Below are 55,906 nucleotides of genomic sequence, written 5' to 3'. Positions count from 1 at the left end.
TTGATGTTGTTAATGATGATATACTTATATATTGATGAACTATTATTATGACAGGATGTTAGATTTAATTGATGAATTAGATATCTATTATGGATGATATTGCTGATTATGAAATATGTAGATATATTGGATAATTGTAGTTGTCGTTGTTCTTGAGAGATTTGTTGTTGTTGTTGTTGATTAAGTTGTTGTCGTTGTTGTTGAATCTTGTGTTGTCGTCGTTGTTGGTTGAATTAGCAAGTGTTACTAAAGTTAAAGAAGTAAGAACATTATTGTTGAATATATGTTGTTGTTTATATTATTATGATATTGATTATAATGTTATGATGACTGTTTATGGTGTTGAATATGAGGTTGTTAGGATGTTACATGATGATGATTATGAATGTTGTGATGACGATTATGTGATGTTATCTATGAGTTGTTAAATGTACTTGATGATGGTTATGTTAAGTTGATAAGTTGTCTTTTATTCATGAATTGCTAATGGAATGTTTGATGAATAATTATTATTATGAAATGATGATGTTACGTATAGTTGCTAAATTGTCCTCTATTCATGAGTTGTTAATAAGGTGCTTGGTGGAGAATGTTAATACGAATTAATGATGTTGTTATGTTGTATATGAACTATGAATATGATGTTGGCACGTTGTTTATGTCATTGATTATGAAGCTGTCATGTTGTATACGAATTATGTGTATGATGTTATATGATTATGATTAAGATGTTGATTATGATGCTAAATGATGCCGTTATGATGTTGTTTATGATATCGAGTTATGACTGTTGATATGATGAGTACATGATATGGTTTAGGAGTCGTTAAATGAATTATTATTACTAACCGATGGAGTTTAAGTTGTTAGATGCATTTGATGAATTATATATTATTATTATTGATTGTGAATCTCACCCCTTCTGCTTGAAAATGTTGCCCTTCGTATGGGTAACTTGCAGGTATTAAAGATTAGTAGGAGTGGTGGCTCAAGTGTCTTAGGGCTCTGATACGTAACGGGATGGGAAATTGTTGCTATGTTTATCATTCCTTTATGTGTCAATTTTGGAACATGTTGTTGAAGCTCTTATTGTCGTTGAATTAATTCCGCTGCAAAGTTTTAATTATTACATTGTTGAAATTTGAAGGATAATTATCTAATTATTCCATTTGTGATTTTTAAGAAAAGAAGTGTAACATTCCGTCTAAGGTGTTTTACTCGGATTAATTTATGAAATTTTTATGTTGGGATAACGGGGTGTTACAATTGGTATCAGAGCAGGTCGGTCCGTCCGGCCAAGTAGTAGAGTCGTGTCGAGCCGCGTAGTGTCGTGTGACAGTTAATACTGTCTTGTTGTTGTCCTGATTATTGTTTGTTGTGTAGAGGAGTCTTATCCAGAGTTGTTCTCATGAGGTAATATTTTTGAGGACGAAAATTCTTTAAGTTCGGGAGAGTTGTAACGCCCCAAATTTTATTTAATTATTATTGGTTGATTTAAAGTCTTTTTATATATGATTTTATATTATTATGTGGTGTGTTATATTTTATTAAATGAGTTATTTTACTATTTAATAGAATAAGTGGGAATTTAGAATATTTGGAGTTCAAGGGGCTGATTTAGAAATAAAGAGAGTTGTGTGGGATTAAGTGGAAGTAGAAGAAGTGGAATTAGGTTTAGAAAAGAAAAGTGGAAAATTAGAATTGGTCAGAAGCAGTTTCACGTACAAATAGTTTTTGGGAGAAAAACCAAGAGAAAGCTAGGAGAAGAGCCAAGTGAAGAGAATCAGATTTTTGGTAGAGTTTGATTCATCAATTCAAGGTAAGGGTGAGGCTAACTTTCAATAATTATAGTGTATGTAAATTCTGGAATTGAGTTTGACATGTTGTGGTTTGAGAATTATAATTAGTTGGGAATTAGGGTTTGAGATTTATAATTAGTTGTTAATTAACTAGAAAATTCATAGAATTTGTGTACAGATGGTGTTCTAATTATAGGTTATTCATAGTCTAATGTTCCAATCAGTTTTGGGGTTGGGTTAATGAAAATTGGGATTTTCCCTTGAAAAGTCGGTGTCTAAACGTTTTTCAAATAAGCGATTATGTGAGGTTTTGGAAATCGATTTTTGGGTGGTTGAAACTTGAATTTTTCTGTAGATTATGATAGAGCTAAGTGTCAAGAGCGTTTAGGCAAAAACGGCATCGAAAACGGGTTAACGGTTTGATTTTTATGTGCGAAAACGTGAAGGTTGAAAATCTGAAGTCGTCTGTCGAATCTGGAAAAATCGTGCCACGATGGGAGACCAACGTGCCACGATTCTGTCACCCAAGAAACGTTAAAAATGCAATTTTCTTCACTCCAAATGCTTCCAAACTTCTTCCTAAGTGTAGGGACTTTATCCTAACCATCTAGAGATGTTTTTAGGAAAGAAATAACGTTGTATAAAGCGTCCGATGAGTTGGTCCTTCGGGTAGGAATGGAAGTTGTTTATAAAGGTATAGCCTTTCAGTGAGTCAGATATAATATGATTTGATGTTGTTAGTAATGAGATATATTTGTATATGCATTATGTGGATTATATAAGATGTTTTAAGTTGATGTTGATTATCATTTGGTAATGTTATATCTTGAGATGTTTATGTGCTGCCTATGTTGCTGTTGTAAATTGATTAAGCTGCATGTGTCGGTTTAAGATGTAAGATGTCGTTCCAAAGTATTGGAGTCTTAAGTTGTTGATGTTGACCAAGTTGTGCAGTAAGTCATAATTATTTATACACAGTTGTCGTTGTCTACGTTGTCGTTTATGTTGCCCTTGTTGAGTTTAGTGAATTTGGAGATGATTGAGTATGAAACCAAGCGTACATATACTATGTTGAATGAACTTGATGCATTAGTTGATTATGATAAATTGTGTATTTTCTGGAATCGTTGGATCAATTATGATGGATTATTGTTGACTGTGATGTATATTTATATTTAAATAAATTATACATGTTGCTGAATTCTTTTCAAAGGTTGAAGTATTATTAATTGGATTGTCGAGGTGAAGTCATATTTACATATATGCATTGATGAGTAGTAGTTGTCGTTGATGTTGTTGAGTTGTATGTAGATATACACAAGTGGAGTCAGTTGCATAAGCATAAAAGTGGGAGAGCTTCGGCTCTGGAACGCCTTGTCGTTCAAAGCGGTGGAACACTAGTTGTTCAAAGCGGTGTTGAGCGGTGAGGACTTATGTCCTGATGAGAATGCTTTAACCATTCGACAGCGGTGTGGGTCACGGCCCTGATTATGGTACCACATGCATAGTTGCATTTGTTGAGGAGTCTTAGTGGAGTTGTCATGTCTTGCATGAGTCTTAGCGGTGGTGTCGAGTTGTTGCATGAGTCGTTGTTGTTGGTTTTAATTACCATTTGTTGTTGAGGTTGTTAATGATGATATACTTATATATTGATGAACTATTATTATGACAGGGTGTTAGATTTAATTGATGAATTAGATATCTATTATGGATGATATTGCTGATTATGAAATATGTAGATATATTGGTTAATTGTAGTTGTCGTTGTTCTTGAAAGATTTGTTGTTGTTGTTGTTGATTAAGTTGTTGTCGTTGTTGTTGAATCTTGTGTTGTCGTCGTTGTTGGTTGAATTAGCAAGTGTTACTAAAGTTAAAGAAGTAAGAACATTATTGTTGAATATATGTTGTTGTTTATATTATTATGATATTGATTATAATGTTATGATGACTGTTTATGGTGTTGAATATGAGGTTGTTAGGATGTTACATGATGATGATTATGAATGTTGTGATGACGATTATGTGATGTTATCTATAAGTTGTTAAATGTACTTGATGATGGTTATGTTAAGTTGATAAGTTGTCTTTTATTCATGAATTGTTAATGGAATGTTTGATGAATAATTATTATTATGAAATGATGATGTTACGTATAGTTGCTAAGTTGTCCTCTATTCATGAGTTGTTAATGAGGTGCTAGGTGGAGAATATTAATACGAATTAATGATGTTGTTATGTTGTATATGAACTATGAATATGATGTTGGTACGTTGTTTATGTCATTGATTATGAAGTTGTCATGTTGTATACGAATTATGAGTATGATGTTATATGATTATGATTAAGATGTTGATTATGATGCTAAATGATGCCGTTATGATGTTGTTTATGATATCGAGTTATGACTGTTGATATGATGAGTACATGATATGGTTTAGGAGTCGTTAAAGGAATTATTATTACTAACCGATGGAGTTTAAGTTGTTAGATGCATTCGATGAATTATATATTATTATTATTGATTGTGAATCTCACCCCTTCTGCTTGAAAATGTTGCCCTTCGTATGGGTAACTTGCAGGTATTAAAGATTAGTAGGAGTGGTGGCTCAAGTGTCTTAGGGCTCTGATACGTAACGGGATGGGAAATTGTTGCTATGTTTATCATTCCTTTATATGTCAATTTTGGAACATGTTGTTGAAGCTCTTATTGTCGTTGAATTAATTCCGCTGCAAAGTTTTAATTATTACGTTGTTGAAATTTGAAGGATAATTATCTAATTATTCCATTTGTGATTTTTAAGAAAAGAAGTGTAACATTCCGTCTAAGGTGTTTTACTCCGATTAATTTATGAAATTTTTATGTTGGGATAACGGGGTGTTACAATTGGTATCAGAGCAGGTCGGTCCGTCCGGCCAAGTAGTAGATTCGTGTCGAGCCGCGTAATGTCGTGTGACAGTTAATACTGTCTTGTTGTTGTCCTGATTATTGTTTGTTGTGTAGAGGAGTCTTATCCAGAGTTGTTCTCATGAGGTAATATTTTTGAGGACGAAAATTCTTTAAGTTGGGGAGAGTTGTAACGCCCCAAATTTTATTTAATTATTATTGGTTGATTTAAAGTCTTTTTATATATGATTTTATATTATTATGTGGATTATGTTGTGTGTTATATTTTATTAAATGAGTTATTTTACTATTTAATAAAATAAGTGGGAATTTAGAATATTTGGAGTTCAAGGGGCTGATTTAGAAATAAAGAGAGTTGTGTGGGATTAAGTGGAAGTAGAAGAAGTGGAATTAGGTTTAGAAAAGAAAAGTGGAAAATTAAAATTGGTCAGAAGCAGTTTCACGTACAAACGGTTTTTGGGAGAAAAACCAAGAGAAAGCTAGGAGAAGAGCCAAGTGAAGAGAATCAGATTTTTGGTAGAGTTTGATTCATCAATTCAAGGTAAGGGTGAGGCTAACTTTTAATAATTATAGTGTATGTAAATTCTGGAATTGAGTTTGACATGTTGTGGTTTGAGAATTATAATTAGTTGGGAATTAGGGTTTGAGATTTATAATTAGTTGTTAATTCACTAGAAAATTCATAGAATTTGTGTACAGATGGTGTTCTGATTATAGGTTATTCATAGTCTAATGTTCCAATCAGTTTTGGGGTTGGGTTAATGAAAATTGGGATTTTCCCTTGAAAAGTCGGTGTCTAAACGTTTTGCAAATAAGCGATTATGTGAGGTTTTGGAAATCGATTTTTGGGTGGTTGAAACTTGAATTTTTCTGTAGATTATGATAGAGCTAAGTGTCAGGAGCGTTTAGGCAAAAACGGCATCGAAAACGGGTTAACGGTTTGATTTTTATGTGCGAAAACGTGAAGGTTGAAAATCTGAAGTCGTCTGTCGAATCTGGAAAAATCGTGCCACGATGGGAGACCAACTTGCCACGATTCTGTCACCCAAGAAACGTTAAAAATGCAATTTTCTTCACTCCAAATGCTTCCAAACATCTTCCTAAGTGTAGGGACTTTATCCTAACCATCTAGAGATGTTTTTAGGAAAGAAATAACGTTGTATAAAGCGTCCGATGAGTTGGTCCTTGGGGTAGGAATGGAAGTTGTTTATAGAGGTATAGCCTTTCAGTGAGTCAGATATAATATGATTTGATGTTGTTAGTAATGAGATATATTTGTATATGCATTATGTGGATTATATAAGATGTTTTAAGTTGATGTTGATTATCATTTGGTAATGTTATAGCTTGAGATGTTTATGTGCTGCCTATGTTGCTGTTGTAAATTGATTAAGCTGCATGTGTCGGTTTAAGATGTAAGATGTCGTTCCAAAGTATTGGAGTCTTAATTTGTTGATGTTGACCAAGTTGTGGAGTAAGTCATAATTATTTATACACAGTTGTCGTTGTCTACGTTGTCGTTGATGTTGCCCTTATTGAGTTTAGTGAATTTGGAGATGATTGAGTATGAAACCAAGCGTACATATACTATGTTGAATGAACTTGATGCATTAGTTGATTATGATAAATTGTGTATTTTCTGGAATCGTTAGATCAATTATGATGGATTATTGTTGACTGTGATGTATATTTATATTTAAATAAATTATACATGTTGCTAAATTCTTTTCAAAGGTTGAAGTATTATTAATTGGATTGTCGAGGTGAAGTCATATTTACATATATGCATTGATGAGCAGTAGTTGTCGTTGATGTTGTTGAGTTGTATGTAGATATACACAAGTGGAGTCAGTTGGATAAGCATAAAAGTGGGAGAGGTTCGGCTCTGGAACGCCTTGTCGTTCAAAGCGGTGGAACACTAGTTGTTCAAAGCGGTGTTGAGCGGTGAGGACTTATGTCCTGATGAGAATGCTTTAACCATTCGACAGCGGTGTGAGTCACGGCCCTGATTATGGTACCACATGCATAGTTGCATTTGTTGAGGAGTCTTAGTGGAGTTGTCATGTCTTGCATGAGTCTTAGCGGTGGTGTCGAGTTGTTGCATGAGTCGTTGTTGTTGGTTTTAATTACCATTTGTTGTTGATGTTGTTAATGATGATATACTTATATATTGATGAACTATTATTATGACAGGGTGTTAGATTTAATTGATGAATTAGATATCTATTATGGATGATATTGCTGATTATGAAATATGTAGATATATTGGATAATTGTAGTTGTCGTTGTTCTTGAGAGATTTGTTGTTGTTGTTGTTGATTAAGTTGTTGTCGTTGTTGTTGAATCTTGTGTTGTCGTCGTTGTTGGTTGAATTAGCAAGTGTTACTAAAGTTAAAGAAGTAAGAACATTATTGTTGAATATATGTTGTTGTTTATATTATTATGATATTGATTATAATGTTATGATGACTGTTTATGGTGTTGAATATGAGGTTGTTAGGATGTTACATGATGATGATTATGAATGTTGTGATGACGATTATGTGATATTATCTATGAGTTGTTAAATGTACTTGATGATGGTTATGTTAAGTTGATAAGTTGTCTTTTATTCATGAATTGCTAATGGAATGTTTGATGAATAATTATTATTATGAAATGAAGATGTTACGTATAGTTGCTAAGTTGTCCTCTATTCATGAGTTGTTAATGAGGTGCTTGGTGGAGAATGTTAATACGAATTAATGATGTTGTTATGTTGTATATGAACTATGAATATGATGTTGGTACGTTGTTTATGTCATTGATTATGAAGCTGTCATGTTGTATATGAATTATGAGTATGATGTTATATGATTATGATTAAGATGTTGATTATGATGCTAAATGATGGCGTTATGATGTTGTTTATGATATCGAGTTATGACTGTTGATATGATGAGTACATGATATGGTTTAGGAGTCGTTAAAGGAATTATTATTACTAACCGATGGAGTTTAAGTTGTTAGATGCATTTGATGAATTATATATTATTATTATTGATTGTGAATCTCACCCCTTCTGCTTGAAAATGTTGCCCTTCGTATGGGTAACTTGCAGGTATTAAAGATTAGTAGGAGTGGTGGCTCAAGTGTCTTAGGGCTCTGATACGTAACGGGATGGGAAATTGTTGCTATGTTTATCATTCCTTTATGTGTCAATTTTGGAACATGTTGTTGAAGCTCTTATTGTCGTTGAATTAATTCCGCTGCAAAGTTTTAATTATTACGTTGTTGAAATTTGAAGGATAATTACCTAATTATTCCATTTGTGATTTTTAAGAAAAGAAGTGTAGCATTCCGTCTAAGGTGTTTTACTCTGATTAATTTATGAAATTTTTATGTTGGGATAACGGGGTGTTACAATTGGTATCAGAGCAGATCGGTCCGTCCGACCAAGTAGTAGAGTCGTGTCGAGCCGCGTAGTGTCGTGTGACAGTTAATACTGTCTTGTTGTTGTCCTGATTATTGTTTGTTGTGTAGAGGAGTCTTATCCAGAGTTGTTCTCATGAGGTAATATTTTTGAGGACGAAAATTCTTTAAGTTGGGGAGAGTTGTAACGCCCCAAATTTTATTTAATTATTATTGGTTGATTTAAAGTCTTTTTATATATGATTTTATATTATTATGTGGATTATGTGGTGTGTTATATTTTATTAAATGAGTTATTTTACTATTTAATAGAATAAGTGGGAATTTAGAATATTTGGAGTTCAAGGGGCTGATTTAGAAATAAAGAGAGTTGTGTGGGATTAAGTGGAAGTAGAAGAAGTGGAATTAGGTTTAGAAAAGAAAAGTGGAAAATTAGAATTGGTCAGAAGCAGTTTCACGTACAAACAGTTTTTGGGAGAAAAACCAAGAGAAAGCTAGGAGAAGAGCCAAGTGAAGAGAATCAGATTTTTGGTAGAGTTTGATTCATCAATTCAAGGTAAGGGTGAGACTAACTTTCAATAATTATAGTTATGTAAATTCTGGAATTGAGTTTGACATGTTGTGGTTTGAGAATTATAATTAGTTGGGAATTAGGGTTTGAGATTTATAATTAGTTGTTAATTCACTAGAAAATTCATAGAATTTGTGTACAGATGGTGTTCTGATTATAGGTTATTCATAGTCTAATGTTCCAATCAGTTTTGGGGTTGGGTTAATGAAAATTGGGATTTTCCCTTGAAAAGTCGGTGTCTAAACGTTTTACAAATAAGCGATTATGTGAGGTTTTGGAAATCGATTTTAGTGTGGTTGAAACTTGAATTTTTCTGTAGATTATGATAGAGCTAAGTGTCAGGAGCGTTTAGGCAAAAACGGCATCGAAAACGGGTTAACGGTTTGATTTTTATGTGCGAAAACGTGAAGGTTGAAAATCTGAAGTCGTCTGTCGAATCTGGAAAACTCGTGCCACGATGGGAGACCAACGTGCCACGATTCTGTCACCCAAGAAACGTTAAAAATGCAATTTTCTTCACTCCAAATGCTTCCAAACTTCTTCCTAAGTGTAGGGACTTTATCCTAACCATCTAGAGATGTTTTTAGGAAAGAAATAACGTTGTATAAAGCGTCCGATGAGTTGGTCCTTGGGGTAGGAATGGAAGTTGTTTATAAAGGTATAGCCTTTCAGTGAGTCAGATATAATATGATTTGATGTTGTTAGTAATGAGATATATTTGTATATGCATTATGTGGATTATATAAGATGTTTTAAGTTGATGTTGATTATCATTTGGTAATGTTATATCTTGAGATGTTTATGTGCTGCCTATGTTGCTGTTGTAAATTGATTAAGCTGCATGTGTCGGTTTAAGATATAAGATGTCGTTCCAAAGTATTGGAGTCTTAAGTTGTTGATGTTGACCAAGTTGTGGAGTAAGTCATAATTATTTATACACAGTTGTCGTTGTCTACGTTGTCGTTGATGTTGCCGTTGTTGAGTTTAGTGAATTTGGAGATGATTGAGTATGAAACCAAGCGTACATATACTATGTTGAATGAACTTGATGCATTAGTTGATTATGATAAATTGTGTATTTTCTGGAATCGTTGGATCAATTATGATGGATTATTGTTGACTGTGATGTATATTTATATTTAAATAAATTATACATGTTGCTGAATTCTTTTCAAAGGTTGAAGTATTATTAATTGGATTGTCGAGGTGAAGTCATATTTACATATATGCATTGATGAGTAGTAGTTGTCGTTGATGTTGTTGAGTTGTATGTAGATATACACAAGTGGAGTCAGTTGCATAAGCATAAAAGTGGGAGAGCTTCGGCTCTGGAACGCCTTGTCGTTCAAAGCGGTGGAACACTAGTTGTTCAAAGCGGTGTTGAGCGGTGAGGACTTATGTCCTGATGAGAATGCTTTAACCATTCGACAGCGGTGTGGGTCACGGCCCTAATTATGGTACCACATGCATAGTTGCATTTGTTGAGGAGTCTTAGTGGAGTTGTCATGTCTTGCATGAGTCTTAGCGGTGGTGTCGAGTTGTTGCATGAGTCGTTGTTGTTGGTTTTAATTACTATTTGTTGTTGATGTTGTTAATGATGATATTCTTATATATTGATGAACTATTATTATGACAGGGTGTTAGATATCTATTATGGATGATATTGCTGATTATGAAATATGTAGATATATTGGATAATTGTAGTTGTCGTTGTTCTTGAGAGATTTGTTGTTGTTGTTGTTGATTAAGTTGTTGTCGTTGTTGTTGAATCTTGTGTTGTCGTCGTTGTTGGTTGAATTAGCAAGTGTTACTAAAGTTAAAGAAGTAAGAACATTATTGTTGAATATATGTTGTTGTTTATATTATTATGATATTGATTATAATGTTATGATGACTGTTTATGGTGTTGAATATGAGGTTGTTAGGATGTTACATGATGATGATTATGAATGTTGTGATGACGATTATGTGATGTTATCTATGAGTTGCTAAATGTACTTGATGATGGTTATGTTAAGTTGATAAGTTGTCTTTTATTCATGAATTGCTAATGGAATGTTTGATGAATAATTATTATTATGAAATGATGATGTTACGTATAGTTGCTAAGTTGTCCTCTATTCATGAGTTGTTAATGAGGTGCTAGGTGGAGAATATTAATACGAATTAATGATGTTGTTATGTTGTATATGAACTATGAATATGATGTTGGTACGTTGTTTATGTCATTGATTATGAAGTTGTCATGTTGTATACGAATTATGAGTATGATGTTATATGATTATGATTAAGATGTTGATTATGATGCTAAATGATGCCGTTATGATGTTGTTTATGATATCGAGTTATGACTGTTGATATGATGAGTACATGATATGGTTTAGGAGTCGTTAAAGGAATTATTATTACTAACCGATGGAGTTTAAGTTGTTAGATGCATTTGATGAATTATATATTATTATTATTGATTGTGAATCTCACCCCTTCTGCTTGAAAATGTTGCCCTTCGTATGGGTAACTTGCAGGTATTAAAGATTAGTAGGAGTTGTAACGCCCTCCTTGAATTATTTGATTATTTAATTATTTTTATTGAGTTAGGATATATTTATATAATTTATGTGATTTTAAATAATATTGGTTGATTATGTGGTGTGTATTATTTCATTATATAGTTTATTTTAATATAAATTAGAATAATGTGAGAATTAATATTATTTTGGAGGTGGGGGAGTTAATTAGGAATTAATAGAATTAAGGGGAGTTTAATGAAATAAAGGAGGAGTTATATTTTGGGAGTTAGGAAAAGAAAAGGTTAGAAGCAGTTTTACGTGAAACAAGTTTTGGGAGAGAAAAACCAAGGACAAGGGAGAGAAGAGCAAGTAGAGCCAAGGGAATCAGATTGTTGTGCTTTTGTTCATCTAAATTAAGGTAAGGGTGAGACTATCTCTCAATAATCATAATCTATAATTTCTGAAAATTGACCTAATTGCATAGTGTTTGGAAGATAAATTGAGGGTTAGGGTTTGATGATGATTCTGAGGGGAATGGGTATTGATCATGTTAATTCTGTTGTAATGTAATGTTCAGAATGAAAACTTAATCTATACTGTTGTTGTGATCATAAATTGATTGAAATTATGATTGATTGGATGAATTGATGAAAATTTGTATGATGGTGGAATGATCTGTATTTGTTGTCGTTGATGCATGTTTTATGTTCCTTTAGATACCTAATTGTATAATGAACCTATAAACAATCTTTGGAAACATGTTTGGGCATTGGGAGATCAAAATTGGGGGTTTTGGGGTGAAAAATGGTTTAAACCCGTGAAAAATTATGCAGGAACGATGACTGTTCGCTTAAGCGAGCCGGAAGCGAGCTGTAAGCGAACAGCTACTGTAAGTAGTTCGCTTAAGCGAAGAACCGTTCGCTTAAGCGAAATGCCTTTTTACAGCATTTCTTATTTTGCGTTCTTGTGTCTTTTTCACACGTTTCTGTTTTGAATTGGCCTTTGGTGTAAACATGAAAGTTGTAGATAATTTTGTTAGCTTTCCAATGGCTTTGGTTTGACTTTAAAATGATTTTTGGTTTAGAAGTTATGATGGAAATACTCCAAGTAGGTCTTAGTGAAATCTTATGAAAATTCAGCATAACCGTTTCTAAGTTAATCCAAAACTTAGGGAATAATTTCAAACCTCGAAAACTAGAAGCATTATGAATTCAATTAAGGTGTTTAAGAGTATTTAACCTAATGTTGGGTAATGTTGGTTAATGTGAAATATGTTCGTTATGTGGATTATATAAGATGTTAAGTTGATGTTGATTACCATTTGATATCGTTATATCTTAAGAATGTTTGAGTGCTGCGATGTTTCCGTTTATTATTGATTATATGTGACTGCATTGTTTACCAAGAACATGATTGCTTATTGAATTGATGTATTATGATATGGTGGGTGAATATATATGTTGTTGTGAATGTGTTGATGGATCTTGCTATTAAGATTCGTTGGAGCAATTATGATGGATTATTGTTGACTATGATGTATATTTATATTTAAATAAATTATACATGTTGCTGAATTCTTTTCAAAGGTTGAAGTATTATTAATTGGATTGTCGTGGTGAGTCATATAAGTACATATGCATTTGTTGTGGAGTTGTATGTAGAGATACACAGGTTGGGTAGTTGCATAAACATCAAAGTGGGAGAGCTTCGGCTCTGGAACGCCTTGTCGTTCAAAGCGGTGGAACACTAGTTGTTCAAAGCGGTGTGGAGCGGTGAGGACTTAGGTCCTGTTGAGAATGCTTTAACCATTCGACAGCGGTGTGGGTCACGGCCCTGAATTATGGTACCACATGCATAGTTGCATTTATTGAGGAGTATTAGGGGGAAGGTCATGTCTTGCATGAGTCGTTGTTGTTGGTTTTAATTACCGTTTGTTGTTGATGTTGTTAATGATAATATACTTATATATTGATGAATTATTAATATGACAGGATGTTAGATTTAATTGATGAATTGGATATCTATTATTGATGATATTGTTGATCATGAAATATATACATATATTGGATAATTGTAGTTGCCGTTGTTCTTGAGAGGTTTGTTGTCGTTGTCGTTGAATCTTGTTGTTGTCGTCGTTGTTGGTTGAATTAGCAAGTGTTACTAAAGTTAAAGAAGTAAGAACATTATTGTTGAATATATGTTGTTGTTTATATTATTATGATATTGATTATGATGTTATGATGACTGTTTATGGTGTTGAATATGAGGTTGTTATGATGTTACATATAGTTGCTAAGTTGTCCTCTATTCATGAGTTGTTAATAAGGTGCTAGGTGGAGAATGTTAACATGAATTAATGATGTTGTTATGTTGTATATGAACTATGAATATGATGTTGTTACGTTGTTTAGGTCATTCATTATGAAGTTGTCATGTTGTATACGAATTATGAGTATGATGTTATATGATTATGATTAAGATGTTAATTATGAAGTTAAATGATGTTGTTTATGATATCGAGTTATGATTGTTGATATGATGAGTATATGATATGGTTTAGGAGCCGTTAAAAGAATTACTATTACTAATTAATGGAGTTTAAGTTGTTAGTTGCATTTGATGAATTATACATTATTATTATTGATTGTGAATCTCACCCCTTCTGCTTGAAAATGTTGCCCTTCGTATGGGTAACTTGCAGGTATTAAAGTGTAGTAGGAGTGGTGGCTCAAGTGTCTTAGGGCTCTGATACGTAACGGGAGGGGTCTTTAGTGGTTATTTCTCTTTCCTTTACGTACATGCTATGTTTTGATGTTGATTTACTGAACTTATAATGCGTTTGATGAGGCCTGCGTGCCAAAACTTATTTATGATGATGAACTTAATCCGCTGCGAAGTATTTGAATTAATTATGTTGAAAGATAATTTGTTAATTATCTGTTTTATGATTTTTAGAAGTGTAGCATTCCGTTATTTGATGATTACTCTGATTAATTAAATGAAATTTCTAAGTCGGGAAAACGGGGTGTTACAATTGGTATCAGAGCAGGTTGGTCCGTCCGGCCAAGTAGTAGAGTCGTGTTGAGCCACATAGGTTAGAGTGTCAACTTAATGTTGTCTAAGTTGTTGAAGTCGGAGTTGAAGCTGTTGTTGGTGACTATTTATGTTCAGGTGTTTTGTGAGAGGTGGTATACTCTTATGTTGTTGTTTATAAGGGGTTGTGTACTCATATGGGTAGTTAATGGTTGTTGATTTTCGTTGTTTTTCTAAATTCTTTTGATGACTTTTTCGCTGATTTCGTGTCCTTTTATGTTACTATAGTTATATGTTTGATTTTCGTTAATGGAACTGTGATGTTTATATGTGAATTTTTATACATCATGCTCGTACGTTAATATAGTTGTTTTGATAGGATTATATACGATCGGTAAAAGCTTTAAATGTTATCGTTTCATGTTTCTGATCTTGATATATGAGATGCATGATATTTGTGAAAGCATGTTTCTGTTTTCTATTTTTTTTCTTTTATATGTCAATCTGCCAAAATCGGTTTACACATTTAATATTGATTTATGAAATATGTTATGAGAGAGTTTTAAAGATCCTTAAAACATGTTAATTATTCTCGCTTTCGGTGACATTACTTTGTGCATTATGGTTTCATATGATTTTATTATATTTAGAATAGTGATAAAGACCTTTAAAACATATAACTGGTTTTACTTTGAAAATGTTTCTAACGGTGATATCATAACTTGGATTTAGAAAATGGATGCTCTTAATCATATGTTAGTTGACAAGCTTTTAGAATTCAATGAATAACAAATGAGATTTTCTCCATTTTAAACTTTGATTTCAAAGTTCTTCCGTTTACTTTAGATGATGACTTATTTGATGATGTGTATAGATGTGTTATATAAATATGTGTTATTTGAAGATGTGTGATTTAAAGACGTGTTATTTAAAGATGTGTGATTCATAGATATGTTATTTTGTGTATTTGTGACTAGTCCTAAAAGTAAAGTCTTGTTTATTTTGAAGTATAATTGATTTAGAATGGAATAGAATTGATGAAGTGTAATTAATGAATTATGATATTATGATGCAAAGTCGTTGTTGTTGTCGTTGCCGCTGTTGTCGTCAATGTCATTAAAGTTGTAAGTTGTCTTTTCAAAGAATTGGAGTCTTAAGTTGTTAATGTTTATTAAGTGATTATGTTTGAATGATTAACTTAATGTGGTTTGTATGTTTTGATTGAAGGTTATATCTGGCTATATATAGTTTAAGGGTATTTATGCACTAACTGAATTCATTTTCTTTTGCTTTGAATTTCGAGGACGAAATTCTTTTAAGAGGGGTAGAGTTGTAACGCCCTCCTTGAATTATTTGATTATTTAATTATTTTTATTGAGTTAGGATATATTTATATAATTTATGTGATTTTAAATAATATTGGTTGATTATGTGGTGTGTATTATTTCATTATATAGTTTATTTTAATATAAATTAGAATAATGTGAGAATTAATATTATTTTGGAGGTGGGGGAGTTAATTAGGAATTAATAGAATTAAGGGGAGTTTAATGAAATAAAGGAGGAGTTATATTTTGGGAGTTAGGAAAAGAAAAGGTTAGAAGCAGTTTTACGTGAAACAAGTTTTGGGAGAGAAAAACCAAGGACAAGGGAGAGAAGAGCAAGTAGAGCCAAGGGAATCAGATTGTTGTGCTTTTGTTCATCTAAATTAAGGTAAGGGTGAGACTATCTCTCAATAATCATAATCTATAATTTCTGAAAATTGACCTAATTGCATAGTGTTTGGAAGATAAATTGAGGGTTAGGGTTTGATGATGATTCTGAGGGGAATGGGTATTGATCATGTTAATTCTGTTGTAATGTAATGTTCATAATGAAAACTTAATCTATACTGTTGTTGTGATCATAAATTGATTGAAATTATGATTGATTGGATGAATTGATGAAAATTTGTATGATGGTGGAATGATCTGTATTTGTTGTCGTTGATGCATGTTTTATGTTCCTTTAGATACCTAATTGTATAATGAACCTATAAACAATCTTTGGAAACATGTTTGGGCATTGGGAGATCAAAATTGGGGGTTTTGGGGTGAAAAATGGTTTAAACCCGTGAAAAATTATGCAGGAACGATGACTGTTCGCTTAAGCGAGCCGGAAGCGAGCTGTAAGCGAACAGCTACTGTAAGTAGTTCGCTTAAGCGAAGAACCGTTCGCTTAAGCGAAATGCCTTTTTACAGCATTTATTATTTTGCGTTCTTGTGTCTTTTTCACACGTTTCTGTTTTGAATTGGCCTTTGGTGTAAACATGAAAGTTGTAGATAATTTTGTTAGCTTTCCAATGGCTTTGGTTTGACTTTAAAATGATTTTTGGTTTAGAAGTTATGATGGAAATACTCCAAGTAGGTCTTAGTGAAATCTTATGAAAATTCAGCATAACCGTTTCTAAGTTAATCCAAAACTTAGGGAATAATTTCAAACCTCGAAAACTAGAAGCATTATGAATTCAATTAAGGTGTTTAAGAGTATTTAACCTAATGTTGGGTAATGTTGGTTAATGTGAAATATGTTCGTTATGTGGATTATATAAGATGTTAAGTTGATGTTGATTACCATTTGATATCGTTATATCTTAAGAATGTTTGAGTGCTGCGATGTTTCCGTTTATTATTGATTATATGTGACTGCATTGTTTACCAAGAACATGATTGCTTATTGAATTGATGTATTATGATATGGTGGGTGAATATATATGTTGTTGTGAATGTGTTGATGGATCTTGCTATTAAGATTCGTTGGATCAATTATGATGGATTATTGTTGACTATGATGTATATTTATATTTAAATAAATTATACATGTTGCTGAATTCTTTTCAAAGGTTGAAGTATTATTAATTGGATTGTCGTGGTGAGTCATATAAGTACATATGCATTTGTTGTGGAGTTGTATGTAGAGATACACAGGTTGGGTAGTTGCATAAACATCAAAGTGGGAGAGCTTCGGCTCTGGAACGCCTTGTCGTTCAAAGCGGTGGAACACTAGTTGTTCAAAGCGGTGTGGAGCGGTGAGGACTTAGGTCCTGTTGAGAATGCTTTAACCATTCGACAGCGGTGTGGGTCACGGCCCTGAATTATGGTACCACATGCATAGTTGCATTTATTGAGGAGTATTAGGGGGAAGGTCATGTCTTGCATGAGTCGTTGTTGTTGGTTTTAATTACCGTTTGTTGTTGATGTTGTTAATGATAATATACTTATATATTGATGAATTATTAATATGACAGGATGTTAGATTTAATTGATGAATTGGATATCTATTATTGATGATATTGTTGATCATGAAATATATACATATATTGGATAATTGTAGTTGCCGTTGTTCTTGAGAGGTTTGTTGTCGTTGTCGTTGAATCTTGTTGTTGTCGTCGTTGTTGGTTGAATTAGCAAGTGTTACTAAAGTTAAAGAAGTAAGAACATTATTGTTGAATATATGTTGTTGTTTATATTATTATGATATTGATTATGATGTTATGATGACTGTTTATGGTGTTGAATATGAGGTTGTTATGATGTTACATATAGTTGCTAAGTTGTCCTCTATTCATGAGTTGTTAATAAGGTGCTAGGTGGAGAATGTTAACATGAATTAATGATGTTGTTATGTTGTATATGAACTATGAATATGATGTTGTTACGTTGTTTAGGTCATTCATTATGAAGTTGTCATGTTGTATACGAATTATGAGTATGATGTTATATGATTATGATTAAGATGTTAATTATGAAGTTAAATGATGTTGTTTATGATATCGAGTTATGATTGTTGATATGATGAGTATATGATATGGTTTAGGAGCCGTTAAAAGAATTACTATTACTAATTAATGGAGTTTAAGTTGTTAGTTGCATTTGATGAATTATACATTATTATTATTGATTGTGAATCTCACCCCTTCTGCTTGAAAATGTTGCCCTTCGTATGGGTAACTTGCAGGTATTAAAGTGTAGTAGGAGTGGTGGCTCAAGTGTCTTAGGGCTCTGATACGTAACGGGAGGGGTCTTTAGTGGTTATTTCTCTTTCCTTTACGTACATGCTATGTTTTGATGTTGATTTACTGAACTTATAATGCGTTTGATGAGGCCTGCGTGCCAAAACTTATTTATGATGATGAACTTAATCCGCTGCGAAGTATTTGAATTAATTATGTTGAAAGATAATTTGTTAATTATCTGTTTTATGATTTTTAGAAGTGTAGCATTCCGTTATTTGATGATTACTCTGATTAATTAAATGAAATTTCTAAGTCGGGAAAACGGGGTGTTACAGGAGTGGTGGCTCAAGTGTCTTAGGGCTCTGATACGTAACGGGATGGGAAATTGTTGCAATGTTTATCATTCCTTTATGTGTCAATTTTGGAACATGTTGTTGAAGCTCTTATTGTCGTCGAATTAATTCCGCTGCAAAGTTTTAATTATTACGTTGTTGAAATTTGAAGGATAATTATCTAATTATTCCATTTGTGATTTTTAAGAAAAGAAGTGTAACATTCCGTCTAAGGTGTTTTACTCTGATTAATTTATGAAATTTTTATGTTGGGATAACGGGGTGTTACAAATTCCGTGTTGAGCGTTCTCAGAGGATAGTCTCTCGCGACGAGTTTAGGGGAGTGTGATCCGTGAAATGTGCACGCTGATATTTTGTCTTGTCGTTGTCGCAATGCAGTTTATCATCGCCACTATTTCCTGATTGTCTGCTATTGAGTGACTCTTTTGTCAACCTCTTCTCCTCAAAGTAATGTATGGCTGGATGCGGGTCAGCATGTCACTCATGTCTCTTGCCGCCCGAAGCTGCAGCTCTTCTTTGAATTTGCAGTTGTCACGAAGATTGTTCTCGAAGGTGAAACACTTCAGGCCATCTTGGGCACCATTGATTTCTACGCCCGCTCGACATACTCCCTTGGGGTTTCTTTCTTGTCTTGAACAATGGAATTTAGTGCGGCCATGTTTTTTGGTTGCTTCCGTCTCGCAGTAAAGTGGGAAATGAACTCGTCGCACAGTTCTTTCCAGGTGTTGATAGAGTAATCATCCAACCCCTTGAACCAGGTCATGGCGACACCTTTCAGTGTCAAAACGAACAATTTTCATTTCACTGCACCTTGTCCCTAGTGGTAATTGTAACACCACATTTTCCCAACTTGAAAAAGTTTTCATAATAATCAGAGTAATCAACTTAAACAGGATGTCACACTACTTTAAAAGATAAATAGAGTAGAATTACTATTTATTTAAACATATTTCATCAATAATTCAAATTACATCGCAGCGGAAAAACATTTCATTATTCAACAAAATGGCACTACGGCCTCAATATAAACAACTTATTAATTATTTCGACAACTTGACAACACGACGACAACACTGACAACGACAATAACAGTGACTTTGCATCATAATTTCATTTTGGCTTAATTACACTTTTAGTCCTCGTGTTTTGGCTTACTCACGAAACTGGTCCTGCCCTTTTAAAACAGAACAAAACGGTCCTTCAATTATCATTTTTGTTGCATCTTTCGTCCTACCTCCTATTTTCAAACCCCAGAAACGCAGAAAAATGGCAGTTTTAGACCCACCCCTATGCTCAACCATGATATCAACAAGGAATAAAACATGTAGGCACATGAAATCTATTCTACTCAGCACACTAACCAAAAAAACCCTAATTTGAAACATATCTCAAAAATTAGGGTTTTTTGGTTAGTGTGTTGAATAAAGTGAATTATTTGTACACACATGCTTTATTCCTTGTTTATTTCGTGGTTGAGCATAAGGGGTATGTCTAAAACTGTTATTTCTCTGCGTTTTTGGAGAATAAAATGGGGGGTAGGACGAAAAATGCAACAAAATGATAATTGAAGGACCGTTTTGTTCTGTTTTAAAAGGGCAGGACCAGTATCGTGAGTAGGCCAAAACACGAAGACCAAAAGTGTAATTAAGTCTATCATTTTTATCAACATATATATTCATATAGTAATACATTTAATCATTAATAACATCATATCACATCATAGTTATCAACAGGTACATTCATATAAGTAATCAACTTCATATAACATCATATTCATCAACATATACATTCATATAATAATTCATCAATAATGAACAACATCATATTCATCAATCATGAACAACATCATATAACATCATATTCATCACATCATATACATTCATACAATAATTCATCAATAATGAACAACATCATATAACAACATATTCATCAATCATAAACAACATCATATAACATCATAAACAACAACAATTAATAATGTTAATACTTCACATAGTTCTTCATTAACCACTCATTGAAAAATGACAACTTAACCACAACGACAATGCGACAACAACGACATCCACTCGACAATGCAACAACAACGACATCATCTCGACGATGCAACTACAATAACTTAATCATGCATGTGGTACCGACCAGGGCATCAAGCCCCCAACATATAGAGCATAAATATACCCACAGGGCATCAAGCCCCCAACATATAGAGCAAATAGGCTCACAGTGCATCAAACCCTCAACTTTAATGAGTATGCATGGACTCAGCAACCAACAACTTAGACAACTTCAACAACTTATACGACTTCAACAACTTACAACTTAGCGACCTTGGCAATAACTTGCAACTTAACGATATTAATAATCAACAACAGCAATGACAGGAACAATAACAACTTGCATCATAACAACATTAACAGCAACAACTTGAATGATATGATCAACAATATTTCTATATCATACAATATTCACATAATATATCTATCTCAAATTATTCAACAACAATATTCATATTAATTTAGACTCACTGAAAGACAATACAATTATAAACACAATCAACAATAGTAATGACAACAACAATATCAACTTGCATCATAACAACATTAACAGCAACAACTTGAATGATATGAACAACAATATTTCTACAACATACAACATTCACATAATATATGTATTTCAAATTATCCAACAAAGGTATTCACGTCAAACCAAATTAGATCCATCACAACATAGGTTAAATACTCTTAAACACCCTAATTGAACTCATAGTACTTCTAGTTTTGAGGTTTGAAATTATTCCATAAGTTTTGGATTAACTTAGAAACAGTTATGTTGAATTTCATAAGATTTCACTAAGAACTCCTTGGAGTATTTTCATCATATCTCAAAAACCAAAAATCATTTTCAAGTCAAACCAAAGTCATTAGAAAGCTACAAAATTATCTAAAATTATCATGTTTACAGCAAAGTCCAATTCAAAACAGAAACGTGTGAAAAAGACACAAGAACAAGAAACATGACGTGTTGTTAGAGAGTAATTTTCCCCGGCGAGTAAATCCACTTGCCATGGCGAGTTATGACAGATAGCTCTCGAAAAAACTCCATTTTTCACCCCAAAATCCCAATTTTAACTTCCCTATGCCCAAATTTGATCCCAAAACTTGCCTAATCATTTCTATACATGTTAAGTCACTCAAAACCATATAAAACATGACCCAAAACATTATTTCAACAAAAATCACCATTTGACGCATTTTTCATAACTTGAGCATATAAATTCATCATCAACAACTTAATTAACATCAAATTCACATACCCAAACATTGCATCAAAATATAAGCACAAATTTCACCAATTAAATCCACAATAATCACTTTATACAAATAGGCACTTATGGATAGAAGTAGAAAAAGAGATTATACAAAAGATTATGAATGAAATCTAACCCTAATTTCTATAACATCAAAACTAACAACAACTACAAGGTTAAACCCTTTTTCAGAATTATACAACCCATTATTAGAGAAACCTAGTCCCACCCTTACCTTAGATTGACCAATTGAAAGGTTCTCTTCTCTGGTTCTCCTCTTCTCTTGGTTTTCTCCCTTTTTCTCCAAAAACAGGTTTCTCGTAATCCTTATTTTCTAATTCTAACTCTCCCTTTTATATAAATCATTAACCTACTTATTTTCTCTTATTTCCAAATCTGCCCCCAAAGTCTCAATATTCTATTTTAATATATTATAAAATATTTCTATAACAAATAACAAATATATCTCTATAACAAATATATTTCTACACCAGATAACATATATATTTCTACACAAATAACATATATATTTTATACTAATAAATACCAACATATAACATAACAAAATATCACTCATCAAAATAAATCGACTAAAGTATAAAAAAACATATAAAATTAATAAAATAAATAAATAATAAAATAGGGCGTTACAGTAATTAAGAATGGTATTCATGTGTTCCACATGTTCGTTCGGATTTGTGGTGCCGTCGTATGTCTCTAGTTTAGGTGGTTTTGCAAAAACGCAGAGGATAAGTTATTTTGCTATCTTCCCTGTGAAAGGTCCTTAGCGGTAGTTTCTGCAGTGGCACTCTAGAGAATGATCTTCCTTCTTTCGATGACTTTTTCGTGGATGAGAGTCCTTCCCTCTATGGCGGTGATGAGATAAAACCGCAAGTGCACGGTCTTACCGAAGTAGTATAAAAGAGTATCGTTTCGACAGGGAGTAGTTCAATTTAATTAACCTTTAGAGATGATTAGAAGAGAGAAGAGATTGTAGATTGGGGGTTTTTAAACGGTTGAAAGCAATATAATAAAAGAGCCTTGGGGTCGTTGGTTTCATCTAAATAACAAGTCCTTCTCAAACCGAAACCATAAGCTTATAATATTATGTTAGACCTAATTTCTCAAGACAGTTTCTCTTAAGTTCCTCTAGCAACCAAGCCTATTTCGCTGACTTGATTACTATTGGATTTTGGTTCCTCTAACAACCAAACCTATTTCGCTGACTTGATTGTTATTAGTTCCCTTGAAGATCGAAACTATATGTCTCAAAGATTGCAAAGCCTATTTCGCTGACTTTGCAATCCTTGTCTGAATTCACTTGTTCGAATATCAAAGCTCCACTTTCGTGTTATGAATTGATATTTGGAATAATGGACGAACAATTATCAAACCCTCCACTTTCGTTTCCACAGTTTGATAATGGTTAATCCATGTTAAGACGGTGAATTCAGATAAGAAACTAGGGTTACATAAGATTAAGGCTTAGGGCTTGGTTTGATTAGGATTATGTCATTTAGACTTATCCAACAATCCCAAGACAAGAAGAAGTCTACTCACTCATGTTCACCGTAGACATGGGGGAGAAGAGAGAAAGCATGAAAGTAAAAGACAGGAAAATAAAAGAAAGGAAAAGAACTTTATTGAAAAGCAATTGTCACTTATTGTATTCCAAGTAAAGATGAATATTTAGTGATGGCTAGCTACTCTATTTATAGTACACAATTGACTTAAAATCTAAGCAAGTATATTCCTAGAATATTCCTCGGTAGATTGTGCGCCAAAATAGAATAGCTTGGAGTCAAAGCAAAAGCAGCAAAAGGCATCTGGAGGGTGGCACGGCCGTGCCAAGGCTAGCACGGGCCGTGCCAAGGCTAGCACGGGCCGTGCCAAGCTTCTGACTTGTGGGAGATATATTTTGTTTCCCAATCTTCATATTTTGTGTCCAATCTGCTCCAAACCCCTTTCTTTTGCTCCAAGACTCTCTCCATCCAATATTCTTCCCTGAAATATAGTAAATTGCATTTTAAAGTAAACTATTCTAAAAAGGAAATAATACTAATATAAAACTAAATAAAATCTAAATAAAACTAAACTAAAAAGCATATTAAAATAACATATAATTGACTCATCAAACTCCCCCATACTTGAATCTTTGCTTGTCCTCAAGCAAAAGGCATAAACGTAGTAGCATCAATAGTTAAATCAAATGACAATCAATTAAAGCACATGTCTCCTCAAGGGCTTAAATCCCAAAATGTATACTAATCACAAACTCAAATATTTCTTGAAATCTTTATTCTACCCAACAATTAAGTTTCAAGTGAGTGTGTGTGTGAAGTCCAACCCTTTTCTTGCTCCTGTATAAGATAGGTATAATGAGGAAACATGGTCTAATCCTAGCACTAAACTAACCAAGAAAAATTCCTTCTACAATTCATATAAGAGAGATGGGAGTTTTTGAGAATCTTTGTTCTTTTGCCAAATGCACATTTTAAGTTCTTTATTTAAGGAACAACATTTTCACGTAGGAGGTCGGAGGGCCTACCCCCTTCCCCAATCTAGATTCAATGGTATTCCTTAAAACATCGTCTTCACGTAGGAAGTCGGAGGGCCTACCTCCTTCCCCAATCTAGTTTCAAGAATGCTTTTTAAAGTTTTTCTCAAGATAACAATCACCTTCACGTAGGAAGTCGGAGGGCCTACCTCCTTCCCCAATCTAGATTCAGTGATGAGATCTTGGAATTATTTGGCTTTTTGGCTTTTTATGATCTCCCTTATACTCACTTATACTACTGGCGCTTTGAGAATTTTTAAAGGTTAATGCACCACTAAGATTAGAACGCGTTTCCTAAAAATACCTATTCATACATTTACTCAAGGGAAGCAACTTTGTGTTTTTCTCATTGGAGAATTTTATTCACTTTGAAACAAGATGTGGTTATATCAAGAAGACTTAAAACACAAGAGTTTGCTTTCATGTACAAGAATCAACAAAATAGGAGGAGACAGTGAAATTTTTTGTGCCATGATTCTTTTTCAATAAAAATTAGCTACTTAACTATGCCTTTTACAATAAAACAGAACAAAAGAATAAAGTTCAAGGGAGTTTGGAAACACTACGACTAAAGACACTTTATTAGGCTCCCCCCACACTTAGGAGAAGCATTGTCCTCAATGATTCAAATGATAGAAACGAAAGAAATAAGGAAAAAGTGAGAAAGGGTGCGGAAAGCTCACAATTTGTCGAAATTTTAAACTCCGGAGGCCTTCAGGTTGGCACGGCCGTGCCAGATGTAGCACGGGTCGTGCCATCATTCTGCCAAATTTATTGAAGATGTGGTTGTGTTTCTTGGCACGGCCGTGCCAAGTCAAGCACGGGCCGTGCCACCTTTCTGGTTCTTGGAACTTTGATTTTCTTGCGTTTTTTAATCAATCTCGGACACTTACCTACAAAATAAAGAGAAATAACAGAAAACAAAGAAAGAAATTAAATTGGTGGGTTGCCTCCCATGAAGCGCTCTTTTAACGTCACTAGCTTGACGAAGGTGAGGATGAAAATCCTTAAGGTGGGTCACTAAGGGTGAAATCAGCCACTACTTCATTTACTTCTCCGGTATTATAGATTTTAAGCCGTTGGCCATTAACTGTGAAGGATCCTGTTTCTTCAGAAAAGATTTCAATCGCCCCATAAGGGTAGACTGTGCGAACTTGGAAAGGACCGGACCATCGTGATCGCAGTTTACCTGGAAAGAGCTTTAGCCTAGAGTTAAAGAGCAGCACAAGGTCACCACTTTTGAAGTGCCTTTTGATGATTTTCTTGTCATGCCAGGTCTTAGTTCTCTCTTTGTAAATGCGGGCATTCTCATAGGCATCCATCCTAAGTTCTTCTAGCTCGTTTAATTGAAGTTTTCTTTTGTCACCGGCTAAATTGGGATCTAAGTTGAGGTTTCTAATTGCCCAATAGGCCTTATGCTCGAGCTCAACAGGAAGGTGACAAGATTTCCCATAGACAAGTTTAAAAGGGGTCATCCCAATGGGGGTTTTATAAGCCGTTCGATAGGCCCAAAGGGCATCGTCAAGCTTATTTGACCAATCTGTTCTAGAGGTGGAAACAGTTTTTTCAAGGATAGTTTTAATTTGTCTGTTTAAGACCTCCACTTGTCCGCTAGTTTGGGGGTGATAGGGTGTCGCAATTTTGTGCCTCACTCCAAGTTTTTGCAAAAGTTTTTCAAAATGTCTTGAAATGAAGTGAGACCCTCCATCGCTTATCACAACTCGTGGCACTCCGAATCTAGGGAAAATGACTTTCTTAAACATTTTTATAACCACCTGTGCATCATTAGTGGGGGAAGCAATGGCCTCAACCCATTTGGACACATAGTCAACGGCTACTAATATGTACTGATTCCCAAAAGAGGAAGGGAAAGGTCCCATAAAGTCAATACCCCAAACATCAAAAATTTCCACTTCAAGGATGTTATTCAAAGGCATTTCATTTCTTTTAGTGATGCTACCGGTGCGTTGACATTTGTCACATTTAGAGATAAAGAGATGCACATCTTTGAAAAGTGATGGCCACCAGAAACCAGAATGAAGAATTTTGAAAGAAGTCTTTTGTGTACTGGCGTGGCCGCCATAAGAAGAGGAGTGACAATGAGTTAGAATACTACTTACCTCGTTTTCAGGAATGCATCGCCTAAAAATCCCATCTGAGCCTCTTCTGAAGAGGTAGGGCTTGTCCCAATAGTAGTGCTTGAGATCATTGAAGAATTTCTTCTTTTGTTGGTAGTTTAACTCGGGCGGTAGTACTCCTGCTGCAAGAAAGTTAACAAAATCTGCATACCAAGGTGCGTCAGTTTGTGCCAATAAGAATAGTTGGTCATCTGGGAATGAGTCATCCAAGGGTAACTCATCCTTATTGGTCTCCCGAAGTCGGGACAAGTGGTCAGCGACAACATTTTCTACGCCCTTTTTATCTTTTATTTCAAGGTCAAATTCTTGGAGGAGCAAAATCCATCGGATCAATCTCGGTTTGGCATCTTTTTTGTTTAGCAAGTATTTTATGGCCGAGTGATCTGTATAAACAATGATTTTTGATCCCACCAAGTATTGCCGAAATTTGTCAATGGCGTAGACAACTGCTAGCAATTCTTTTTCTGTCGTGGCATAGTTTACTTGTGCCCCATCTAGGGTCTTACTGGCGTAGTATATGGCCTGCATCTTTTTGTCCTTTCTTTGACCTAATACTGCCCCAACCGCATAGTCGCTTGCATCACACATTATTTCAAAAGGCAAGTTCCAATCTGGTGGTTGTATGATTGGGGCGGTAATTAGTGCTTCCTTCAACCTGCAAAATGCCTGCAAACAAGAATCATCAAAGGTAAAGTCTGCATCTTTGAGAAGCAGGCTGGTTAGTGGCTTAGTGATTGATGAGAAATCTTTGATGAAACGACGGTAGAACCCTGCATGTCCTAGGAAACTTCTAATTTCTTTGACTGAGGTGGGAGGTAGCATTTTTTCAATAATTTCGATTTTTGCTTTGTCTACCTCTATACCTCTGTCGGAAACCAAGTGTCCTAGGACAATTCCTTCTCTTACCATGAAGTGACATTTCTCCCAATTTAAGACTAGGTTCACCTGTTCACATCTTTCCAAAACTTTTTCAAGGTTAGTCAAACAATCATCAAAATTAGAACCATGCACAGAAAAATCATCCATAAAGACTTCCATTATTTTTTCAACGAAGTCAGAAAAAATAGACATCATGCATCTTTGAAAAGTAGCAGGGGCATTACAGAGACCAAAAGGCATTCTTCTATAGGCAAAGGTCTCGAAGGGACATGTAAAAGTTGTCTTTTCTTGGTCATTAGGGTGAATGGGTATTTGGAAAAATCCAGAATAGCCATCTAGGTAACAAAAATGCGAATGCTTAGCTAACCTTTCTAACATTTGGTCTATAAAAGGGAGAGGGAAGTGATCTTTACGGGTTGCTTTATTAAGCTTCCTATAGTCAATACACATTCTCCAACCGGTGACGGTTCTAGTGGCAATGGATTCATTTTTATCATTTTTAATAACTGTGAGACCACCCTTCTTTGGTACAACTTGCACGGGGCTAACCCATTTGGAGTCAGAAATTGGATAAATAACACCTGCATCTAGGAGTTTTAAGACTTCCTTTTTCACAACCTCTTTCATATTGGGATTTAGTCTTCTTTGGTGTTCAATGGAGGGTTTATAGTCTTCTTCAAGAAATATCCTATGCATGCATAATGAAGGATTTATTCCTTTAATGTCATCAATGGTGTAACCTATGGCTTTAGGATATTTCTTGAGGACATAAAGCAATTTTTCAGTTTCTACTTCATCGAGACTTGCATTTACAATAACAGGATAAGTGGAGTTAGGGCCCAAGAATTCATACCTTAGATTTGATGGAAGTGTTTTGAGTTCTACTTTCGGTGCCTCCTTGGGTAGAAGTGTTGGTTCTTCTTTTACTAACTCCTCCACACTTAGACCTTTCATTGGAAGAGTTCTATCTAACAGTTCTTCATAAGCCTTTGCCTCTCCTTCCAGTTTTGTACCTGCATTGTTAACCAAGCATACTTCCAGACCATCATGTGCAGTTGATGCTAAAGAGCATTCTTTCACGCAATGGTCGATTATGTCTATCATGCAACAAGAGTCCTTAATGGAGGGACCTTTCATTAGTTTAGCAAGTTCAAATTCAACAGTTTCCTTACCTACATTGAAGGCAAGCTTACCCTTTTTTACATCAATGATAGCTCCTGCAGTGGCAAGGAAAGGTCTTCCCAAAAGAATTGGTACTTGGTTGTCTTCTTCCATTTCCATCACAACAAAATCGGCGGGGATATATACCTCTCCTACCTTAACGGGGACATCTTCTATGATTCCAGCTGGATACTTAACAGAACGGTCTGCTAGTTGTAGGGTCATCCTTGTTGATTTAAGTTCCCCTATTCCCAACCTCTCATAAAGTGATAAGGGCATTAGGCTGACACTGGCTCCTAGATCGCACATAGCTTTCTTCACAACTTCCGACCCTATGACACAAGGTATGGAAAAACTACCGGGATCTTTAAGCTTTGGTGGCAATTTATTTTGGATGATGGCACTACATTCTTCTGTAAGGTTAACCGTCTCACTTTCCTCAATCTTTCTTTTTTTAGAGAGGATTTCTTTCAAAAATTTAGCATATGTGGGCATTTGGGTTAGGACCTCGGTAAATGGCACATCAATATATATCTTGTTCATCATCTCTATGAACTTTTTGAATTGCTCATCTAGCTTTGATTTGGCAAACCTTTGAGGGAAGGGGATTTTTGGCTTAAAGGGAGGTGGCGTGTTTTCCTCAACTCGTGGTTCCTCTCTTTCTGCTCTGGTTTCCCTAGATGGTGGTTCGCGGATTTCTTTCTCACTGTTATCGGTCTCGGTTCTCCTTATGGGGTCTTCGAGTGGCTTACCACTCCTAAGTGTGACAGCATTCATTTTATTGGGGTGGTTAACCTTACGAACTACCTGGGAGAGTTGAGTTTCAGAAATTTTGTTGTGAGAGGAGATAGAGTCTATCTTTGTTGTGAGAGTAGCAAGAGAGTTGTTCAAAAGTCTAGTTTGGTCCTTGAGCTCTTGGAGCTGTTCGGATTGTTTAAGAAAATAGTTTTCCATTAAAAGTTCAATGTGAGATTTTTGAACAACTCTTTGGCCATTCTGAACAAAATTTAACTGCTCAACACTACTTAGTTTGCAATCGGTGTTAGAATGACTAGATAGGCCACATGCTTCACAAGGAGGTGAGAAGGTAGGTGTGCTCATGCGATCAAGTCTTTGAGATAATGCATTCACCTTGGTAGATAAATAGTCAATGGAAGAGGTTTCATCCATACCTGCCTCTTTTTTAGAGGGCGAAGGATCGATGGTTGCTTTTTCTTCTGTCCATTGGAAGAGGTTTAGAGCCATGTTCTCAATTAACGCATAAGCTGTTGTGAAGTCTTTGTTCATTAGGGCACCACCTGCAGCTGCATCAATAGTCAATTTAGTGCTAGATGTTAGACCATTATAAAAGGTGTGGATGATTAACCATTTTTCTAGACCGTGATGGGGACAACGTCTAAGTATTTCTTTAAAACGTTCCCACACATCGAAAAGAGATTCCCCATTCTTTTGAGTAAATTGGTAAAGCTTTCCCCTAAGTTGGGCAGTTTTGGATGGGGGAAAGAAACGACAAAGGAATTCTCTCCTCAGTTGGTCCCATGAGGTAATGGAACCAGGTTTCAAAGAATTGAACCAATTGCTGGCTTTATCTTTTAGAGAAAAAGGGAAGAGATGTAGCCTGACGGTTTCTTGGTCGTCTTTGCAAGTTACACTAAGTCTCCAAAAGGTTGAGATATGTAAATTTGGGTCCTCGGAAGGTGATCCAGAGAACTGGTTTTGTTGCACCAGAATTAGTAGTGCAGGTTTTATTTTGAAGTTGCTACCTTGAACTGTTGGGTAGACTATAATAGTGCATGGCTCATCCGAAGAAGGGATCGAATACTCCTTAAGAGTGCGTTCCTCAGCCATGTTATCTATTATCTTTAAGCCACCCGAATCAAGTGTAGGAAAAGGGAAGAAGAGGGGAGAGAAAAGAGTTCTAATCACAAAGAAAGAATTAATTAAATTAGTTTACTCCCCAGCAGCGGCGCCAAAAACTTGATGATATAAAACCGCAAGTGCACGGTCTTACCGAAGTAGTATAAAAGAGTATCGTTCCGACAGGGAGTAGTTCAATTTAATTAACCTTTAGAGATGATTAGAAGAGAGAAGAGATTGTAGATTGGGGGTTTTTAAACGGTTGAAAGCAATATAATAAAAGAGCCTTGGGGTCGTTGGTTTCATCTAAATAACAAGTCCTTCTCAAACCGAAACCATAAGCTTATAATATTATGTTAGACCTAATTTCTCAAGACAGTTTCTCTTAAGTTCCTCTAGCAACCAAGCCTATTTCGCTGACTTGATTACTATTGGATTTTGGTTCCTCTAACAACCAAGCCTATTTCGCTGACTTGATTGTTATTAGTTCCCTTGAAGATCGAAACTATATGTCTCAAAGATTGCAAAGCCTATTTCGCTGACTTTGCAATCCTTGTCTGAATTCACTTGTTCGAATATCAAAGCTCCACTTTCGTTTTATGAATTGATATTTGGAATAATGGACGAACAATTATCAAACCCTCCACTTTCGTTTCCACAGTTTGATAATGGTTAATCCATGTTAAGACGGTGAATTCAGATAAGAAACTAGGGTTACATAAGATTAAGGCTTAGGGCTTGGTTTGATTAGGATTATGTCATTTAGACTTATCCAACGATCCCAAGACAAGAAGAAGTCTACTCACTCATGTTCACCGTAGACATGGGGGAGAAGAGAGAAAGCATGAAAGTAAAAGACAGGAAAATAAAAGAAAGGAAAAGAACTTTATTGAAAAGCAATTGTCACTTATTGTATTCCAAGTAAAGATGAATATTTAGTGATGGCTAGCTACTCTATTTATAGTACACAATTGACTTAAAATCTAAGCAAGTATATTCCTAGAATATTCCTCGGTAGATTGTGCGCCAAAATAGAATAGCTTGGAGTCAAAGCAAAAGCAGCAAAAGGCATCTGGAGGGTGGCACGGCCGTGCCAAGGCTAGCACGGGCCGTGCCAATCTTCTGACTTGTGGGAGATATATTTTGTTTCCCAATCTTCATATTTTTGTGTCCAATCTGCTCCAAACCCCTTTCTTTTGCTCCAAGACTCTCTCCATCCAATATTCTTCCCTGAAATATAATAAATTGCATTTTAAAGTAAACTATTCTAAAAAGGAAATAATACTAATATAAAACTAAATAAAATCTAAATAAAACTAAACTAAAAAGCATATTAAAATAACATATAATTGACTCATCAGGCGGTTAGAAGGTTTACTGAGATGAGAACGAGGAGGAGATGGACTGCTACTTCCTCTGTCCGAGTCATAGGGAGGCTTCTTGTCACCTTTTCAACAGTTTGTTGGAATGGAAGCAACGTTGTCTAGCTCCCCCAATGTTCTCTTGATACTTTCCCACGAGTTCGAGCCTATTATTTTGTTGTTGGAGGAAGTTAACCAGATTTGTCAAGATTTTATTCGTTGTTGGCGGTGGAGCAACTAAAAGAAGTGGTGGAGGCAGAGGAACATCCCTTGTGCGCGAAGGAGGCGGAGGAAGGAGCGTTACATTCATCACTGAGGAAAGACGAGCGTCGATCGTACCGTCAAGGATATCATTGTTGTTATTTCCTTCCGGATTCATCAGTTCTAGGATAAGAACCGTTCCATTTTCGAGGATTTGGATTGCAGGACTCGTGGTTGTTCTTGTTGAAGCAAAAATCTTTTTGATGAATGTTATAATGATAACAAACCTCGTGGAATATATGATAAGTTTTATGAATGGTGATCTACTGATGTTTGCACTTGAGTTTTTGTTAAAAGAATAGGAATCACATAAGTGGATAAGCTAGAAGCCATCCACATTGATAAGTGCATTATATCTACTTAACAATGAAAGAATGAGTGTATCATCAGTTGAAACAACAATATCATATCTCCATGACGATTCATAGCTCAAGAATCATGATGGAAGAACTTACATCACAAGCTACACAAGAATGTGCTTGAAGTTATGTGACAAAAATCAGATTGAGTTTTATGTTATATGATAAAAGGAAATATGCATACAAAGCTTCTAAAGATAAGAAGTTCATTGTTCAGAATGTTCATATGAACAGAGTTCATAATGTTCATATGAATGGAGTTCATGATAATCATGAACATTAACCCGGAATATATCCAGAAATAATAAAGGATTACTTCATGGATAAACAAGAATATTTAAAGTTATCAGTTACAAGCAATGATGAACTAGATACAAAGAAATATTCTTTTGGACTTCAAAGAAAGAATCATCTTGTTGGACAAAACAAATGGTCTCTCATTTATATGCTTCAAGTAGTTTTTGAAGGGAATAAATAAATAACCTTCATAATGTTCAATGTTTTGAAGAACATCAGTATGCTTAAGAACATCAGAATGTTCAACATAAAGTACAACCGTCAAAAAGGAAGGAACCCAGAAGAAACATTCTGAAGTTCATATGTATGGACCCAGAAGGAGTTCAGAAGGTTGTTCAGAAGGTTGCTTAGAAGGTTCATTAGAGAAAACCAATAAAAAAATGTCCACACCAAGAATAGATGTGACATGAACATATCTTATGCAGAAAATGATTTTGACTTTGGATAAAGAAATCATTAAAGGCATCTATGGTGATTAAAGGATTAATGTACTTTGATAGTTCTTGGTATTTGTGCATTCTTGTGTGATTAACCAAGACACAAACAAAGTATAAATCAAACCAAGAATCAAGTGATCAAAGAACATTAAAGCTTATGAACTCAGTCAGAGTTCTGAAGGTTAGTAAGAGTTCAGAAGGTTCGAAAATAGTTCAGAAAGTTGTTCTAAAGGTTTATCAAGAACAAGCGCAGAAATATATGAACATTATCAAGAACATTCAAGGTTCACGTGACTTAAATAAAAGCTCAGTAAAGTACATTGACTAAGATCAATCAAGGAATAAAGGCATTTATTTGATTAAAGTCAAAAAGGGCATCTTCAATATTCATTCAAGACTATGAATATTTGAAGTACAAAACATTAGGAACATTCGATCAAGAATATCATCCTAGATGTTTTCCATGATGCACTTCATCATTGTTTCACTATTACGATTTGATTACATTTAATAAGAGTCTTACAAATCATACTAAGTGAAACAAAAGGAACATTCTGAAGTCCCGAGTTCAGAAAGTTCAATCCTGCTCCATGCTTTTCCGACATGAACAGTATAGTGGTTGGAAAGTAAAAAGCAAATCTAAAAGCAAGATCAAGTCTGGTTTAACATGAATTCGACCCATAAGGGAGTTGGTACTGTACAAAGAAAACCAAATCCCCTAAAGCATGGGCTTGAAGTGACAGCTCCACTTTATGAGATCCTGCACTAGTTCCAAGAAAGATTTCAAAGAAGATATAATCCAGGAACATTCTGAAGTACGTCCAAGAACAATCTTCAAGTACAACCCAGAAATTCATGTGACATTCATCTACAAAAGCCCATATGTATATCTGACCATTCATCCACATGAACCCAAATGAAGATCATGATGAACACAACAACATTCGGAAGTATTCTCTAGAACACAACAACATTCTAAACTATTTTCAAGAACAAAACAACATTCTGAAGTATTTCAGTTTGCCCAGATTTTCAAGTAAAAGTTAGTGGGGCACAGGACACATGGCACACGACCGTTGGATACCCTACAACGGCTATATGAGCCGAAAAACTCTATAAATAGAGATCAAAGGCTCAACATCACTTGTAGCGTTGCAAAGCATACAAGAAAAACAACATAAGAGTGTTTTGGAGCTTTAGCAAAAATTGATCATCACAAAGATTCCAAGAAGTCTTTAAAAGTGTAAATCAATTCTCTCTTATTTTTCTCAAAGATAAACTTCTCTCTACCTTCTTTTCTTGTCTGATTTCAATCATTCAAACTCACAAACATCTTGTAAAGTCTCATCTAGCTTTACGGGTACTAAAGTGGTAGTTTGAGCTGAAGGTGTAAAAGTCTAAGTGGGTAACTCAGCAAGAAGAAAAGAAAGTCTCATCTAGCTTTAGGTGTACTAAAGTGGTAGTTTGAGTTGAAGGTGTAAAAGTCTAAGTGGGTAACTTAGCAAGAAGAAGAAAAAGTCTCGTCTAGCTTTAGGGGTACTAAAGTGTTAGTTTGAGCAGAAGATGTAAAAGTCTAAGTGGGTCACTTAGCAAGAAGGTGCAATCCTGCTGAGGCTTAGAGAATACAGTTGATGTAATTGTTCAGTTGAACAACATTGTAAGGTGCAGGATTTGAGAGGTTATCTCAAGCATCATAGTGGAAACTCTCACAAGATTGTGAGGAGTGGACTAGCCCACATTGAATGAACCACTATAAATCTTTGTGTGTTCTTCTTCTCTTCCTTATAACTACTTCAGAACGTTCTGAAGTCAATTCACTAACTTAACTATTCTAAGTCCAAAACTTGAGAATCAATTTTAAGTTACAAGTTTAATTTTTAAAGGGTCACAATTCAAACCCCCCCTTCCTTGTGACTATTTTATCTACTTCAATTGGAATCAGAGCCCGGTTCTGAAGGTTTTAACACTTAAACAAGTGTTAGAGAGAAGATCCATAAGGAAGTAATGCATAAACCTGCATCAAAGTGCATGTCACATATGCAACAACGTGGGTTATTTCAAAACTAAATGCCCTCTGAAGAAGAAAATGCAAAGATGGCAACCAGAGATGATTTTGAAGAAGTCAACATATGAGTAAAGACAAACACAAAAAGTGAAGAGGTAAGAAATTATAATCCTTATCTTTTATATAAAGTGTTTAATAATATCTCATATGACTCATGCATTTTATCTTAAAAGTATGAACATTTAAATAATAACTTTTCTTGTATAAAGAAATCAAATGTGAAACTACTCATCTTGAATGATATATATCTTAAAACCATTCAAAAATTGTAGAACTCTCATTTTAAAATATTTAAGAAACATAAAATTCTCACTAAGCAAAAAATTGTAAGATTTAGAAAAGTTTGAATTTTTGAAACAAAATGTTATTTTGAAAAGGGAAGTAAAATTTTGAAAAAGGACATAACCAACTTTCTAAAGTATGTTAAGATATTTCAAAAAGATGGTTTAGAATTCATAACCTATCACAAACAAAAGTGATAAGGTAAATAAAAAATGTTCATTTTGAAAAAGAATTCAACATTATGAACATGTATGTTCTTTTATAAAGGCTAAAATATGAATTTAGTCCCTGCAAATATGCCTCGTTTTGGTTTTAGTCCCTGGTAAAAAAAAAAATTGTTTTTGGTCCCTGCAAAATTTTTTGTTTTTGAAAATAGTCTCTGACCCCACTTTTGTGATGATTTGCATATGTGGCACATTATAACTGAACCAATTTTGTAGTTTTTGGTCCCTGCAAAATATTTTGTTTTTAAAAAAGGTCCCTGCAAAATTTTTTGCTTTTGAAAATAGTCCCTGGAGGGACTATTTTCAAAAACAAAAAATTTTGCAGGGACCAAAAACAATTTTTTTTTTTACCAGGGACTAAAACCAAAACGAGACATATTTGCAGGGACTAAAACCATATTTTAGCCTTTTATAAAATGAAACATGTGAAAAATCCTCATTTCAAAAAGACATTTTATCCTAAATTAACATTATCTCAAAAGGTTAATATTGGTAAAATATAATTTTCTTATATCAACAAATCTGATCATCTTAAATCAGAATGTGGTCATAAGAAAGAATCTCTCAAGAAGAGAAACACTAACCTCCAAGGACCCAAAGTAATACGGATACCAAAAGCTTTACAAATTTGTGATGCAGGAATGTCTTCTAAAATTCTAGGAAAAGCTTGATTCATGGATAAATTATATTCAAGAAATATGTGGAGATCAAAATGATGAAGATTCAGAAACTTCTCAAGATGATGCTAAGTTGTTCTAGAATAATGGAACAATTTAAAATGAGTTCAAGTCAAAGAACCAAAACTTCATTTATTTGCACACCTCTAATAAGCTATCATCTGTCATGAAATAAACATGAACCAAAACCTATTCTAGAATACACCAAACCTGATCATGATTCCACAAATCTCAAGATGTCGCTAAAATCCTCCATAACATGATTAGGTACACTTTACTCCCTAGATGTGGATCCTTTGTGTAACACCCCATTTCCAAATATAATTTATTTAATAAAATAAACGCACATCAAAGTAATAATTCTAATGCGCATGTCACACTTCGTTTTCAAATTTTCTTAAATACAAATATAAAACTATTTAAAATAACCTTCATCAATAATATCATTAATCTGCAGCGGAATAATTGAATTTAAGCAACAACATCAACTGTTTTAAACTTCCAAAAACATCTTGGCATAAAAAGCCTCAACCAGAATAATCCAACAATTAAAGGGCTACAACAGCATTATCCAAAATTTGATACATAGGAATGAAAGAAAATAATAAAATCCCATCCCACGTATCAGAGCCCTAGACACTTTGAGCCACCACCTATTACTCGGGATCACCTGCAAGTTACCCATAGGAAGGGCAACATTTCCAAGCAGAAGGGGTGAGATTCTCAATCAATAAAAAATAACATATAATAACATTAATTGAAAATCTAACACCTTACAATATCAATGATTATTCAATAAGCATAAGTATTTCATAAATCAACAACAATCATCCATAATAGAATTCAATCAACAATGCAGTTCATCTTATGACACGACATCCCCCCTAATACTCCTCAATAAATGCAAATATGCATGTGGTACCATAATCCAGGGCCGTGATCCACACCGCTGTCGAATGGTTAAAGCATTATCAACAGGACCTAAGTCCTCACCGCTCCACACCGCTTTGAACAACTAGTGTTCCACCGCTTTGAACGACAAGGCGTTCCAGAGCCGAAGCTCTCCCACTTGATGTTTATGCAACTACCCAACCTGTGTATATCTACATACAACTCAACTACTACATATATTTCATATGACTTAATACTCCACAACTCGACAATTCAGAACATACACAATTATTTATAATTATGCACATACATCAATCACATTCCTCATGTTATACATATATACGTATTCACTTATTTACATACACAATCAACACCAACATTTACTAATACCAATCAATCAAATCACCGGCTTGTTCTAATAGGATTCTGCTACCTACACCAAGGTTATACTAGTTAAAGAGGAAGTTATAGAATGCTCAAGAAGTCCCCTCATGCACTAAGTAATAGTTCAGAAAAGGCTGACTAAGACTCACTTCGCTTAAGCGACGGCTAGCTCGCTTAAGCGACCAACTTACAGTAGGTCTGGGTTCAGTTCGCTTACGGGTCGCTCACGGTTCGCTTGAGCGAACTTTGGACAGAATCAAAATGGTTTTTCGCTCACGGGGTCGCTTACCATTCGCTTAAGCGAATTCTTGGCAGAACCAAACTTAATTTTCGCTTACCAGTTCGCTCACGGTTCGCTTAAGCGAACGGGTAGAATCGCATTCTGGGCAGTTACCTTGAATGCTCGCTTAAGCGACGGATGCTTCGCTTAAGCGACCAATCATCTGGGCAGTGTAAAACCTACGGTTTCAGACCTCTTCTCACTCCAAAAACCCAATTTTAATCCCCCAATCACCCAAAATGTTTTCCAGCAGATGTTCACAGGTCCTATATACAACTAAGCATCTAAGGAAACACCAAAACAACCATTAACAGGTACAATCACAGATCATTCCACCATCATACACAAATTCATCAATTCATCCAATCACTCATAAATTCCAAATCAGTTTACGATCACAGCAACAACAAGATTAAGTTTATATTCTGAACATTATATTACAAATAGAATTAACATGATCATTACCCATTTCTCTTCATAATCATCATCAAACCCTAACCCTCAATTTATTTTCCAAAACTATGCAATTAGGTCAATTTCAGGAATTATAAATTATGATTATTGAGAGATAGTCTCACCCTTACCTTAGTTTTGCAGAAATTAGACAGCAAGGATCGGTTCTAGGCTCACTCTCTTGTTCTTGCTCTTCTTCTCCCTTTTCTCCCAAAAGCTAGTTTCTTACGTTAAAACGTTCTGACTGTTTTTCTTTCTCTCTTAACCTCTTTCTTAACTCCCTTCAATTCTATTAATTCCCCTTAATTTTAATAAATTCTAATTAACTCCCTATTTTCTAAAATTATATTAATTTCCACTTATCTTAAATTATTATTATAATAAACTATATAATAAAATGCAAACATCAATTAAATCACCAAAAATCATATAAAATCACATACGAGACTCTAAACAAATCAAAATAAAATAAAATAATGACTAGGGCGTTACAACTCTCCCCAACTTAGAGGATTTCGTCCTCGAAATCTTACCTCAAACAAACAACTCAGGGTACGACTCTTGCATCTTACTTTCTACCTCCCAAGTTAGACTTTCGCCAGTTGCTCCACCCCAAACAACTCTTACAAGAGGTATCTCTTTACCTCTCAAAGACTTCACCTTTCGATCATCAATCCTCAAAGGTAAGGTCTCCACCGTCAGGTTATCTCTAACTTGCACATCATCTCTTGGAATAACATGCGAAGGATCCGGTACATACTTCCGCAACTGCGATACATGGAACACGTCATGCAAATTCGAAAGATGAGGGGGTAAACCCACCCTATAAGCCACTGTTCCAACTCTCTCAGATATCTGATATGGGCCAATAAACTTTGGAGTCAACTTCTTAGATTTTAACGCACGGCCTACACCTGTCATAGGAGTGACTCTCAAGAACACATGATCTCCCTCTTGAAACTCAAGGTCCTTCCTACGCTTGTCATGATAGCTCTTCTGTCCACTCTACGACGCTTTCATTTGTTCTCTTATTAACCTAACCTTTTCTGTAGTTTGTTGAACTATGTCTGGTCCCAACATCACACTTTCTCCCGACTCAAACCAACACAAAGGAGTTCTGCATCTTCGACCATACAATGCTTCAAACGGTGCCATACCAATACTCGAATGGTAACTGTTGTTGTAAGTAAATTCTATCAACGGTAGGTGACTATCCCAAGCTCCACCTTGCTCAAGTACACACACCCTCAATAGATCCTCTAAGGATTGTATCGTCCTCTCCGACTGACCATCTGTCTGAGGGTGATAAGCCGAACTCAGCCTCAATTTCGAGCCCAAAGCATCTTGCAAACTCTTCCAGAATCTAGAAGTGAACCTCGGATCTCTATCTGATACAATACTCGACGGAACACCATGCAACTTCACAATGTCCCGATATAAATCTCTGCCAACTGAACCACCGAAAAACTGATATTTATCGGAATAAAGTGCGCCGACTTCGTCAACCTATCGACCACAACCCATATAGAATCATGTCCTCTCGGAGTGTTTGGTAGACTTGTCACGAAATCCATAGAAATACTATCCCATTTCCACTCCGGTACATCCAATGGTATCAACAACCCTGCAGGCTTCTGATGTTCACCCTTAGACTTCTGGCAAGTCAAACATGCATACACAAATTGAGCAACATCACGCTTCAAACCAGCCCACCAAAACAACTTTTTCAAGTCGTGGTACATCTTTGTAGCTCCCGGATGGATACTCAAGCTACTCTTGTGACTTTCTTCCAAAATCAACCTTTTCATCTCATCGTTATCAGGAATGCAAATTCTGCCTCTGAACTTCAACACACCTTGTTCATCAACTTTGAAATCTCTATCTTCAGTTTGATTACTATCAATCATTAAATCCACAAACTTGACATCAACCTGTTGCGCTTCTCTGATACTATTCAAGAATTCACTATTGATTTTCAACATACCCAACTGCACACTTTGGGGTGACAATTCGCAAACAAGACTCAAGTCTCTAAACTGTTCAAGCAACTCAAATTCCTTCACCATCATTGCCGACATGTGTAATGTCTTCCTGCTCAAAGCATCTGCAACTACATGGGCTTTACCCGGATGATAGTTCAACCCAAAATCATAATCCTTCAATAGCTCCAACCATCTCCTCTGTCTCATGTTCAACTCCTTCTGATCGAATAAATATTTCAAGCTCTTATGGTCACTGAACACTTCAAATCTGGAACCATACAAGTAGTGCCTCCAAAATCGTGAGTAGGATAATTCTTTTCATGTACTCTCAGCTGTCTAGAAGCATACGCTACCACCTTACCATCTTGCATCAAAACACCTCCTAAACCCAGCTTAGACGCATCACAGTAAACAACAAACGGTTCATCCTAGAGCTGTCAAAACGGGCGGCCCGGCCCGTTTAGGCCCGGCCCGGCCGGGCCAAGGGCTTTTAAGGGCCGGGCTAAAAAGCCCGGTTTGAATATGGGCTGCAAAAAATGAGCCCGAGCCCGGCCCTCTTCGGGCTCCCGGGCTAACGGGCCAGCCCTGGCCCGTATTTTTTCTTCCCTTTTCCATTCTTTTAAGTACAAAACATACATAAATATGCCGGGCTAACGGGCCAGCCCGGGCCCGTATCTGTATTTTTTTTTTTCCTTCCCATTCTTTAAGGATTGACCATAATAACTTAAATATACACAAATAAATAGGCTAATAGTGAACAAATGATTGATCCAAGATAATAACAATTATCTATAGTAACATTAACACAAGTCACCAATTATCCAGAATGAAGATTCTAAATTCAAAATACTAATTATCCAAAATAAGTAATAACATAACAAAAGTTTTAATCCAAAAAGTCACTCCCAAAGTCACTTAATCTTCTTCAAGGTTCACAATATCCACAGTACTATTTGATGCTTGTCCACTTCCACGAGTTTCATCTTCTTGAACATCATTGTTGTCATCGTATAATTCTACAAATTACAAAATTTGATTGTTAAATATAGAGATTAAAAAATCACTTCAGTATTGATAATTAAAAATAAATCAATTACTGTGAGAATATCTTAGTATTGACTGTGTGACTGTGACAGAACCATAGGCTAGCCGGAACAATTCACAATATCTTAGTATCATAATAGTCAAACAGAATAATAGGAGTTAGGAGATACAGTACTGACTTCTTTGCACATGTCATCATCACACTATGCTGTTTAACTATACATTGCATTCCAGAACTTTGTAACAAGCTTTTATTGAAGGACATGAGTTTCAACTTACGTTAATATCAAACTAATTGCTACATAAACTTGATAAACTTAATGTAACAGTTAATATGCTTCAATTCAGGAACTATGCCATGAACTCCCCTGCTAAAAGACATGTTGCTTTTAATCTCTGTAATTGTTTGGTCTCAAGCAACATGTTGAGTCACTTGATAGGGGTGTACATCAATACATGGTAAATAAACTGAACTGATTTGAACCATATTAATGGTTCAGTACCTTAAAACCACTTCAGCCAGTTCTATTGACAATAATATAAACTATAAAACAATTGTAAAAATGATAGAACTATAAAAACCATACCTTCAAAACCATGTAACCAGCTACGTGCGCACAAGAGAGCCTGAACAGAATCATCTTTCATTGAACTTCTATACCTATTCACAACTCGGGCGCCAATACTAAACGCAGATTCTGATGCCATCGTTGTTATTGGAATACTCAATATATCGCAAGCCATCCTTGCAAGATTTGGACTTCTACGACTTCTTTCCTTCCAAAAAGCTAAGACATCAAATTCTTGAGATAGAGGCATCCGCAACTCATCTAAATAAGTATCAAGTTCTGATTTTCCGGTGTTGTTACTTGATTGGCTTTCATATTCTTCAAATTCCTACAAATCATCCAACCTAACCAAGTTACAAAATATTCATACAAACAAAAACAAATAATTAATAAAAGAATAAAATAAAGAAAGAATGTATGAACTTACATCATATGAAGATGATGTAATTCGAGTTCCTCCACCATAGCTAGGCTGGACTTGTGAAGAGCTTAGATTAGAAGGAATTCCATTCTTGATGTACTCGGAAAAAAGCTTCCCCAAAGTCATCTTAACTTTTTTCAACTTCTCCTCACTTGGGAGTGGGTCAAGTTTTTCATAAGCAAATTTCAAAAAGTTAAACTTTTTGGTTGGATCAAGAACAGCCCCAACTGCCAAAACAACATTATAGTCACTCCAATACTTATCAAATTTCACCTTCATATTTTCAGCCATTTTTTGAATTAAAAGATCTTCACTTGTCAAATAAGATCTTATGAGGCACTCAATCTTCCATATTTCACCAAAGTACAGATTTGATGTAGGATATGAAGAGCCAGATATCAAGTTTGTAATAGTGAAAAATGGCTTCAAAATCTCACACATTATTTCAGCCCTTCTCCACTCCTCACTTGTAGGACAACACTTAAAATTTGAATCCCGTAAACTTAAGCTATAAAATGCACGACGATAAACAAGCGCACTCTGTAGCATTATAAAAGTGGAATTCCATCGAGTAACACAATCTAATCTCAATCCTATGGTTGTATCAATATCACCAACAATTCTAACACATTCAGAAAAAAGTAGTGTTCGACTTTCTGTTACCCTCACATAAGCCACACTTTGCCTAATCTTATGCAAAGCATCACTAACTACCTTGAGTCCATCTTGAACAATGAGGTTCAAGATGTGAGCTGAGCATCTTATATGGAAAAATTCTCCATCAAGCAACAAACTATTTGATAAACCTAGATGCTCTTTCAAAAAGTTAGCCATACTGTTGTTTGCAGAAGCATTATCTAAAGTGATGGAAAAAATTTTCTTTTCAATGCCCCAATCATCTAACATTTCTAAAACCTTCAAAGCTAAATCTCGCCCACTATGTGGGGGTTCCATGTGAGCAAATGCTAAAATCTTACTTTCTAACTTCCAATTCACATTAACATAATGAGCAGTTAAAGAAATATAACCTTCATTGCTGCATGCCGTCCAACAATCAGAAGTCAAGCAAACTCTCCCTCGAATTTGAGCTAACTGTGATTTCAGCTTTTGTTTCTCATCACGATAAACATTCAAAATCTCTTTGGCTATTGTATTTCTACTAACGAAAACACAATCATCATTCAAAAACTTCTGGTATTCTCTAAACACCTTCCACTCAACCATATTAAATGGTGCACCATGTGTAATCATGATTCTAGCTAAAAATTCTCGATTAGCCATAGGGTCAAACTTTTTCTTTCTTAATTTTCCTTCAACATCAATCATCATTTCACCCACATCATGATTTTTTATAGTCTTGCTACAACTACGTACATGACGCTTTAAATGACTAGTTCCGCTTCCTGATTCACAAGTTAATAATTTGTGACACGCCTTGCATCTACATTTCTCTACTCCATCTACAATACCAACTTTCACAAGATATAGCCACACATCAGATGTTAGGGCTTTACCCTGGCTCTTGACCTTGCCCGTATCCTTGTCCTTAGCCTTAGCCTTGCCCTTACGCTTCTTATCCTTTGGATCAGAAGACACTTCTTGTGCATTTTGATCAATTAGTGCTACCGGTGGAATTTCCCGAGCTTGGCTCTCAATTTCCCCATCAACGCACATATTTTCATGACTTCCACTACTATCAATATCATTATCCCTCATATTTGAAGCACAAACAGATTGTAATTCCTGCAACATTATATGCCAAATTATAAGCCTAGAATAACGACTTCTAAACCAGAAATTCAATGACCTCAAACTCATTTCTACATTGATCAGATAAGTAGATAACACATCATGATTTTGGATTACATTCTTGGCAACTTCAATTTTGTTTACATTTGATTGATAACAAAGGTTAAAACACAACCAGACCAAACAACACAGGGTAATATAAGATCAGATCACTCACAATTTATTCACGGATGCAGGGTAATATTCACAATGACAAGTGCAGGATACACAATATCAACTCCTCGTACCGGAACCATGTTCATCTGCATTTTGTCATACTATGAATATATCATGAGATAACAAAAACATTATAGAATACAAACACTATTAGTGAAAATTAAAAGTTAAAATCTCAGGATGTCAAATGATCATAAATTCCCTCACCAAGATACCAAAATTCAACAGCAAAGTACCAATCCAAATAATTTTTTTCTATTAAATTTTTCAGAAGTAATAGATGGAGTTCCTGAAAAGGAATATGAAATGGGACTTTTATAGTTCTAATCAAATTTTTCAAATGATTCCATGAGGCAGAAATGAACCTCAATATGCTTGAGAAATTAAATTATTAATCGTTTCACTAACAAAAATATAAATTAGAGCTTCTTTGCAATCTTCCTTTAATTGCTAAAACTTCTAATATGTATGCTAACTATTGTACAGAAAAATGATAATAATGCTATTAATATCACAGCCAGTCAATCATTAAAGATTACATATAGAATAACTACTCTATATCAATTCATTAAATATGATTACATAAGTATATTATATTTCAGCAGCTATTAATGTTATACTTCAATTTACATACATTGTAATAACTTCATCGATGAAGATTAAGAAAAGAAATACATTGTAATTGTAACACGACACGATGTTGCTGTTACTTCAATTTTAGCCAAGTATATTATACTACACAGTTCACTTCAATAACAAAAGAAATACGAACTGAATTAGAAATGGAGCTGTTAAGCCTAAATTAGAAACAATAGCTGCTGAGCCTGAATTAGAAATTAAGAAAATGATGAGGATCGAAGAAACTGCAAAAAAAGAAGAAACAAAGAAACTAACAAAACCAATAAAACGAAGAAAGGAAGCAATCGAACCTCTGAGCTGTGAGTGTGAGATGTGAGTGAGCTTCTGAAGATGGTGAGCTTGTGCGACCTAAGGGCTGAGAGTGAAACGATACGATAGGGCTGAGAGTGAGACGAGAGGCTGAGACCTGATGGCTGGCGGCTGCGATGCGACCTGAGGGCTGAGAAGTGAGTTCTGAAGATGGTGAGCTTGTGCGACCTCCGACCTGACCTGAGGGCTGAGATTAGATAGAAATGGAGCGGCGCCGGCGGCCGTAAAAATGAGAGAGTGAGAGGAGAGTGGAGCGGCAAGGAGAGTGAGACTGAGAGGAGAGTGTTGAGCGGCGGCTGTATACGTATTGCACGTAAGAGAGAGTGAGTGAGAGAGAGGAGAGTTGTTGAGTGAATTAGAATTAGGGTTTGTACTTTGTTCTCTTTTCAATTCACTTGGGCCGGGCCGGGTCAAATCTCCAAATTGGGGCGGGCTGAGTCACACACACAACACAGACCACACAAAAAAAAAAAAAAACAGTTGTATTTTTTGCGGGCTTCCGGGCAGCCCGGAGCCCGGACGGGCTAGCCCTAATGGGCCAAGGGCTTTTGCGGGCCGGGCTAAAAAGCCCTATTCAAATTTCGGGCTCCAATTATTCGGCCCAAGCCCTACATTTTATTCGGGCTTTCGGGCCGGCCCTTACGGCCCGGCCCATTTTGACAGCTCTAGTTCATCCGGCTTAGGCAAAATTAAAACAGGAGCAGTTGTCAACTTTCTCTTCAACTCATTAAAGCTACTCTCACATTGAGCATCCCATACAAAAGACTTACCCTTACAGGTTAAATGAGTCAACGGCAAAGCTAACTTTGAGAACCCCTCAATAAACTTGCGGTAATAACCAGCCAAACCCAAGAAACTTCTGATCTCTGTCACCAACTTTGGAGTCTCCCATTGTGATACTGCATCAACCTTTGAAGGATCCACTGCAATACCACTACCAGAAATAATATGGCCAAGAAAACTCACTTCACTTAACCAGAACTCGCACTTCGACAATTTGGCATACAACTTCTTCTTTTACAATACTTGCATTACAATTCTCAGATGTTCTGCATGCTCTTCCTCAGTTCTTGAATAGATCAAAATGTCATCAATGAATACAACCACAAATTTATCCAGGTAAGCATGAAAAATTCTATTCATATACTCCATGAACACACCAGGCGCATTAGTAACACCGAAAGGCATCACCTTATATTCGTAATGACCATATCGTGTCCTAAAGGCAGTCTTCTGCATGTCTTCATCTTTCACCTTGATCTGATGGTAACCTGACCTCAAGTCAATTTTACTAAAAATCTTGGCACCAACCAACTGATCCATCAGGTCGTCAATTCTCGGAAGAGGATATCTGTTCTTTATCGTAACTTTATTCAACTGACGGTAGTCAATGCACAACCTCATACTACCATCCTTCTTCTTTACCAACAACATAGGCGCTCCCCACGGTGAAACACTTGGCCTTACAAACTTCTTGTCGAGTAAATCCTCCAACTGTTTCTTCAACTCAGCAAGTTCAGATGTCGACATACGATAAGGTGCCATCAACACCGGCTTCGTTCCTGGTACTAGATCAATGGAGAACTCAACCTCCCTCTCTGGTGGTACATCTGGAATCTCATCCGAAAAAACTTCAGGAAACTCATTCACCACTGGTAACCTGTCGATCACAGCTTGACTTTCTAACGACAAACATGCCATTAGAGAATACATCAAAATCCCGTCTCGTTCTAGCTGCTTCATCTCTTTCGTAGTTAAAATCTCAACTCCACTCTCTTCTTCAGCAGAAGAAAAATGCACGGTCTTGTTGAAGCAGTTGATATGAACTCGGTTATACTCTAACCAATTCATCCCAAATATAACATCCATTCCCGTCAGTGGTAAGCAAACTAAGTCTACTTCAAAATCCCTACCAAACAAAGATATAGGACATCTCAAACAAACAAGAGAAGTAGTCACTGAACCCTTAGCTGGAGTTTCAACGACCATTTCTCCTTTCATATCAGATACAATCAAACCCAGTTTATATGCACACTCTAAAGCAATGAAACAATGTGCAGCACCAGTTTCTATAATAGCAATTAAAGGGATACTATTTGTAACGCCCTCTCTAATTATTTGATTATTTTAAATGAGTTTAGAATATACTTATATGATTTGTGTGATTTATATGATTTATTTTGATGAGTGATATTTTGTTATGATATATGTTATATATTTATTAATATAACATATATGTTATTTGATTTAAAAATATAATATATGTTATTTGATTTAGGAATGTATATATGTGATTTGTTATAGAAATAAATGTTATTTATTGTAGAAATATGTATGATTTGTTGTAGAAATATATATAATCTGTTATAGAAATATGTATGATTTGTTATGGAAATATATATATATATATGTTATAGAGATATATTTGTTATTTATTATTGTTATAGAAACATTTTATATATATATATATATATATTGGGATAGAATATTAATATTTGGATTTAAGAGAAAAATAAGTAGGTTAAAGATTTATATAAATAGGAGAGACCTAGTTTAGAAAAACATAACGTACGTACGACTGCTTTTGGAGAAAAGGGAGAAAAGCCAAGAGAAGAGGGAGAGACCTAGAGGGGCTTTGATTTCGTGATTATAAGGTAAGGGTGAGACTAACTTTGCAATTCTATTAAGTATGTGAATCAATGGTTAGGTTTAACATGATGTAGGATGAGTTTAAGAAGAATCGGAAATTAGGTCAAATTGATAGAATTGATGATTAAACGGTGGAAACTTGTTAAAAAGATGTAGAAACTGTCCTTAGACCTTAGATAATGATTTAGATGAATTCTGGAATTGAAATTAGGCTTAGAACCTTGTTAGATGATGATTTTCGTGTAGAAAGTGCATCATGTCCGAGCCTAGATTCATCGCTCGCCACGGCGAGCTATGATCCTCGCCTCGCAGTGATGATCTTCATCGCTCGCCACGCGAGCCTTCCCCTTCGCCTCGCGAGTGTTTTGGTATTGCTCGCCATTGCGAGCAACCTTACTCGCCATAGCGAGCTAAGGCAGAGAGCATGTTAGATTTTGTGTTTCGACCTTTTGAGTTGAACCTTAGATGTCTTTGAGTACCTTTAGGTGCCTACTATTGATTAGAGAATGATTTAGAACGAGATTGAACCTAGAACAACCTTAGTTGGAAAGTTGGCTTGTACTCGCCACGGCGAGCAGATGCTCTCGCCTCGCGAGCACTTCCAGAATTGAGTGTTTTTAGTGCATTGTGAGACTTGAGTTGCTTGGATTGGTTAGAAATGAACTTTAGGTACATAGTGTGACCTATTAAAGATAATGATTGTGAATTGTGAAGCTATATTGAAATGCTAAGTGTTTATAATGTGATTTATTGATTGATTGCATTACTTGAATTATTATTGAATGATCAGGAAGTTGTTGAAAATGAATTGGTATTAAGCTGTTGATATAATCTGATTATGCTGCTATTGTTATTTAACTAAGTTACATGAGTTGTTGTTGATTATCATTTGATATTGTTATATCCTGAGATGTTTATGTGTCGCCTATGTTGCTGTTGTTGGTTATGTGAAATATTTATATGCCTTATGTGGAAGATGTTTGATGTTTAAGTTGTTGATGCTTCACATTAATATTGTTATGTTGTGAATTGCAATTGATATATTGATATCTCTCTATTGTTGTGTGATTTGACTGTGCTACTGCTGTTATTTAACTAAGTGCATGATGTCTATATATATATTATGAAATGATGACGTTTAGCTCCAAATTATTGGATGCATGATGATATGTTGATTACGATGATTACGGTGTTTTGTTGTTAAGAGTCCATGCATAGCATTTCATTGAGCTTTGTCCTCACCACGATTAGGAGCTTTGTCCTCCGCACGTTTTAGGAGCTTTGTCCTCCGCACGATAAAAGTATATTAATACTTATGATGACGATTGGTACCACATGCATATAAGTGTCTAAGTTACATTGTCGCATATGTCGAGTCAAGGTCGTTGTTGATGAATTATCATCCATGAGTTGTTAAGTTGTCGATGAATTATCATCCATGAGTTTGTCGAGTTGTGTTCTACCCATGTATTGTTAAAGAAGTACCTACGAAGATTATACGATGTGAATTATATGATGTTGACTAAAATGTTGCTATGTTGTTTAACATGTTGATTATGATACTGTTATGTTGCTACGTTGTTTAAGATATTGATTATGATATTGTTACGTTGCTATGTTGTTTAAGATAATGATTATGATATTGTTAAGTTGTTATGATGTCGTGTATAATTGTTACTATTAAGTGATGAATATGTTGTTCTATATATGATTAATATTGTTAAGTGAATATTATGTTATGTTATTGATGATGATCGAATGTTGTGATTACTTGGTAATTGTTTATCAAAGATGCTAGGATGTTTAAAATGATATTGTTTAACATGTTTATGTTGAAGATTTATGATGTTGATTTTGGTGTTAGTATGTGTTGATTATATTTTCATAAGATGATGAATACGTTGTTGTTATATTAATACAAGAAGATGAATATGTTGTTGTTATATTATTATATTATGAAGAGATGATGTATATATAATTATTATTATTATTAAGTGAATATCATGCTATGTTGTTGTTATATTATTATATTATGACGAGATGATGTATATATAATTATTATTATTATTAAGTGAATATCATGTTATGTTGTTGTTATATTATTATAAGAAGATGTTTATGTTATGATGTAGATAATTATTACTATTAATGAGAGATGATTATATTGTGTTGTTTTAAAGTTATTAGTGATGATGATTACATGATGATATCTATGAGTTGTTAAGTGTACTTGCTGATGTTTATGTTAAATTGATAAGTTGTCTTTTATTAATGAATTGATAATGAGATGTTTGATGAATAATTATTATTATGAATTAATGATGTTGTTATGTTGTATATGAATTAGGATTAAGATGTTGTTATGCTATATATGAACTATGACTATGATGTGATGATCTATGTTTGTTACGATTTGGTTAATATGTGTTAAATGATAATTAGAAGTTGGTTGAGTTATTAAGAATTATTACATGAAGAATTATTATTACTAATAGATGAAGTCATTTGTGTTGTTAAATATAATTATTGAATTATATGCTTGATATTATTGTTTTGTGAAATCTCACCCCTTCTGCTTGAAAATGTTGCTCTTCGTATGAGTAACTTGCAGGTATTAATGATTAGTAGGAGTGGTGGCTCAAGTGTCTTTAGGTGCTCTGATACGTAACGGGATGGGAATTTGTTATTGCTTTCTATTCCTTACGTATTGTTTCTGAAGAGTTATGACTATGTTTTTAGAATGGATTTTTATGACATAATTGTAAAGAGGCTTTAGTGCCAAAGACTGTTCTGATTATTGAATAATTTCCGCTGCGAAGTATTAAAGACTTTTCAGTTATTGAATTTTAAAGGATAAATAGTTATTTATACAGTTTATGATTTTAAGAAAAGAATGTGACATTCCGTTTAGGTGAATTACTCTGATTAAATAAATGAAATTTTCACGTTGGGAAAACGGGGTGTTACAATTGGTATCAGAGCTGGTCGGTCTGTCCGGCCAATTAGAAGAGTCGTGTCGAGTTTTAGTAATAGTTATATTACTACCTTTATGCTGTTTAATTAGTTGTTGTTGTGTTTCTGATTAATAGTTATGTTTATTATGTGATCATGTTTGATTGACTAACTTTGATGTGGTTTGCATGTTTTGTTGATGTTTCTATTTAACTATATATGGTTTAGTATGGTTATACAATAATTGAGTTTATTTCTTGTGTGCTTGAATTTCGAGGACGAAATTCTTTTAAGGGGGGGAGAGTTGTAACGCCCTCTCTAATTATTTGATTATTTTAAATGAGTTTAGAATATACTTATATGATTTGTGTGATTTATATGATTTATTTTGATGAGTGATATTTTGTTATGATATATGTTATATATTTATTAATATAATATATATATTATTTGATTTAAAAATATAATATATGTTATTTGATTTAGGAATGTATATATGTGATTTGTTATAGAAATAAATGTTATTTATTGTAGAAATATGTATGATTTGTTGTAGAAATATATATAATCTGTTATAGAAATATGTATGATTTGTTTTGGAAATATATATATATATGTTATAGAGATATATTTGTTATTTATTATTGTTATAGAAACATTTTATATATATAAATATATTGGGATAGAATATTAATATTTGGATTTAAGAGAAAAATAAGTAGGTTAAAGATTTATATAAATAGGAGAGACCTAGTTTAGAAAAACATAACGTACGTACGACTGCTTTTGGAGAAAAGGGAGAAAAGCCAAGAGAAGAGGGAGAGACCTAGAGGGGCTGTGATTTCGTGATTATAAGGTAAGGGTGAGACTAACTTTGCAATTCTATTAAGTATGTGAATCAATGGTTAGGTTTAACATGATGTAGGATGAGTTTAAGAAGAATCGGAAATTAGGTCAAATTGATAGAATTGATGATTAAACGGTGGAAACTTGTTAAAAAGATGTAGAAACTGTCCTTAGACCTTAGATAATGATTTAGATGAATTCTGGAATTGAAATTAGGCTTATAACCTTGTTAGATGATGATTTTCGTGTAGAAAGTGCATCATGTCCGAGCCTAGATTCATCGCTCGCCACGGCGAGCTATGATCCTCGCCTCGCGAGGGATGATCTTCATCGCTCGCCACGCGAGCCTTCCCCTTCGCCTCGCGAGTGTTTTGGTATTGCTCGCCATTGCGAGCAACCTTACTCGCCATAGCGAGCTAAGGTAGAGAGCATGTTAGATTTTGTGTTTCGACCTTTTGAGTTGAACCTTAAATGCCTTTGAGTACCTTTAGGTGCCTACTATTGATTAGAGAATGATTTAGAACGAGATTGAACCTAGAACAACCTTAGTTGGAAAGTTGGCTTGTACTCGCCACGGCGAGCAGATGCTCTTGCCTCGCGAGCACTTCCAGAATTGAGTGTTTTTAGTGCATTGTGAGACTTGAGTTGCTTGGATTGGTTAGAAATGAACTTTAGGTACATAGTGTGACCTATTAAAGATAATGATTGTGAATTGTGAAGCTATATTGAAATGCTAAGTGTTTATAATGTGATTTATTGATTGATTGCATTACTTGAATTATTATTGAATGATCAGGAAGTTGTTGAAAATGAATTGGTATTAAGCTGTTGATATAATCTGATTATGCTGCTATTGTTATTTAACTAAGTTACATGAGTTGTTGTTGATTATCATTTGATATTGTTATATCCTGAGATGTTTATGTGTCGCCTATGTTGCTGTTGTTGGTTATGTGAAATATTTATATGCCTTATGTGGAAGATGTTTGATGTTTAAGTTGTTGATGCTTCACATTAATATTGTTATGTTGTGAATTGCAATTGATATATTGATATCTCTCTATTGTTGTGTGATTTGACTGTGCTACTGCTGTTATTTAACTAAGTGCATGATGTCTATATATATATTATGAAATGATGACGTTTAGCTCCAAATTATTGGATGCATGATGATATGTTGATTACGATGATTACGGTGTTTTGTTGTTAAGAGTCCATGCATAGCATTTCATTGAGCTTTGTCCTCCGCACGTTTTAGGAGCTTTGTCCTCCGCACGATAAAAGTATATTAATACTTATGATGACGATTGGTACCACATGCATATAAGTGTCTAAGTTGCATTGTCGCATTTGTCGAGTTGTGTTCTACCCATGTGTTGTTAAAGAAGTACCTACGAAGATTATACGATGTGAATTATATGATGTTGACTAAAATATTGCTATGTTGTTTAAGATATTGATTATGATATTGTTATGTTGCTATGTTGTTTAACATGTTGATTATGATACTGTTATGTTGCTACGTTGTTTAAGATATTGATTATGATATTGTTATGTTGCTATGTTGTTTAACATGTTGATTATGATACTGTTATGTTGCTACGTTGTTTAAGATATTGATTATGATATTGTTACGTTGCTATGTTGTTTAAGATAATGATTATGATATTGTTAAGTTGTTATGATGTTGTGTATAATTGTTACTATTAAGTGATGAATATGTTGTTCTATATATGATTAATATTATTAAGTGAATATTATGTTATGTTATTGATGATGATCGAATGTTGTGATTATTTGGTAATTGTTTATCAAAGATGCTATGATGTTTAAGATGATATTGTTTAAGATGTTTATGTTGAAGATTTATGATGTTGATTTTGGTGTTAGTATGTGTTGATTATATTTTCATAAGATGATGAATACGTTGTTGTTATATTAATACAAGAAGATGAATATGTTGTTGTTATATTATTATATTATGACGAGATGATGTATATATAATTATTATTATTATTAAGTGAATATCATGTTACGTTGTTGTTATATTATTATATGAAGATGTTTATGTTATGATGTAGATAATTATTACTATTAATAAGAGATGATTATATTGTGTTGTTTTAAAGTTATTAGTGATGATGATTACATGATGATATCTATGAGTTGTTAAGTGTACTTGATGATGTTTATGTTAAATTGATAAGTTGTCTTTTATTAATGAATTGATAATGAGATGTTTGATGAATAATTATTATTATGAATTAATGATGTTGTTATGTTGTATATGAATTAGGATTAAGATGTTGTTATGCTATATATGAACTATGACTATGATGTGATGATCTATGTTTGTTAGGATTTGGTTAATATGTGTTAAATGATAATTAGAAGTTGGTTGAGTTATTAAGAATTATTACATGAAGAATTATTATTACTAATAGATGAAGTCATTTGTGTTGTTAAATATAATTATTGAATTATATGCTTGATATTATTGTTTTGTGAAATCTCACCCCTTCTGCTTGAAAATGTTGCTCTTTGTATGAGTAACTTGCAGGTATTAATGATTAGTAGGAGTGGTGGCTCAAGTGTCTTTAGGTGCTCTGATACGTAACGGGATGAGAATTTGTTATTGCTTTCTATTCCTTACGTATTGTTTCTGAAGAGTTATGACTATGTTTTTAGAATGGATTTTTATGACATAATTGTAAAGAGGCTTTAGTGCCAAAGACTGTTCTGATTATTGAATAATTTCCGCTGCGAAGTATTAAAGACTTTTTAGTTATTGAATTTTAAAGGATAAATAGTTATTTATACAGTTTATGATTTTAAGAAAAGAATGTGACATTCCGTTTAGGTGAATTACTCTGATTAAATAAATGAAATTTTCACGTTGGGAAAACGGGGTGTTACACTATTAAAGAAACAAGTACCTCTGATAAGTCTATCTTGATTTGTGGTTTGCGTACCCGCCAAGGCAAACACTTTCCCGCTGGTCCTAACCTTCTTCCGTTGAGTGCACTGAGAATTGATATGACCCTCCCCATTGCAGTTATAGCATACAATATCACCACGTTTGCAATCAGCTAACACGTGACCCTTCTGTCCACACCTGAAGCACTTCTTCTCATCTTTGGTACAAACATTACTTTTGTGGCCTTTCTCGCCACACTTAAAGCAAACTATCTCAACAGGAGTGTCTCTTCCCTTGGGTCTTCTCTCATCATTCAGTCGTTGCTTTCCCTTACCAGCAGGAGCACTGTACGGCTTAGGACGACTCTGTTGTCCCTTGCCCCTCCGTTCACTCATCACCTTGGAATGAGCCTTTGAATCTTCCTCATAGATTCTGCAGCTACTTATCAACTCATAAAGAGTTCTAATCTTCTGATAGCCAATGGCCCTCTTGATAACAACCCTCAACCCATTCTCGAACTTAATACATTTGGAGAATTCAGCCGTCTCCGCAGTATAGTGAGGATAAAACTTGGCTAGCTCCGTGCACTTTGCAGCATATTCCGTGACAGACATGTCACCTTGTTTCAACTCTAGGAATTCAATTTCTTTCTTGCCACGGACATCTTCCGGAAAATACCTATTCAGGAATTCCCTTCTGAACACAGCCTAGGTCACCACCGCACCGTCCTGCTCAAGCACAGGTAACAGACTTACCCACCAATCGTCAGCCTCCTCTGCTAGCATGTGCGTCCCAAACCGCACCTTTTGAATTTCAGAGCACTGCATGACCCTGAAGATCCTCTCCACCTCCTTCAGCCAAGTCTGAGCACCATCTGGATCATACCTCCCCTTAAATGCCGGTGGATGATTCCTCAAGAAGGTCTCCAGCATTCTCACCTCTCCATTACCAGCAGCCGGTTGTTGTCCTACAGCTTGAGCAACAGCTTCAAGTGCAGCAGCGATAGCAGCATCATTACGACCAGCCATTTCAAAATGCTACATAAGAAATAACAATTCAGAACACAACAAAACAAAATTAGAGTTTGACACTCTATCCTAGGTGGCTCAACACGACTCTACTACACGGTCGGACGGACCAACCAGGCTCTGATACCAATTGTAACAC

At 34.7% G+C, this 55,906-nt stretch overlaps 1 protein-coding gene and 1 non-coding gene across 2 annotated transcripts; one reads left to right on the top strand and one right to left on the bottom strand.

Moving 5' to 3' along the window:
• Window positions 1–25,447: 25,447 nt before the first annotated feature.
• Window positions 25,448–30,466, bottom strand: LOC120579921 (uncharacterized). Its single transcript, XM_039832685.1, has 3 exons — window positions 29,603–30,466; window positions 28,271–29,539; window positions 25,448–27,391 (listed from the first exon to the last, which is right to left on the bottom strand). The coding sequence occupies exons 1-3, from the start codon at window positions 30,464–30,466 to the stop codon at window positions 25,448–25,450; spliced, it is 4,077 nt and encodes a 1,358-aa protein (XP_039688619.1).
• Window positions 29,994–30,100, top strand: LOC120580387 (small nucleolar RNA R71). Its single transcript, XR_005646111.1, has one exon. It is a non-coding gene; the product is annotated as a small nucleolar RNA R71 (small nucleolar RNA).
• Window positions 30,467–55,906: the final 25,440 nt, after the last annotated feature.

This window comes from Medicago truncatula, chromosome 4 (genome assembly GCF_003473485.1).
Source record: "Medicago truncatula cultivar Jemalong A17 chromosome 4, MtrunA17r5.0-ANR, whole genome shotgun sequence".
Classification (NCBI taxonomy): domain Eukaryota; kingdom Viridiplantae; phylum Streptophyta; class Magnoliopsida; order Fabales; family Fabaceae; genus Medicago; species Medicago truncatula.
This window is presented reverse-complemented; position numbering and strand designations above follow the sequence as displayed.

Coding starts and splice junctions, on each gene's coding strand:
- LOC120579921 (XM_039832685.1), bottom strand. CDS start 30,466: ATGGCTGAGGAACGCACTCTTAAGGAGTATTCGATCCCTTCTTCGGAT. Junction 29,540..29,602: donor TTGTTCAGAATGGCCAAAGA/GTTGTTCAAAAA, acceptor CAATCCGAACAG/CTCCAAGAGCTCAAGGACCA. Junction 27,392..28,270: donor ACTCCACTTATCCTGTTATT/GTAAATGCAAGT, acceptor AAAATGCTACCT/CCCACCTCAGTCAAAGAAAT.